At 41.5% G+C, this 66,752-nt stretch overlaps 2 protein-coding genes and 1 long non-coding RNA gene across 8 annotated transcripts; 2 read left to right on the forward strand and 1 right to left on the reverse strand.

The window, feature by feature from the left end:
* Nucleotides 1-1,656: 1,656 nt before the first annotated feature.
* Nucleotides 1,657-59,324, reverse strand: HOOK1 (hook microtubule tethering protein 1). Of its 5 annotated transcripts, none has more exons than XM_073357522.2 (22): nt 59,158-59,324; nt 41,904-41,989; nt 38,935-39,007; nt 38,494-38,544; nt 35,412-35,544; nt 33,844-33,911; nt 30,916-30,978; nt 29,799-29,882; nt 27,031-27,197; nt 26,222-26,362; nt 24,557-24,758; nt 23,724-23,834; nt 23,258-23,345; nt 23,119-23,179; nt 19,753-19,893; nt 17,220-17,307; nt 14,232-14,266; nt 9,510-9,592; nt 8,230-8,330; nt 7,779-7,880; nt 6,624-6,692; nt 1,657-3,735 (listed from the first exon to the last, which is right to left on the reverse strand). In XM_073357522.2, the coding sequence occupies exons 1-22, from the start codon at nt 59,206-59,208 to the stop codon at nt 3,568-3,570; spliced, it is 2,166 nt and encodes a 721-aa protein (XP_073213623.2). In that variant the 5' UTR covers nt 59,209-59,324; the 3' UTR covers nt 1,657-3,567. The 5 variants fall into 5 exon arrangements, with proteins under 5 accessions (XP_073213623.2, XP_073213625.1, XP_073213624.2 ...); XM_073357524.2 differs by lacking the exon at nt 59,158-59,324 and adding an exon at nt 43,243-43,316; XM_073357523.2 differs by lacking the exon at nt 38,494-38,544.
* LOC140916224 (uncharacterized) lies at nt 13,635-22,100 on the forward strand. 2 transcript variants are annotated; one of them, XM_073357529.2, is made up of 2 exons: nt 13,635-13,715; nt 19,391-21,978. In XM_073357529.2, the coding sequence occupies exon 2, from the start codon at nt 20,295-20,297 to the stop codon at nt 21,855-21,857; it is 1,563 nt and encodes a 520-aa protein (XP_073213630.2). In that variant the 5' UTR covers nt 13,635-13,715; nt 19,391-20,294; the 3' UTR covers nt 21,858-21,978. The 2 variants fall into 2 exon arrangements, with proteins under 2 accessions (XP_073213630.2, XP_073213629.2); XM_073357528.2 differs by lacking the exon at nt 13,635-13,715 and adding an exon at nt 13,927-14,069 and having other exon boundaries at nt 19,391-22,100.
* On the forward strand, nt 13,714-33,161 carry LOC140916225 (uncharacterized). The gene is made up of 4 exons (XR_012160468.1): nt 13,714-13,920; nt 24,662-24,833; nt 28,491-28,597; nt 30,133-33,161. It is a non-coding gene; the product is annotated as an uncharacterized LOC140916225 (long non-coding RNA).
* Nucleotides 59,325-66,752: the final 7,428 nt, after the last annotated feature.

Below are 66,752 nucleotides of genomic sequence, written 5' to 3' on the forward strand. Positions count from 1 at the left end.
GTTACTTGATCATTCACCATTAACTAAGTAGCATTTGGGCTTTTTTAAAAAAAATTCCTAATCTATGACTGCTTAAAATATTAGTATTGCTTTTACTAGTTGTCACAAAGTAAATGCTTATAAAACAGAATACTTTTGCATATTTCTTGTTAAGAAAAAATACTGGGTGAAATTTTCATTAATTTCACTGAATGTATCTTAATCTCTTAAAATACAGGTGTGTTAAAGCTGCCTGATACACCTAGGAATGACAGAAATATACTAATCCAAAATTAGGATTATTAATGGAAACCACCAGAAAAACCATATTTCAACCAAAGGGGCAGAGTTAATCCCACACAAATATCTTATTACAAATTAAATTAAATTAAATGGTCTCACACCAGGTAGACTCTCTATCCCCAAAATCATCCATGAAACAATGCTCTAGTAATTTACAATGTAGGGTGCAAAGGACATTTTTTCTTTCATCACTGGATCTATATTACCAGCTTTATTAGAAAGTTACTTCTTTCCAACTTTATTAGCTGTACTGGAGAAATACAACAGGAGTCAATTATCTCACTTAATAATCTGTGTGCATTTACAGCTGTGACATCTGGACACAACATAAATTAGATTTATCACAAGATGGCAAATAGCCCTAGTCTCTGGATCACCCCAATTGTCCACACTAAGTAAATCTGTGACACAATACCAATTGTACATAGCTCAGTAATTTGTAGCTAAATAATTCACCACTTTTCTAAAGAGTGTGCCATCAATAAAGATGCTCAAAACATGCTCAATATAAAGGTTAATCCTACTACATCTTTTATTATACCACCTTAAAACAAGAGGAAATGAATAGTACATTAATGGCTCGTGATCCAATACTGAGGTCTGTTGATCAATTCCTCACTTGCAGGTGGAGGTCCAAATTTAACCAGACCTGTGAAAATAGTTCTTCTATAACTTCTGACTAGCCCTGAATAGATGCTAAAGAAGTGACATACTGCTTTACCAGTTCCAATAATTGTAAGTAAAATTTCAGCTGACAGCTAAATACATAGTGATGGCCATCCCATAAATCCCTCATACAGATAATCCTTCCCTGAAAATCCAAGTTGTCCTTGAGTAACCACTAAAATGTTTACTGCTACTTAGCTGACATAGCCTCAGCGAAGTAAAAGGGATCATATTCCTTGTTCAGGTTCTTTGGAACTGGTGTCTGCAGTTTTGAGAAGGGTTGGCGAAAGGGCTCTATTCCTACTAGCACCTGATTTCTGATATTGACACTGCACCGCTAATGTGATGCACATGACGGAATCCATTAGGACTATATTCTAAATGAGTGCTTTCAAAAGGAAGCTCAAGACTTACCGTGTTTGTGAAATCGCACTGAGAGGGAAAAACACCTATTCAATGCTATTCGTGATTGTTCTGTTCCACATTTGGCAAAGAACAGACTGAAATACTAAACTTTTTAAACATAAGAGTCATGCTAAGACATCTGCAAAAGTTGCCTCCCCACCCACCCACCCACTTTTAATATTAGTAGGCAATCAAAGCTTAGAAACATACGAAAACACAATCCAGCAATATCAATGCATCAGTAAGAGACATCAACAGAAGCACAGAATTCTGCAAGACAGAACTTGAAAGACAAAATAATAATTCATTTAGAATATTTATTACAAATAAGTGTAGTATACGGTTAGATTTCAGCTCTCTCTATTGATAAACATTTTAGGAGGAAATCAAATTGAATGCCGATATTTATAATACTGTAAAGAGAGCAAAACACTTTTTAAAGAAACAAACTCAACAAGTGGACAGACTTTTCCTGTGGAATCATGCAGGAGGTCAAGTTCCAGAACTATCAGGACCTTCGGGCAGCAAGAGATCAAAAGATAAGCCTTTTTTAGAGGGCTTGTGAAGTATCTAATGAAATGCAAAGCTACTCAAAATTCATATTTCATTACAAACTCAAAAAGACCTATTTTTGAATTTTGCAAGCAAAACTGAGTCCAGCTTTCAAATAAATATGGCTTTAATATTGAAAAGATACACACATTCTTTTAATCCAAGCACGTGATTGTGTTTACTATACTGGGCTACAGATAGGTATGGTAGCCTCACATCTTTACCTTAGTTTGCTAGATTAGGTTTCTTTTAAATCTGTTGAGATTTTATTCACTGTGTTATTTTACTATTGATGTGACAAAACTGGTCTAGTCAGTTTATAAAGATCATGGAAAATTCAAGTCTTTTTTAAACGTGCTTTTTGATGTGAAAATAGCCATTTTTGTAAACAAATGTCAACTGAAGTGTTGTATAGATAGGTGTGAAACAAATTTTTATTAAAGCTACTGTTAAAATGATCTAATAAACGGGTTTAAGGAAAGAGCGTCTAGACATCTGGATAGAATACTTAAATTATCCAAAAGTACAAAGTTTTGTTTAGAAGTCATAAAATACATATAGTACATAATCTGCAACATCCCAAATTACGATTAATAAATTTCACACCAATCCATCTAGCTATGTTCATCTTCCGAGGTCTGGAATACCGGATGTCTTATACCTTTATCTTTTCCATGCCAAACAATCGTTACTAACCATGCACAATGATATCTCCACTAGCCTGTCTGCTTGATGTGATTAGTTCACAGTAATTAAAGAAAATATATAAAAACCTGAGGAATGAGAATGATTTCTATGCGCAAAGCTGTCTAAGTGAACTGAACAAATATTAGGGATTTCCCCTCTCCCAAAGACTGTAATAAAAATTATATAATACAACTACATTTTAAAAGGGTTTTTTTAAAAACATTATTGACTACTACATTAAATTCAAAGCAACAGACTTTTTGGCTTTAGTGAATTCAGCACCTTAAAGACAGGTTTTCCTTAAGAAGTATACACACAAATTTAAACAAACAAATTAAGTAGTTACCATTTTAAGTAGACTGAAACTTTCTGCCTCTTGATTGAGATAGTGATATATCTTCTGTCTTAAAAGTTAAGTCCTGAAGTCACTAAACAGTTTTGGAATGCCAAAATTCTCTTGATTCACAAATGCATCATTTTAAAACTATTGACTCTTCTAGCCAAAGGACTGATTTTTCTTTATGTTATAAAGAACCCAGTAAATATACCTAGTGTTATCAATTTTCTGATGTTTTCCATAAAATTGTTCTGTTAAAAAAAACAGTCAATTCCAGACTAAAAATATTAAATATAATATATATTGTCAATTTTTTGTATTTATGTACAATATATTACGAAAACAAATATAAATCTTTAAAGCTGTGCTTGTAAACACATACTTCAGTTATTCAAATCTACTTCCATCTAAGTGCTGCTTTTTAGAAAAGGTCGCTGGTGCAACAGTCTTTAGTAGACTACGTGTGCTGATGATTTTTAGAAACCATTCACCAAATTAATTTACCATTGTGTATTCAATCAGTGTTGATGTTAAAATAGCTGAAGCCTAGCATCACAACCTCTTCCTCGGCCAGGTAGTTACAATGGAAGCCACAAAATATTTTAAGGACACTTTAGTGTAAACATTTCCTTTGTGGTTTAATCCGATGTTGCATTAGGTACTTTAATAGAGAGATTCCGCCTGGCATTGGTGACATATCGTTGCTGTGCCAGGAAAGAGCGTCCAGGAGGGCACGACTCAGGGTCTTTGCAGGCACTGCTAGCCACCAGTCTGGATTCCATGCCGAGCTTCTGGAAAGCCAGGCTCTGGGAAGAAATAAAATAAGTGAATGAGATATTTTTTTCACATCATCAAAAGCAGCAGAAGTTTTGAATTGCATGTCCCAGTCCCTTTTCCCACTCCCTCCCCCATTCCCGGCTTTCAGTCAAATTTCTTTCCCCTCACCACTCCCAGTCTTCTTGTCCCAATCTACTCCTTTCCTTTCCCTAGCCACATGGAAGAACTGTGAGGGTCTTGAGCATGCTCAATGAGGACAGAATCTTTAGAGTTCAGAGATTTTAGCTGCTGAAGTCTTCTCTATGAGTACGTGGGAATTGAAACATTTCAAAGGCTTATAACTTAACCAAATTTGAGTGCATTTTCACGGAAACAGCAAAAGGCATATTCCCTAACGCAAAGGCCAGCCCTGTGCCAAAGTTCAAGATCCTACTCCAAAGTATGGGCGTACTAGAGCTTCTGAGAGGAAAAAGTCAGATTTTGGGGGGGGGGGGGGAAACATTGCAAAACAGAATAATAGAAATGTAGGGCTGGAAAGGACCTTGAGAAGTTAATTATCAAGTTGAGCCCCCTGCGCTGAGGCAGGACCGAGTATACCTAGACCATCCCTCACTGGTGTTTGTTCAACCTGTTCTTAAAAACCTCCAATGATGGGGATTCCACAACTTCCTTTTGAAGCCTACTCCAGTGTGTAACTACCCTTACAGTTAGATAGTTTTTTTCCTAATATCTAACCTAAATCTCCCTTGCTGCAGAGTAAGCCATTTAGGTTGGATATTAGGAAAAACTTTTTCACTAGGAGGGTGGTGAAACACTGGAATGCGTTACCTAGGGAGGTGGTAGAATCTCCTTCCTTAGAAGTTTTTAAGGTCAGGCTTGATTAATTGGGGACTGGTCCTGCTTTGAGCAGGGGGTTGGACTAGATGACCTCCTGAGGTCCCTTCCAACCCTGATATTCTATTCTACAAGCCCACTACTTCTTGTCCTGCCTTCAGTGGACATGGAAAACAATTGATCGCTATCCTCTTTACAACAGCCCTAAACATATCTGAAGACTTATCAGGTCCTCCTTCAGTCACCTTTTCTCAAGACTAACATGCCCAGCTTTTTTAACCTTTCTTCACAGATCAGGTTTTCTAAACTTTTTATCATCTTTTGTTGCTCTCCTGTGGACTCTCTCCAATTTGTCCACATCTTGCCTGAAGTGTGGTGCCCAGAACTGGACACAGTAGTACTGCTGTGGCCTTACCAGTGCCAAATAGAAAGGGACAATTATCTCCAATGTCTTACATATGACACTCTGGTTAATACACTTCAGAATGTTATTAGCACTTCAGATTGATATTTCGCAACTGCATTGCACTGTTGACTCCTATTCAATTTGCGATCCACTGTAACACTCATATTTTTCAGTAGTTCTACTGCCTAGCAAGTTATTCTGCATTTTGTAGTTGTGCACTTGATTTTTCCTCCTGAAGTGTAGTTCTTTGCACTTGTCTTTACTGAATTTAATCTTGTAAATTTCAGACCAATTCTTGAATTTGTCAAGGTGGTTTTGAATTCTAATCCTGTCCTCTTAAGTGCTTGCAATCCCTCACAGCTTGGTGTCATCTGCAGATTTTATAAGCATACTCTCCACTCAATTATCCAAGTCCTTAATGAAAATACTGACTAGTACCAGAGCCAGGACTGATCCCTATGGAACCCCACTAGATACACCCTCTCAGTTTGACAGCAAACCATTGATAACCACTTTGAGTACGGTCTCTCAACCAGTTGTGCAACCTTATAGTAATTCATCTACACCATATTCCCTAGTTTGCTTATGAAAACATCAAATGGGACTGTGACAAAAGCCTTGCTAAAAAATCAAAATATAGCACATCCTCTGCTTCTCCCCCCAACAACAAAGCCAGTAACCTTGCCAAAGAAGGAAATTCGGTAGGCGAGGCATGATTTGTTCTTGACAAAGTCATACTGGCTATTCCTTATAATCCTATTTTCCTTTAAGTGCTTACAAAATGATTGCATAATAATTTGTTCAAGATCTTTCCAGATATCAACTTACGGTGACTGGTCTATAATTTCCCGGGTCGCCTTTGTTCCCCTTTTTAAAAATAGCTACTATGTTTGCCCTTCTCCAGTCCACTCCAAATCTCACTTGTTCTACATGAATTTGCAAAGAGAATTGCTAACGCTTCAGAGATTGATTCAGCTAGTTCCTTAAGTACTCTAGGATTAATTTAATCAGGTCCAGCCAACTTGAATACTGATCTAAATATTCTTTAACCGGTTTCCCTATTTTGGCTTGCATTCCCTTTCCCCTTGTTAATATTGTTTGTGTTGAGTATTTGGATACCATTAACCCTTTTAGTGAAGACTGAAGCAAAATATTTTTCCCTAACTTTGTTCTTACAAATATCTGAATTGTTTTGGTTGAAAAAAAACTTTCCAAAAAAAATTCCGCGTGAGGCAGTCACTCAGCACACAGAATTTGAGTCCCAATGGATAAAGTTTGGCAGATAAAAAAAGCTCGTTAAGAAACTGAAAATACGAGTTTCTAATGGGAAGTGTCAGGCAACCTTAATACTAGGTGGTGCTAACAGCCCCGCCTATCATATAGGTTATTGTTTTAGGAAGAGGCTAAGCCTGTTTTAGCCTTCATCCTTGATGTCTGTACAAAGATAACTGTACAGAATTGGGTTTTTCCTCCCATAGGTAATCAAATTTGTAACACACCTAAAAAGGTAACCAGGTCTCAAAATCACCACAGTAGTAGTCAATGAAACAGGATGTAAGTATGGAACAGATCAAGACAGCAAGAAAATGATAGTTTCAAATTGTTTATAAGCTCATCCTGGGTACTTCTGACTTTTAAGTTACCATACTGACATACAAGTGGATTGTTTTGACCCACCTTGTTATACCATGCAGATACAATTAGCTTTTCTTCATAATCACGCAACTTGGCAATCTTACATTCACTCTAGAGAGAAAGATTAAACAGATTTAGAAATAGACAAGGGAATCTTAACTACCCAAAAGTTCTGAAAAGTGTAGCTAATTATATAAAACTTTATCACAGTCCACTCTCCTTAGAGGACTTGACTGAGATAAACACAAACAGTAGTGCAATATACAAATACCGCAACTAAAACAGCGTAAACAATTATATATATTTTCAAAAGTGACTATCAAAGTGATGAAATTGTTTATTATAATAGACTATTGCAAGAAAAGGAAACACCCTTACCAAGGCAGACCGATAAAATTTTTAAATGATGCATCACTGAAAACAGGAAACCTTTTTGTGGAAATATAATCAAGAGCATGTTCAGTGCAAATATTTCAGAAAGTCATAATTCCACTGCATTAGCAGCCATAAATGAGCAATTATCCCCACTGATTTAATAATCTAGGGTCCGAGTCTACTGTCAGTACACAGAAAAGTCAATGGGAATATTGAGTGCACAACAAATGCAGGATTAGAAACTTAAAGATTTAAAAACTGTGTTTAGAAATTTTATATTTACCCAGGTAGCTATCACTAGGAACAGCATTTTTAGTATTACCCATGTAATATTTTAGTGTCTCTAATATTATTTTAATAACTATAGCAAAATACATAACTGACATGTATAGCAAAATACATACATGACATGTAACAGACTAAATTATACTTAAGAAGTCATACGTTTTGTTCGACAGTGCATGGTATTATACAGATTACCATTTACCATAGTGCACTGGTAGCACTATGATTAAACTACAGTTTAGTTTAAATCCCTCTGAGACGTTTTAAATGCATACACATTACTTTTCATAAGGAATACAAACGTAACCTTAAAAATAAACACCTTTTATAATACGTATATACGTGAACAGTCTTGACAGATTCACCTCAGGATAGAATGTCAGCAAATCAAGGTCAAATCTCTGTGCTTGATAGGTTGAGCAGTTTGAGTAACAGAAAAGCAACTGAATCAAAGAGACTCTTTGCAGTGTCTCACACACAAGTGAGATCTCCACTTAGGACACACAAAGCATTTTAAAAAGAAAAAACAAGTTTTACCTCCAGTGCTTCAATTTTTTTGTCTCTCTCTATTAGCTGCTTTCTCAGCAACATAATTTCTGCTGATGCTGGATTTAGCTTGGGGTCTAAGGTTTTTATCACCTGTATGAAGAAAATGAATATATTATGCTTGATGTTTCATCTTCAGCAACCTCACATCTCAGCTGGAAATAAAACATGCAACAGTGAAATCCAAATGAAGGACACAAATATGACAGAAGATGCCAATTAGTATGGAAGTGTCAATAACAGCTCTTCATATTTGGAGTTATATTCTACACTATGCTGCATGCAAGTTACAGTAACCAAGGAATTTGGCCTAAAAATGTAAGATAAACCACTTTTAATACAGGATATTTGAGAAGCCTGTCAGCATCACTGATTCATAGATGTGGGGCGATGGGGAGGGGAGAGATGATAGACTTTATTTGTATTGAAATATACCACTCACATTTCTTGCTTTCTCCAGGTACATTTTATATCTTTCTTCCATTGCTTTCATGTCTTCATCCTTTTTACGCAAAGCTGCCTCCAGCTCATCAATCTTTTGAGCTATTTAGAAAAAAAAAATTTTAAAAAACACCAAAATGACAGAGACTAGGTATTTTTAAAGCTTCATCAATATTCTGCTTGTATGACTCCTGGGGGAATTCTGCACCACTGTGCAATGCAGAATTTTGCGGAAATTAATGTTTTTTGCGCAGAATTTTCTTTCTCCCACAGAAATCGGCTGCAGTGCTGCTGGTTGCCACTAGGGGCTGCTGGACCTGGCAGAGCCCAGCTCACACACTGAAGACACTGCTGGAGGGAGGGGGAGAGAGCTAGAGGGATCCCCCACAGCTGCAGTTCCCCACAGGAAGGAGAGGGTGGCGCGCAGGAAACTCTGTGCAAGCCTGGGAAAGAGCATCAGGCTCTTTCTCCCTCTGGATCCCGGGGCTCTAAGGGGTAGGGCGATGGGTGTCTGGGCTCTGGGGGGGAGGTGGTGCGGGTATCTGGGCCGGGTGGGGGCCTGCAACTGGGCTCTGAGAGGAGAAGAGAGAGTGTGGGTGTTTGGGCTGCGCTTTGGGAGTTAGGGGGTTTGGGTGTATTGACTTGGGGGGGTGCACAGCTTGGCTCTGGGGGAAAAGGGTGTGTGAGTGGTGGGCTCTGGAGGAGATGGGGACAGAGAAGCAAGAACTGTATTGTCACAGAGGTTTCTTTAACTCTTCACTCCTGGGGGAAATTTTGTGTGTGTCTGTATTGTTACAGACATATTTGCTGACAGGCACTTTGAAATAAATTACCAAAATAATTGAAACTGGCATGATTATGTAGTGTTATTTTACAAATAAAATCTGCAGAATTTTAAAATAGTCTGCAGAGAATTTTTATTTTTTTGGCGCAGAATTCCCCCAGGAGCATTGCGTTTAGGATGTAATGCATTAGGCCCCTGAAGAGTTCGAGGCCAAATTAAATTTCAGTATAATTTAGAGAGAGAGAGACAAATGATAGAGCAGGTGAGAAGTTATTTACAAGAAATTATTTATATTTCATTAGTACTAAAGGTCCCAACCAAGACTGAAGTCCCATTGTAATGGACAAATACACACACACACTTCTTTTTCTGTTTCAAGTTTACCTTAATTTTCCAAGTTAAACTGGTATAAAAATGGTACTTCGTGCATGGAGGCACTTATGACTACAGAGATACTTTCAGGAGCAAATATTATGTAACCTCATGAAGATACTTACAGTTCTGATTTGCATCTGGCTGGAGCTCTGCAAAAAGTGCCTCTTTTTTCTGTAACTCATCATGGACTTCATTCAGTTTTTCCCTATGGATTCAGAGATTTGATCCAGAGGTTAGGCTAATGCTAGCATTTCACACTCTAGTAACTGAAAACTTGTGTGAACATTCTTCAGTGTGATGATAAATATATTGAAAAATGATACGGGTAAAAGATTTGTTGTTGTTGTTGAAACACCAACCTATTCTCTCAACTGAAATTTTTTTAAAAAAAGTATTAAAAAAAGTGAAAAAAAGCACCACCTCTAAGCTGAGAGACTTGGAAAAAGGCATATTTAACTCCAAACTTAAACAAGAGCACACTATCCTCCCCTGGACAGGGACTACATAGGCTGAAAGGAATTCTTTCAGGAAGCTGAGGGGGCTGTGGCAGTGACCCAAAAAAAAAAAAAAAAAAAAAAGTAATGGTTATAAACGAAAAACTGCCCTAGAAAAGTTTCAGAGTAACAGCCGTGTTAGTCTGTATTCGCAAAAAGAAAAGGAGTACTTGTGGCACCTTAGAGACTAACAAAAACAAAGACTAACTAAAAAAGACTCATGAAAGCTTATGCTCAAATAAACGTGTTAGTCTCTAAGGAGCCACAAGTCCTCCTTTTCTTTTTGTCCTAGAAAAACGGAGACTACACTGTACAGCACCTGTTGTACTTTGAAACGCATTGTGCACATATACATTCCACTGTAGGCGCTTGGCCCAATGCACTCAAGTTAGAGACTTTTTGCTAGCAGTAACAGCAGGCAGCGCATGCAACCCTGTCATCCTCATGCCCGAAGCAGAGGATATAAAAGGGGCGTACGGCCCTGGTGTGATGGGGTGTGCTCCCCACACCAGCGCAGCACGAGCTGAATTAGGCTAGGTGGGCCCAATCAGGTAATTGGACTGTAAGCAGGGGAGCTTTAGGCTGGAGGCAGCTATTAAGGATAGGCTCACCTGTGCAGGAATGGGGGAAGAGGCTATATAAAGCCAGGTAGCTGCCCGCAAACGGGGGCAGCTGCTGCTGGGAAAGGCAGCAGGGAAGTAATCTGCAGTTGCTCACTGGAATGGAGGAAATTGGTGACTGGCAAACCCAGAGACGGAGGAAGCTAGATATGTAGGAGGAAGCCCAGGGACAGGGACCAAGGCTGCCTGTTATAGAGTCCCTGGGCTGGAACCCAGTATAGAGGGCAGGCCTGGGTTCCCCTACCAGCCACCACTGGGAAGTGGCAAGGGCCTTGGAGATGCTAGCCAGACAGTAGGTCTGGAAAGACTGAGTTCACCAGAAGGGGAGGACCTTAGTGGTCTGGCTGGAGGGCCAACCCACAAAGAGGAGGCTGCAGATCTCCTTCATTCACAGTGCTGAGCTCTCACTTGTCTTATGTGATCTCAGACCATGCCTTGCAAAAGAGAGATGGAGGCACTTTCCAAAAGGAGGTTTTGGCTCTAGGAGTGGAGATGTGGTTGGTGTGCTGTCCTTGATCAAAATATCAAAATGACTGTTTCAATGTGGAAGTCTGGTAAGAAGAGCCTGCTGGTGACGAAGCTGACGTCCAACATCTAGGTGGTTTAGATCTCCTCTCTGAAGGATCCTGAAGTCTGAGCAGGTAGAATGAAGATCGATAGTGTGTCGGAGGTTTGATCTGTTTTCTTTTTGTTGCTGGAATATAAACTCCTAGAGAAGAGAGAGTCGCTTGGGAGTCTGTAAGGTGTACATGGCATTACCAGTCATTCGAGAAAACAATTTCAAATAATCAAATGGAAGGTCTTTGATTGTGTTATACAGCTCTCCAGGGCCTGTAACCAAGACTGCCTCATTGAACTGGCTGCAGCCATTGAGTACAAAGTGGTGTCTGATGCATCAATGGTCGCTTGGAGATAGGCGCTTCTGAGATTACTGCCAGAAACTGGACCTCGTATTCTTCAGGCAATTTGCAAATTTTGCAAATACTAACCAAATAACACATATATATGAACAACAATGTTTGAGAATTTGGCACACTTATTTGAAGGTTTGTGGTGGTATAAGTCGCTTACATTCTTTGTCCTTTGGGGTAGGTCTTCTTTGATTACTGCCGTGAGTCTGGCACAGAATGGGTGGTGGTGGGGGGAATCAAATTCCTGCTGGGGAACTTGACAACCCCTGTCCATGTGTTTGGCAGTGGGTGGAACAGTAGCTGGGGTTTGCCAAAGGGTTTCAGCAGGATTGAATAGAGCTTCATTAATGGGAAGGACAACCCTTCCCAGGGCTGGAGCTTGTAAAATACCTAAAAACTTGTACAGATTCTCATGCACAACTTTGACTACTCCTAACAACTGAACACCTTGTGAGGTCTTGAAAGACTCGGAAGTGTCCAGACAATGGTGAAGATGACTCAAGAGTTATGCACTCATCAGGGAAAGAAGAATGCGAAAAGAAAGATGTGTGGGTTCATCCCTAGATTTCTCTTCCTCTGCCAATTCCAAAATTGGATATGGCTGACAAACTGGAAGATGTTCCCTGATAGACAAGGCACTGGAAAAGGTCACTTGCTCCTAGACTGCATAGCAGATGGTGATCTGGAAGCTCTGGGAGCAGTTCAAGGGAGTCACTAGGGCCAGGACAGGTGGCCATGGAATGCAGAATGATGTACAGTGAAAATAAATTGTGCTGTTCATGCCAATGTAGTTAAAGCTACTGTAATCAGTACCAGATGGTGAGGAAAAGGAGAGTCAAGAACAGGGAGGCACATGAGGTCTTTTGCTGCAGGGACACAGACAGTACACATATTGGAGATAAGTACTCCTCAGATAACACAAGTGGCACTGAAACCAATAGTACCAGTGCTGTAGATATCGCTGACAGAGAAGGTGAAACCACCAGTCTCGATGGCCCCGCTGGAGCCGGACTTGATGGTGCTGCCTCAGACAGTACTGGTGAATGTTGGTGTTTACGGCCAGACCTTGACTCCCATACTGGAGGAATTTTTAGCAGATCTGTCCCACTTTTGGGATGAAGAATGCAACCTGGACTGTGTCCACCTCAGAAAATGAAGACTGTTTTGAAGGCTTTGAGAAGGCCCCAGGAGCAGAACATCATTTTTCTCCTGATTTTGGCTTTGAGACTGAAGCAGCCAGAAAGGCACTAAAGAACTCTCCGTCTTCTCATGGCTGCGGTCAGGCGCTGAAGGAGGACACTTTTCAAATAAATGTCCCTTAAGACAGAAGTCCCTTTGCTTCTTTGTCCCCACAGGAAAGGAGGTATAAACGGAACATCTGTCCTTAACATGTCCCTGGCCTAAACGAATTAGGCAACTTGTGCGGCTATCATTTACAGGGATCATGGCCCTGCAAGTAACACAGTTTAAACCCTAGGGATCTCTGCATGATGAAAGACACCCAGCACCAATGAATAAGTTACTAAACTACTCTCATAACTAATACTATGCTCTAATAGTAACTAATGCTAAAATCTCTAAAAACTATGTACACAAAGGTTTTTTTTAGTAAAGTTAGTTGAACAAACTGAAGCTTAAGAGCAATGGGAAGCTCCAACTCTTGCCGTGAGTGGTAAGAAAGAACTGAGGCAGAGGTAGTGGTCATGCCCCTTTTGCCCTCAGCTCTGTGTGCAAGGAGGTGTGCATACACTACCTAGCACTGCCAGCAAGAGTCTCAGACTCAAATGCATTGGGCACAAATGGACCTACAATGGACTGTATACATGCACAATCACTCAAAGGACAACAATCACAATCGTTAAAGAGCCTGTGGTGCTGGGAAGGCAGGGAAGTTCGGTGTAAGCTTAAACAAAGGGGTAGAGCACTAAGCATTCAGATCTGTTAGTGAGGATATGTCCAGCCCCAGATGCTGCTTTTCGGAAAGTTGAAAAAAAACTTACATATGCGCGTTGCAAAAGTGGGGGATCAATATGGACAACACTTGGAGGAGGAGAATATGTATATTCACCCTGTTTGTCTAATACACTGTTTTCAAGGGATCTCAGAAGAGTGACTTGCAAAAACAAGGCTCATATCACTGTGAAGCACAGCTGCCAAGTTTTGTGCAGATACTGTTTGCAAAGTTAGTGAGCTAATTTGCATATAATCATAAACTTGAGCTTGTGGTCAACACACGCTGCCCCAAGCAATGGTAGAGGTAGGACATTGAGCTACGCAAAACCTGGCAGCTTTGGCTGGCATAGGTGAGTGCTGGGGTTTCTAAGAAGTAGGGGGCTGCAGGGTATTGGGGCACAGAAGGCTGCTGTTCAGGAAGTGGGGCAAACTCGGTGCAGTTGGCTGCAGGAACACAGGAGGGAGAAGGAAGTTAGAGGGAGCCTTGTGGCCTCTCTGCGGGGATGAGAACCACCACCCATCCTGGGAACTCCTTCCTGACTGAAATCCAGCAAGGTGAGGAAGGAGAGAAAAGATGCCTGCCTGGCTGACTACTCAACATTGCAGCAATGGCCCTGGGGACCAAAAGGCAGAGTTTCTGCCGCTCAACCAGACTGAGCTGTGACTATCACGCGATGTGTGTGACACCTGGGAGCCCTGATGAGGTGACTGAAGGATAGAGCGGCAGTTTTAACTGAATTTCCCATGTTTGGAAATAAGGTTGACCTTTAATAGTGCTTATATGTATTTGCTGCTTATATGAAAAACTTAAATTAGAGGTCTGTTTCTTTTTTGGCTGTATATAAATATCAGTTAGCTTTACTTACATATGTGCTTCTAACTTCTGCTTCAGCTTGCTGGACTATAAAGGTAAGAGAATTAAAAACGAATTTAGACATTGTCCAGAAAATTAAAAATATAACTCTCTGTGCATAAACAAATGGGAGCTCCAACTTTTACAAACAGGTTTTTTAAAAAGTTTCACTTTTCAGATACACTTCTGAATTGTTCAGTAAAATACACATGGTAAAAGTAATAGTCTCTGCGCATTTAGATAATTTTATTCATATTCTTTGTATCACTCTGACATTCTGGATTTTATAGTATACTTCTTGCTATAGAATCATTTGGCAGCAAAAGTGGAAAGGCTGAGACAATTCAAAGAAGGAAGCAGAAAGAAGGAAACAAGAAAACATGATTACAAAAGCAGACTCCAAATATTTTTCATTCGTTAACTTTACGTCTCAATTTAGACCATTAGAACATTTAGAAATTTAAAATAGGTTTATTTTAAAATACACAGTACGTACTGTAATATTTTCCTACATTTGAAATAATTCCCTCTGAAATTGTTAGAACAAAAATAAAAAAAATTGAAAAAAACTAACCTGCTCCCCCTACCAAAAAAACAGTGCAAATGAAGCCAATTCATAAGATTTCCATCTAAATTTTGAGTGCCTCTCTTTTTATGAGAACATTAATAACTTTGGCCTTCACTGTTTACTAGGAAGAATTGTAGCCTCAACTGCCATGACTTTCAGCTTCAAAATAGCAAGGCTAATGTGATTAACTTAAGAAAAAAAAAACAGTAGTCAATTATATAATTTGCCAGGGTGATTTATAGGCAGTATCAGTCTTCCCAGATTCTGCAACTAATAGGATCTGGGGACAGAACTACTTGCCACTTCCACAGAAAGAAAATCTTCCCAATCCCAAAGGGAATTAAAATCCGGAGGTAATTCCGTGAGTACAAATTCAGAATCTGAAATCACATTATGAGGTTTATTCTGGTATAGGGAATTCCTTAGAATGATTAAAGCCTGTCACTCAAACACAAAATAAAAAATGTAAAAACTACACACCCCACAATTGCTGTGCTTTTTGTCATAATTTTCACTAGTTTTTCAAGACTTATTGATCCTAACCTGAATTTACCACTCCTGAAAACAAGGATTCAAGTAAATAAAACATAAACGTTTAAAAAATTGTAATCTTAAATAATTACAATTATATCACACAAACACGTTGTTGAAGGGGATTGGCAGACAGAAGACATTATAAAACACGTCTTACAGTGAAAAACTCTAAGGAGGTCAATCTGTTTTGTGATCAAATCTTCCTGCAACCTTCTCTTTGTTCAGACAGTCTACCAAAACCAACATAGCAAACATAAGTTTTATAATAAAAAGATCTTCAGCCTAGCAGACAAAAGGTATAACAAGATCCAATGGCTTGAAGCTGATGCTAGACAAACTCAGACTAGAAATAAGGCACAATTTTTAACTGTGTGAGGGTAATTAACCATTGGAACAACTTACCAAGGGTCATGGTAGGCTGAGAGTCTGTCATGGATTCCGGCTCGGGCAGCCCTTGGGCCAGCAGCAGCAGTTTGGGTGTGTGAGAGGGGGTTCAAGCTAGGGGCAGTGGGGCGCTTACCTTGGGGTGGGGGGCTTCCACTGGCATGGCACTGCAGCTCCCAAGCGGTGGAGGGGCTGTGGAGGGCTCCGCGCAGCATGCTGCCTGCAGGCCCCACCCCTGCAGTGCCCATTGGCTGCGGTTCCTGGCCAATGGGAGCTGCGGCAGCTGATGCTTGTCCCCCTCCCCTGCCTAGAAGCTGCAGGGACACTGATCCAGTTAGGGAGCCCCTGTCAGTTCCTCCCCCACAGCACCATCTCCCCGCACCAGTGGGGGTCCTGGGTCACCTGCCCCAGCACCCGGGGTGCCCCTGGACCACTTCCGCCCCCAGACTGCTCACAGTCCCCGCCCAAGTTTAAGTCACAGGTATTTTTAGTAAAAGTCATGGACCCCAGGTCACGGGCCGTGAATTTTTGTTGACTGCCCGTGACCTGTCCATGACTTTTACTACAAATATCCGTAACTAAAACATAGCCTTAGTCACGGTGGATTCTCCATCACCGGAAATTTTTAAATCGAGATTGGATTTTTTTCTAAAAGACACGCTCTATTTCAAGCGGGAATTAATTCATATAAAGTTCTATGGCCTGTGTTAAACAGGAAGTCAGACTACAATGGTCCTTTCTTTCCTTATGAATTAGCCCTCAGGGCACATCCCTCTCATAAGAGGGAGACCCCTAAGGATGCATCATGGCAGGAGCAGAATGGCAGGCAGTACAGCTACTATCCCTGTGGTCACATTGTGAGAGTTAACTTGCAACACTTTGCTATCTGAGCGAGAAAAAGTTACTCAGAAGAGTAAGACTGGCTCCCACAGCTCTTCTGCTTTTCAACCTATGGAGCAAGAATTCCAAAGGGTCTTCAGCAGAGTTGGGGAAATGTAGGGAGCACACTACAGACAACGCTTCCTTCTTCTGCATTCTGATACTTGGATTCTGGCTCTATTCTCTTCTCACAGAGTGGAGGGAAGCATTTAAGTGTTAGGGTTAGAGAAGTTGCATTTCATTTTTAAGTTGCTTAAAAGTTTTTGAGCTGGGACTCTGCTGCTCTGAGGGGACTCATGACTCCCCAGTTTGGAGAGATTGAGAATTTCCCTGTGTCTGGATGCTGCTGAACTATTCCTGTCAAGTTTGGCTTGCTCTAGACCTTCGACAGACTGATCAGACAGGAGAGTTTTATTCTCCCTGCTGCAAATTACTATCTCTTAGGCTAATAACCCCACCAAGCCACATTCTTGTTGTTGTTATAATAATTATCAGCACCAGCAAGACTGAAAAGGGGACGGGGCACCATTTTTATTACGTTTAAAGAAAGTCTGACACTATCTCACAAGAATTTTGAGACAATTGGTGAGAGGTCTCCACCTTCAAGAAGTTTGAGAACCTCTAGCTTTTACTTACTCCTTCTGTCTTGGATCCTTGCTCCTGCAAAGTCTTCTGTAGATCCTCAATCTGTTGCTGCAGCTCTCCAATACGCTCATTGCTTAGCCTGTTACAAGGTAAAAGAACTCAGTCACTCATCTGTCTTCTAGTAATCAGGATATGTAGAGTGAAGTTATTCCCCTACACATTTGGGTTATAATTCTTCCGTAGGGTTACACAAAATGCAAGTGTCTGAAGTCAATATATATTTTGTTTGTGTATAAGACCTAATTATAGTTGCTGCAGGCAGGTGCTTGGAACATTTACTGGACACTTAGTAGCCCATAGGCTACAACTTACTTTTTTGGGGGGTGGGGGTAGGGGGGGAAAGGCTGTGTAGGTGGTGGAGGAGAGTGCCTACCTGGAGAGAAGGGAAGTGTCTGCGGTACCTGAGAAAGTGCTGGGATTCCTGCCAGAGTGCTGCCCTTAGACTCTATTTCAGGGCTTCATCTTCAGTATCTGCTTTTGGTTAAAGGAGTCTGACAAATCTGAAGTCCCTCCTCCCAACCCTAACCCCTTCTGGCTGTAGGACAAGGGAAGTTACTTGCTCTTTTGCTACTACCTTGAGCACCCTGTCCCATACCACAAAGCCTCCTGGCTTCAAACAATGGAGAGGGTCTCTACTACTTTCTCTCTCCCATCTCATTCTGGCTGTTACATAGGGTGTCTACTAATCTAGCCCCTCACAGCCGCTACTGCCTCCAATGCTGGTCTGTATTTGGAGCTTAATCAAAGCAGCAGCAGTGAACTGGACATGCTTCTTGTCCAGGTAACTGGTGCCCTCCGCGTTCTGAACAACAAGAATGAAAACTAATGAGATTGATGATCTTTAAAAACATAAGGGCTAGTATTTTTTTTTTTATGAAGACTTAGGGCAAGGCTACACTTGCAGATGTAGAGCGCTGTGAGTTAAACCCGCCTTCGTAGAGTGCAGTAGGGAAAGCACTGCAGTCTGTCCACACTGACAGCTGACAGCGCACTGGCGTAGCCACATTTGTGGCACTTGCAGCGGCATTGGGAGTGGTGCATTATGGGCAGCTATCCCAGCATGCAAGTGACTGCAACGTGCTTTTCAAATGGGGGTGGGGTGGAGTGTGACAGGGAGTGTGTTGTGTGTATGGGGGGGGAAGGGAGTGGGTTTTTGGGATGCTGACAGTGTGGCAGCATGCTGTCTTGTAAGGTCAGACACCCCCCCAACTCACTCAAAGCAAACAGTAAAAACTTTTGCTTTTTCTTGGCGCTGATAAGCAGTTGGCTTCTCTGAAATGGAGCTTTCAACAGGCATTTCCGCATTTCTGCAGCCCATTTCACAATGACAAGAGTGGTCACTTGACTTAAGGGGATTACGGGACGTTTCCGGAGGTCAATCAGAGCGCAGTAATGCAACACCTCGTCCACACTGGCGCCGCGGCGCTCCAGTGGGGCGCAGCAAATGTTATTCCACTCGCCGAGGTGGAGTACCAGCAGCACTGTAGCCGTGGAGTCAGATCGCTCTACGTGCCTTGGCAGTGTGGACGGGGAGTGAGCTAGGGTGCTCGGGGCTGCATTATTGCGCTGTAACTCGCAAGTGTAGCCAAGCCCTTAGACTTCAGATGTTGATGGCACTGGTCTCCCAGCTGAGCACGGAAAGCTTCCTACTTGGAAGTGGTGGGTAGAAGATTGCATTTTTTCCTTCCTGCTGCAGATGATTTATCTGATACTAAAATATTAAGTATTTGGATACTTTATTGGGGAATCTGGTAAGATTGTATGAGCTGATGTATTTTGTTTTGAAGAAACCTTAGCTTTTGGGCTGAGATAATGCAAATAAAAAGTTTTAATCCTATTTAAAAAAAAAACACCTTTGCACATGTACTGGAATGAAGAAAGGGGATAAGACTGGAACATTTTTAAGTGGCCTATATGTAGTCTCCTGTTTGGAGATATCACAAGCATATTCTTAGGTTTTCCGCAAAAGTCTTTGCAGTACACTTAAAATTTTTAGCAATTTAAACTATTCCTAAATTGTTATAGCCTAAGATGAACTGCATTCAGCATTCCTTAACCAGTGGAGAAATTCACCCAGTGTCACAACTCTGGCTCCCCAGCCCAAAGGTCTACATTTTGAGCAATGTAAAACTATAGTGACCGACTTTCTTCACCCACTCTAGGACTATCAAGAATCACCCAGAGATGAGTCCTAAAGAATATCCTCATCAAAGCATGGAGCAGCCACATCTGGCCTGCTGATGTCTTTTCTGCAGGTTTACACTTCCTATGTTCTTTGCAGCTTCCTTTCCCCTTCCTCTTTGTCATGACTGCATCAATGCTTCCATTAGCCAAAGGACAAAACAAGTGGTTACCTTCAACTAGTGTTGGATCAGCAAGGCAAGTCACACTGCCTCCCTTCTAAGGTTGCAGCCCTGAGATTATTCTCTGCAGTGCGATTAGCTGCTGTTTTCTCTGACTGGTGCCTACTCCAAACTGTTCTCAGATTTTTAAAAGAAGATTAAAAAAAAAGAAAGCAAATCACCTTTTTTCTGTTTCCAGTTCATTCATCATCCGATGCTTTTGCTCTAGTTGTTCCTGGAGTTCTACAATACGTTCATTTTCTGAACCCTCTTGTTGCAAGAGAAGCATCTTGTTTTCATGCTGCAGTCGAATAAACATTTCTCTATGGGTCAAAAACAAGAAGTCTCCATTCTGTGAAGAGTTTATATAAATAATTCTTGACTATCTAAAAAGAAAGTAATTTTGCAGAAGAGGTGGCATTCCAGTTCACTAAAATGCCAGTGTACTGAATGTTCTTCAGTAAAAACAAGTGGCATAGTTTTCTGTTAGTTTCAGTAGAATACAGAAAGCAGTAGATTTCCTCACAAAGAGAATACACACCAAACCAAATATGCTTATTTTAATTGGAGATAATTGACATAAAACTAACAAAAATCAATTTATTTGGATGTGATTAATATACTTTTGTTAAAAGAACATTATTAATATTGCAAAATCAAGCATTCAAAAGTTAGGAAAATGTCAGAATTAAGATTGCCTGTGAAACCTTAACTTAGCCCCCTAATGTATATCCATTATAATGCAGTCTACTTAGACGATCACATACTATTTATTGGCACCCTGACAGCAGGATTGTCTGGCTATGTAGACTCCCTCCTCAGGCCCTACGCTACCAGCACTCCCAGCTACCTTCGAGACACCACTGACTTCCTGAGGAAACTTCAATCCATCGGTGATCTTCCTGATAACACCATCCTGGCCACTATGGATGTAGAAGCCCTCTACACCAACATTCCACACAAAGATGGACTACAAGCCATCAAGAACACTATCCCCGATAATGTCACGGCTAACCTGGTAGCTGAACTTTGTGACTTTGTCCTTACCCATAACTACTTCACATTTGGGGACAATGTATACCTTCAGATCAGCGGCACTGCTATGGGTACCCGCATGGCCCCACAGTATGCCAACATTTTTATGGCCGATTTAGAACAACGCTTCCTCAGCTCTCGTCCCCTAAAGCCCCTACTCTACTTGCGCTATATTGATGACATCTTCATCATCTGGACCCATGGAAAAGAAGCCCTTGAGGAATTCCACCATGATTTCAACAATTTCCATCCCACCACCAACCTCAGCCTGGTCCAGTCCACACAAGAGATCCACTTCCTGGACACTACAGTGCTAATAAACAATGGTCACATAAACACCACCCTATACCGGAAACCTACTGACCGCTATTCTTACCTGCATGCCTCCAGCTTTCACCCTGACCACACCACACGATCCATCGTCTACAGCCAAGCTCTGCGATACAACCGCATTTGCTCCAACCCCTCAGACAGAGACAAACACCTACAAGATCTCTGTCAAGCTTTCTTACAACTACAATACCCACATGCAGAAGTAAAGAAACAGATTGATAGAGCCAGAAGAGTTCCCAGAAGTTACCTACTACAGGACAGGCCTAACAAAGAAAATAACAGAACGCCACTAGCCGTCACCTTCAGCCCCCAACTAAAACCCCTCCAACGCATTATTAAGGATCTACAACCTATCCTAAAGGATGACCCAACACTCTCACAAATCTTGGGAGACAGGACAGTCCTTGCCTACAGACAGCCCCGCAACCTGAAGCAAATACTCACCAACAACCACATACCACACAACAGAACCACTAACCCAGGAACTTATCCTTGCAACAAAGCCCGTTGCCAATTGTGCCCACATATCTATTCAGGGGACACCATCACAGGGCCTAATAACATCAGCCACACTATCAGAGGCTCGTTCACCTGCACATCCACCAATGTGATATATGCCATCATGTGCCAGCAATGCCCCTCTGCCATATACATTGGTCAAACTGGACAGTCTCTACGTAAAAGAATAAATGGACACAAATCAGATGTCAAGAATTATAACATTCATAAACCAGTCGGAGAACACTTCAATCTCTCTGGTCACGCAATCACAGACATGAAGGTCGCTATCTTAAAACAAAAAACCTTCAAATCCAGACTCCAGCGAGAAACTGCTGAATTGGAATTCATTTGCAAATTGGATACTATTAATTTAGGCTTAAATAGAGACTGGGAGTGGCTAAGTCATTATGCAAGGTAGCCTGTTTCCTCTTGTTTTTTCCTACCCCCTCCCCCAGATGTTCTGGTTTAACTTGGATTTAAACTTGAAGAGTGGTCAGTTTGGATGAGCTATTACCAGCAGGAGAGTGAGTTTGTGTGTGTATGGGGGTGGGGGGGATGTGAGAAAACCTGGATTTGTGCAGGAAATAGCCCAACTTGATTGTCATGCACATTGTGTAAAGAGTTGTCACTTTGGATGGGCTATCACCAGCAGGAGAGTGAATTTGTGGGGGGGGGTGGAGGGTGGATTTGTGCTGGAAATGGCCCACCTGATGATCACTTTAGATAAGCTATTACCAGCAGGACAGTGGGGTGGGAGGAGGTATTGTTTCATATTCTCTGTGTATATATAAAGCCTGCTGCAGTTTCCACGATATGCATCTGAGGAAGTGAGCTGTAGCTCACGAAAGCTTATGCTCTAATAAATTGGTTAGTCTCTAAGGTGCCACAAGTACTCCTTTTCTATTTATACCCTGTATCATTCTGTTTGTAAAAACAACAGCAGAAATTTCATCAGGTGGTGTCATACTGACACCTTCATAGATCATCAGCAAAGTTGGAACTTCTGCAACACTCACACCTCTTCCACTTGAGCTAACAGAGTAACTGATAGGAATACTCATCCCTTACGTGGGCTGGAGGGGGATGAGACATTCTTTGTCAGAGAGTTTCTCAGCTATTTGCTGATAGCAAAGGTATGATAATTCTCAGGAATCTTGAGTTTCATTCCAGGCTTGGAAGGGAGTGTTCTCTAGTGGGAAGACTTCTGCCAGTTTCCCCAAAACTTGACCCCTTCTGCTACACCCCTTCTAAACTGTCCCAGTCCTGTCTCTTCCCCACCCTTGCCTTCTTATCCCAGTCTTATCCCAGAAGAAAACACATTTACTGTAGATTTAGTAAGACATATAACACCACATTATTCAGGGCTGAACCTGCATTTTGCAAGTCTTCTGTGATTGCCTATCCTCGATTCTGCCAGACTTTCCATATAACCATAGCAAGTTCTCAACCACTCCGCTTCAGTTTCCTCATCTACAAAATGAGGATACCTTCCTACCTTATACAGCGTGTTGCAAGGTTTAATTTAATGTCTATAAAGCATTTTACTAGTGGCTTCCCTATAAGAACATCAAACTTCTAGGTTTTTTTTAATTGAAAAGTAGTAAATTGCCCAACAAGCTGTTTGAGACACTGAACTTTAGCAAGGGAAGGGTATTGCTCAAGGTGAGCTCTTTCCTTACCTGTATTCCACTGGTAGAATTTCAGCAGCAAGATTCTCATGACTTTTTACAGCAGATGCATCTGAAAAGGCACGAAAATTTGACAAATTCACTTCCAGATAACATACCAATCTATTTTAAAAAAACATCAAGAAAGTACCTGCTTGATTCAGGTGATCCTGTTGCATCTGAGAACACCGGAGCTCTTCATTAGTTTCTTTCAGAGCATCCCGCTGCACTATAAGTCTCTAAGAAAAGGTCAAAGCATATTTAAGGTAGAAATAAGACGAAATTGTTTCATGTTGGCACATTCCATCAGGAATGAAAGATCCATCATTTATAACACTATTTTCAGGACATGAGTTAAATGCTGAAGGCTTTTGATAATGTTTATACCAAATGCTGACCTATCAATTTCCAAGTTACAAAGACCAGTATACTAAAGTGACTATATACATAATTTCTAAGGCTAAATCTCATCCCTATGGCAGCACTACTGATGCCTAAGAGCACCTGAGAAATTATTCTCAAGATGACCACAGTGAAAAATTCTGGCCAGGCCAGCACACAAAAAGTCTGAGAGACTTTCTAGTGAATTTGAGTAAATACTCATGCATAAGACTTACCTCTTTTTCTTTGAATAAAGATTCATGCTTTTCTTCAAGTCGCTTCAATTCAAATGCTAACGTATCAGCTCTTTTGGACTCCTCAGAAAGTCTGTTATGAAGCTCTTGGACCTTGAATGATAATGACATAGGTGTTATATTTAGTGTATGTTCTAAGATGTTATTAATATAATTTTTTTAAACTCTGGCACTTATGGGTGGGGAAAAAGAGCTGGATTAAGAAGAGGAAGATCATGTTCAAGCAGTTCATTAGTCACAGGGTCTCAGAAACCTAATAAAGTAGGTTTCTATGGTTGTTGTAATCTAATCAGAACTAAAATGTCTATGTCTCTGCTGAATACAACCAACACACATGGTTCATCTTGGCCAGCAGCCTTTTTCCCCCTAAATAAAAGGCATATAGGAATTCTGATGACTAGCTTGGAACTTTCAGAAGCAAATTGTTGTGCACTTCCGAAAATGAAAACAAGATATTTTAAAAAAGGATTTTTAAAATCAGTAAGACAGTATGTCATACCTAGAAGATGTCAGCTACACATTAAACAAAACAGGACACCTGATCACCACTGCACTCATTGAACTGATGAGTTGCACACTGTGCCGTGAACTGCAGGTCAAGAAATGACCTCAGGTAAGCCAGCTGGTGAGAGTTTGGAAGGGAAAAGGGGAGACAGAGTATATTGCAGAGCTGAAAGTTTCCTTATGAACAGTCTTGACACCAGCCCCAACAATCGTTAGATCAAGCAGCTCAATTTTTTTCAGTCAACTGTAATTATTTTTAATAAAAATACACCTGAGAATAGTTAAGATGTTGAATACAGTTGTTGCCTTACCTGTCTTTTGTATGTTTCCAGCTGAGCACGTGCTGCATTTGCCTTCTTTAGCTCTTCCTCTAGGCTGACTGTATTATGCATATACATCATGTTGGTGTCTTGCAGAGACTTTACCTGTCGGCGGAAGTCATTCAAGTCCTCCAGTTTTTTACGATACACTTCAACTGTTGACTCCAGTTTACTTGCCTTATCTGCAAAAGTTCTACAAGAATAAATATGAATTATGGAAACAGTAAGATGTATTTTTCACACAAACAAACTGCAACCAAGCAAATCAGTAAGTTCTGCTCTCATCTGCAAGCATGGCTCCAATTAGCTTAGACAGGGAGATGCATGCATATATCCAAGGTTAGAGTTACGTCCTCTGTGTAAAACTAATGCATTATTTTAATTCTTTTAAGCTGTAGGGTTCATATAGACTCAAACACAAAGTTTAGTTTTAAAAGTAGTCATTGTGGAGATGCAGGCCCACAAAACCATGTGTTGACATATGCCTTGTAGACGGAGACAGTATATTAAATGGCCCCACAGATTCATGATGGTGTTGGAGTTAATACAAGTGAACTATGCTCTAGGCTACAGATTGATCTTGCAGCTGAATAAGCCTGCAAAATACTGGTGCCTCTATCTAGCAGAAATAGGTACAAAGCTACAGTACATTACTACTACAGATATGTTTTGGAGATCATTATCCTATGGGTATCTTTGCCAGGAGGCATGAACAAGGAAGACAAATTGATCAGTTCCTTTTAAAAAGGTATATAAGACAGAAAGTGTTCTGTCCAAATAATATCAAGGTATTTTAATACAGAAATGGATCTTCGTTTTACTGGCACAAAAGAATTAACAAACCTTTAAACTAAATATTGAGTCACTTTACTGTCTGGCATCTTACAAAATTAAAAATTAGCATAGGAGTAATTCCAAAATCCAATCTCTTATACTTAACCTGATGCTCTTCTATGAACCTTGATATAGTGTAAAATTGGAATATATTTTATTCTATATTAAATTATCTGCTATAACAATAAAAGAGTGACTTTACATGGTTATATTTCTAGAAATATGATAGCACCATATTTACTTTCTGTACTTTTTAGTAACCAGTTTAGTTTACATATGTGGAACTCAACGCAACACGATGAGTTCTCATCATGCTTGTTGTGTTTTGTCCCTACTGAGTCTTGTAATCCTGAAAATACAATCTAACTAAAATACAGGTGCAGATAGTTAAGTTTCATTTTCACTTGGTTTGAGACTTATATTTGGGCAATTAATTTTTTTCTGTATCAGAAAAGGCGGGCCTTTGCCAATAAAAATATCCTGTTGGTAATAAAATCCATTATGATTAGAACATTCTCATTTCCTAGGGTATTTTGTTTTCTACATCAGGAGGAGAAAGGCTGTATCTTTTAGTCCTGCTTCATGTGGGAGTCTTTTGCAAAATAATGTCGATATGCAGAGTACTTATTGTGCTCATAAACTTACATTTCACCTTCCAATTTTATTTTTCACTCTGGTCCTTTTTTCCATTTAGTTTTAAGTTTGCCTGTGGTAAGACATAAGCTGTGTAATTTTATACAGAAATGTCTATCTTTAAATATGGAGCCTTGGCATTCTCTTTCGGAACCTTCAGTCTGAATGGTAGCTATGTCCACTACATACCTAAGAACGTCAATTTCATCTTTTAGGGCCCTGGATTCTTCTGCCAAACAGGTCAACTCATCATTTCTATGTTGCAGCTCAATCAGTTGTTTCTCCAGATCTTCACAGTGAACACGATAATCATCCTTTGCAGCTTCAAGCCTTTTGTAAACAAGAAGCTGTTAAGAAAATATATTTTCCTATCTTTTGTTCATGTAACTAATATGATCCACTTTCTATTGAAACAGTAAAAAATATTCAAAATACATAAGCTTAGCAGACACAGAATAAAAAAAAGGTAGTTAAAGCCTGGAAAAAACAACTAACGAAAGTATTGTCACTAGGGCTATTTACTACAAACACACCATATCATCTGAACAGATCTGTTAGTTTACTGTGTTAATATTTTACTCAAAGGAGTTTCTGGTTCATTTATAACTGCCGTAAAAGAAAGTGTGAATCACTTAGACCCAGACAATGTTGGGGTTTTATTAGTACAAATCACCACATGAAACATTTGGTTTCATGTTCTTATCCTTGGTCCTGCCTTTCTCCCTCCCATTAGAGCCCACAATATTTTAGAAAATCGTGGAAGGAAAAGCATTAATGGTCTCAATGATCATCCAAAATGGAAGTAGTTTAGGGGAAACACTAAACTGTACCTTTAAAAATATAGTTTATATTAATTCAATGAAAGAGAGAAGCTTTTAGAATAATGAATAGAAAAGTGAACTGAGAAGGAAAATCCTGCGTATTTAGAAGAAACTCCCGTCACATACGACAACAACATTTTGAGAGAGGATTAAATAAAGCTGCAAGTTATTTCGTACCTGAAGTTTTCTTCCTGCAGTTGTTCTAGCTGCAGCTGTGCATGGAAATACTTTTTTGCAACAACAGTATTTGGATCATCAAGAGAGCCATCTAACTGGTCTAATCGATCATTCATGACCTCGTTTTCAGACATCAAACTGTTTTTTTCATCTTGAAGGGCAGCCACCTAGTGCACATAACACAACATCAAGTTTATAGGTCCCATCCAATTGCCAAGAAGAACCCAAAATAATAGATTATAAGATGCCACCAAATAATTTGTTACATAGAAGTTAAACATTTGAAAAATTTAGAAAGTGATTTATAAATACCCTTAAGCACCTAGCTGCTTTAGCGTAAGAAAGTTGTCAAGCAAGGAAGTGTGTCTTTTTTGTTTTGTTTTATAAATGAAAACTATAAATACGGGGGGCTACGGATATGTTCAGATTTTATGAAAACAAAAGGAAACAAATATGATTAATTCAAAAAAACAATGCCTATAGAAACTGAACAGAAACAATAATAGTAGGATGAAGAGTATTTCCAATTTGGCTTGTGTACTAACAATAAAAAGCAGAATGGGACTGGCTAGCACACTAACACTGCACTGCTGTGCATTCAGTCATGGATGGTTGTGCAAAAAGCAGGTCCAAGAGCCATAAGCTAATAAGCAGACACACAAAAAATCCTAGACAGCATCATAGAGGGCATGCATTTTTGCAGTGACGGAACTGGTTTGATTTTGAAAGTGTTCACAGCTAAGCAAACGGGAACACAACATTACACTAAGTTTGTAAGTATATTAAAACAGCCATAAAATGGGCAAGGATTAAATGACGGAACCCTTAAGCTCTTTCTAGTGAAAGATGGTGTGTTAATTTTAATACTTCATCAAACATCAGAGCATATAGCATGGGTTAGTTAACTGGCACTTAAACAGTAGAATGTGCTCTTTGGGTTATGTTTTCCTGAATCATAAAGGAAACCTACCTTTCTTATATTCTTGGAAAATATCAAGGAAGACTGAGACCTTACAAGTGAATTTATTAAGAATTAGTTTAAATGAGAAAGGTCAGCCATTATCATGACTTTCAATACATATGCAGCATACCATGGTGGCAATATTTAATAAGATATAAAGTTAGCATAATAATCTGATGCAATATTAAAATATTTTTTATTTATCCATGATTATATCACAATTTAAGTGTTTATAATTAAATAGATGTAAAAGAAACCAAAAGCACTCTCCCACCTCTTCACTGAGTACTTACTGGCTTTAAGGTCCTATTCTCTGAATATCTGGTAAGCCAATTTACTGTATATTTGCAGACCTAGAGCAAATCTGTGCCTTAAGAGTCTTTTATTATTCCCTGTACAAGACCTAATCAGTCTTCAGTCATGGAGACAGTACACACTTTTAGAAAGCAGGATGTTTATTAACTGAATGTCTCACTCATTTCCTTCACTCTCATTTCAGGTCCCTCAGAGTCACATTGGCTGTCTCCTACTTCATTTCAACACCATATACATTATGCTGAAACCATGGCGCACCACTGGATGATGAAATGAACAAATACGTATTGTGTAATTTCAAAAATATGGACGCCTATTTTACAAAATATACTTTCCATTAGTACATACTAATATACTTTAGTTACCATATGTACATTCATGCTCAACTATACATACTTTTAACAACTACTCCCGGTCATGACATTCAAAGAGGATAGACCAACCAGATTTGTGTGAACTACCATCAAGTTAACTACTCCAAACAGAAGTCTATAACAGCTGTGTGGTAGTTCTGACTTCTCAAAATGATGCATCATAGGTATCACAGCACAACCAGAAATGGCAATTTGGGACTGAAGCAGAAATGGCTGGCATAAAGTTACAGGCTAAAAATCTTTCCTTAGCTTTGCTATTTGGTAAATTCAGCACAATCATACATTTACAGTGGGTGCAATTACCAGAAATCATTTACCATACCACCTCTGCAAAAGCAAGTTGATCAAGTTTTGACCACTGAGCAAAACACATTTTCAGGGTGAGGCCTCTTATATCAAGTTTCAGAATTACAGACCCCTGAAAGTTTGGTTTTAGAAAGAAAGCTGCAGGTGGAACCTTAAATAACAGAAAGAGAATGGGAACACTATCATGCAGGGGAGAAGGATTACCTCACCTCAGCTCGACTTTACTGATTTGTGAGTTGAAGTTAATACCACCATATAGAAAACTGTTAAAATATGCCCCATATTGAAACTCTACAAACAAGTGAGATAAAAAGTTACTTGATTACAGACTTTCTTCATCTGCTTCCTACTGAAAATGGCTTTATTTCACCTTCAGTGAATGCAATCAGTCCATTATAATGAATTGGTTCTTAATATATTTTTAAAAGGGCTAAAGCTATTGTTAGCTGAAAATAAACTATGGAACATTTTTATAATAATTTTTACTATTCATAGTTACATGATTGCAACGACTGCTTACTAACTGCAAGATATCAAGTTATTATGCCAAGAAATCTTTCCTACTATGGGTTAGCAATATATTTTCCAATAGTCACAGGGGAGTTGAGCATGGATTTACATTAAAGGATAATATTTCCAACAATAGCATATATGAAGCATTTCAGAGTGTGGAAGTTTTGTTTCAGTACAAACTGAAAGAACAAAAAATTTATAGGTGAAATTTAACCTCTAAAGACATTGCATTTTGCAACTGTTTAACAGAGCTTCTATTTCTTGATGTCACATATTTGAAAAAGTGTGTGTCTCCTCACCTGCAGGTCTAGTTCTTGACATCTTTGCTTCAGTTCTTCTTTTTCTGCTAGTGCTTCTTGAAGGTGTTCCAGGGCTCTTTTCATCTTAAAAAAAAAAAGAAAAAAAAGAAAAAAAAAAGATTTAATGCAAGTTAGATGTATTGAAATTAAGATTATTTTATATGCTCCCTGTCTGTACAAGGAGTGACATGTAAGATAGATATGACAGAGAGAGAGAGAGTAAGGCACATCTATACTGCAAAAACAGACAGAAAAAACTGTAGAACCAGGTTCTGAGATTTGCTGCCACAGAAGTGTTTGTTTTCATTTGCTTGCTTTTTTTTTTTTCTTCCAGTGTAGACGTACTCGAAGTGACTTGCTTGCCTAAGGTCAGAGAGAATCTGCAGCAGGGCAGAGAACTGAACCCGAGACTCCAGCATACAAGACAAGCAACCAGGCTACTGACCATCCTTCCTCGGACAGCAACTGGAAGGTCAATGTCATCATAGGGGAAACATCTGAGCTCTTTCTTGGGGAGTGCTTTTAAATTAATGATAATTATAACTTCAAGAACAGAACTCTGGGTTTGGGATCACATACAACTCAAATATTTTCCAGGATCTCTCTGCAGTATCTGTACTCATCTGCACTTTCTAACCTAAATGGAGGTTGATAGCAGCCTTACTCCTTGCTCTTCCTGTCATATCCTCCCGCAGTCTCTACTCAGGCAACAGAGATGATAAGATCAGCCATTTCACGTCTTTTAAAAAAAAGCTAAGTTTATGTGCACTGCTTTACTCAGCCATTCACCTACTTCTTGCACTATGGGAGACAATGAAAGATAAGAGTTAAATTTACTCTAACTTCCTAGGGTAGCAACAGCATGTTGCTCTGCCTTTTGTGAAATACAAGTCTGGGCATTGATTTTGGTAAGCTGGTCTGAAGGAAAAAACCACTGGCTGTATAAAGCAAGAAGCAAGTTAATTTGTATAGATGAAGGACTGAAACGTCTTTCTTTGAAGATGATGGGAGAGGCACCTTTGTGTCTACTCTCTGAATTTTCAAGCATGATGTGAATAAATTATTTTTGAAACTCTTAACATTGCTTTGACTATTATAACGAACATAAAGCAATTACCTGTTGCTCCATTTCACCAGATGTATCATTTGTGACAGAACTCAGTATTTCCTTGCTCATGAGCTAAAAAAAACAAAACAAAAATGCCACATACATTATATCTGTTTGCACTATTTTACTATAGAGCTAGTGGCTTCTGTTATTGAATAAAAACTTGGATTTACCACCTCTCCCCCATTTAACTTCAGTAGTTGTTAGTGGACAGATACAGAAGTTTCCTGCATATCCTTGGGAAACCTTATTGAATTAAGGTTAAGTATCTTTGGGGGTGTCAAAATATAAAGGGAAGGGTAAACACCTTTAAAAGCCCTCCTGGCCAGAGGAAAAACCCTTTCACCTGTAAAGGGTTAAGAAGCTAGGATAACCTCTCTGGCACCTGACCAAAATGACCAATGAGGAGACAAGATACTTTCAAAGCTGGAGTGGGGGAGAAACAAAGGTTTGCTCTGTCTGTGTGTTGTTTTTGCCAGGAACAGAAAAGGAATGGGGTCTTAGAACTTAGTAAGTAATCTAGCTAGATATGCATTAGATTCTGGTTTCTTTGAATGGCTGATAAATTAAGCAGTGCTGAATGGAATGGATATTCCTGTTTTTGTGTCTTTTTGTAACTTAAGGTTTTGCCTAGAGGGACTCTCTATGTTTTGAATCTGATTACCCTGTAAGGTATTTACCATCCTGATTTTACAGAGGTGATTTTTTTACTTTTTCTTCAATTAAAATTCTTCTTTTAAGAACCTGATTGCTTTTTCATTGTTCTTAAGATCCGAGGGTTTGGGTCTGTGTTCACCAATGCAAATTGGTGAGGATTTTTATCAAACCTTCCCCAGGAAAGGGGTGTAGGGTTTGGGGACGATTTGGGGCGGAAAGATGTTTCCAAGTGGGCTCTTTCCTGGTTATATATTTGTTAGATGCTTGGTGGTGGCAGCAATAAAGTCCAAGGGCAAAAGGTAAAATAGTTTGTACCTTGGGGAAGTTTTAACCTAAGCTGATAAAAATAAGCTTAGGGGGCTTTTCATGCAGGTCCCCACATCTGTACCCTAGAGTTCAGAGTGGGGAAGGAACCTTGACAGGGGTCCATTGTATTAAATGAATGGTTTATGTATTATTGTGAGCCAGGACTGCACATAACTTTTCTAAGGGGGAGATGTGATGTGAGGCCTGGGAGTACAAAGGATTATATTGAAAATGTATGGACAAGACAAGAATGGACTTTTAGGACACCAAGTTTGAAGTGGATTTCCGGAGGAATACCTAGGAAGAGGTTAATGAAAATTCCCACCTCCACTTATGCAAAAACTCAGCCTTCTGAAACTATGCCCTAAGAAGTGTGCCACGTCTGCTGATTATCTGTTACCAGAGATAGGAGATGAAAGGCCCGAAGTATACTAAGAAATGGTGAACTTCCCAACCAGGGTTCTGAATCTGAGAAAGCTATGAACTCTTAACCACAGAGAAAACCCAGTTGTGAGTTTTGAAGGACTGAAACCTATCAGAGCTTGAGTCTGGAGTTGGGGGTAACCACTGGTAAACTTTTTCATGCATGAAGGTTCTTTTATTGTTTAATATGTTTTCCCTGTAATGCTTTCACATTAAGACTAAAGAAAGAGCTGTGTGGTAACTTATGATTACAAGCCATGCACTAGTCATAACTTCTGGGAAAAAACACGAAGTGCAGACCCTGTCTTTCTGGGGATAACAGTATAGGTAGGGAACCATGAAGCCTGAAAGAACGGCCAGTCAGGAGAGAGAGAGAGATGCAGGTCTTCATGCAAGAGAGGTGATAGTTGGGAGCCTGGAATGGATGCCCTTGGTGGACCACGGAGGAGGAATACAGATGCAGATGCCCTGAAACTGTGACAATTAGTATTTGAGTATTACACTGTTACACTTAACTGTTAATTCAAGATCTACAGTAGCCAGAGAAAGTACTCTGTTCTTTTAACAAAACAGATGTAGTAACTTTATGGGTTAAATTTTGGCTCCACTGAAATCAATGGCAAAACTCTCATCAATTTCAGTGTGGACAGATGTCCACCCAATGAGTTTAATCAGCATTAGCAGCTGTCACACTCCAATATTTCTTCGATAAATTGTCATACAGGGAACAACTGGAAGACTAGTATGGAGTACTGGATACTGTGTTTGCCAACTACCACAGCTAATAAGCTTTGCCTCTTACTCAGAAAAAAAAAAAAAAAAGTCATAGCACTAGACCCAGACTTTAGCCAGAAGTTCAATAGGTCAAAATATGTAGCAAACAAAATTCTGATTAGCAGAATTATTACCTACACACAAAACCTTAGTACCCTTAAACACAACTGGTTTCTTAACTATCGAAACTAAAGTTGTATTAGGTTTTATTACTGGATATATTTTCAGTGCAGGATAGGTGTTAGTAGAATCATAGAAGATTAGGGTTGGAAGAGACCTCAGGAGGTCATCTCGTCCAACCCCCTGCTCAAAGCAGGACCAACCCCAACTAAATCAGGACCAACCCCAATTAAATCAAAGAGCTCCAAGTAAAACAGACTTCAAAGAAGCAGACTTTACCAAACTTAGAGAACTGCTAGGTAAGGTCCCATGGGAAAAAGAAGTTCAGGAGAGCTGGTCCCGTGCAGAAGTCAGAGCAGTTTAAGGGCTGCCCTAACTTCCATCTGCTTTTAACAGCCCTCTAAGGACCAACACTCAAGTAAGGATCCCCAGAACACAAAGTGTGCTCTGGCACAAGAGCTGAATTGAGAACAGATAGCATAGAGCTGTTTACAAGACACACGGGGAATGCCCAACTGCCTTTAAGGAAGCTTTCTGGTTCCTTTTTCCTGGTGATCAATGCAAAACAGCTGGAAAGGGAAGAGGGGCAGGGTGTAAAGATCTGGCTCTATATATTTATATTCAAGATTTCCTGTTTATACATGAATTATTACTTACCTCTTGAATAGCAGCCATAACAACATGTTGAACAGACTCTTCTAGGGTCATTATATTTTGTATATGTTCTGTAATGGCGAAAAAGTATTTGCAATAATTTACTTATGACAACATTTACCATAAAATGGCTTGAAGTGGCATATGTTCTGCCCTTTCCACAAAGCAGACATCAATGTAACAAAGAACATGATAATTCTATGACAAATCATTTCCAAAAAAGTTATTGCTCTTATTAAGAATAGTTTCAGTGATGCTGACATATTAGTAAATATGGAGTGAGGCCCTATATACATAGGCCCAATTCTCCCATACGTTTACTCACATAATTTCAATGGGTTGTATCATACGGAAGTTTGCAAGATTAGATTAAGGACAAAGTTTTCCTTCCGAGGTAGACACATAGCCAAGAGAAAATTTGGCCCTTTGAACATACTAGGACTAGAATATTACTGCAAAATGTTTTTGACTGCTAACTAAGAAAAAAGAAGACTGACCGACCAGATCTAAAGCTTTACAATACAACTTTTTCCACAAAGGCACCTGTTGTTTTATAGCACAGATAGCTTATGTTATGCATTGCAAAAGCTGTAGTTTCTATTTACACCATTTCACAACACAAAATTAAACTACTATTTAAGACAGAAGGGCTTCATTTAAACTCACAGGAGACCAAAATTCAAACTAAGGCTTTTCATTCCAGCATGAAAGTTGTAAATTTTACAACACATGACATATTAGAACAATTTAACACCTTATTTACTATGAGTACTTCTAAAATTTACAGTATGTACAGAGGAGTGAAAAGCCTTTAAATATCTACATTTCCAAAGTTTTGCCAGTTTACATTTGACCCTACTGTGTCAGCTTTATTTGGTTTGTTTGAGTTTTCAAATTTTTTGGTGGAGAAACACTTGTCACTGAGATAGCACACGAACCGTGGTAGATGAAATGTCATCACTAAATGTTTTAATTCTCAATGCAAGATGATACCACTTTGCTAAATAATCACTGATGCAAAAGAGACTTTCAATAAAAAAAAGTCATTTAATTAATGATCAAAGCGTTTTCCTGCACTGTAATGGGTGCTTATGTGGGCATTAACAACCAAAAAGCAATCATCTTAGACCTTTACAGATAAATAAGAGATACATTTTAAAACCAATAGTTTAAGTTATTCATTTGTAAATTTTATGCTTGGGCACATATTTTGTTATCAATCCAGGATTTTATAAAGTATAAGTAATAAATGTAAAAGTCACTTTCCAGTTCACTTTTAACAAAAAATATTTGACGCCAAGCTAAGAACCTGAATGCAGACACTTTCTAAAGTTATTATTAGTTTTCACAAACTCCAATTTCAAAGAGTTTATGATAATAATATTGTATAACACATTAGCAGAAAGAGGCTAAAACCTACTGTTTGATTCAGGAACAGAAAGTATTTTTTAAATGTGACATCAATTCCATCTTATTCTGTATGTGTGCTACTATTTGCTATTTCCTACAGTAAGGGTTGCCTCAGGAGGTTGTTCCTAGGTATAGTTTCAACAGGTGAAAACAGCATGTACCTTGTTTCTTTTCACAGTTGACTGCACAACCTAAAATAAGCTGCAGTAACCTGCCCAGCTCTGTAGGATCTGAATGTTCAGATATCTGATTTAAGTCAGGAACAAGTTCTTCTGAAATCTGCTGGCCTAAAAACTGCAAAATATAAAAGATAAGTTTGGCATTTCAATTATATGCATGATGAAGATTTAGCATCCATATACATATTAATCTATCATGCAAAAAAAGATCTGGCCTGGGAAACACAGTCTGGACAAAAAAACTGGAAATATTACTGGAGGTAAATATGATCTTTGGAGACAGAGGAGGAAAGACCCTAGACACCACTTTGAGTTACTATACACAGAAGAACTACTTAGTCTGTCACCCAGCCTTTTGCTAATGGTAACATACTCAGATAGCAATACTGAATTAAGGAAATAAGACTATGAAGAAAAATAGTAAGAAATTTGATAAGGCCTAGAAAAACAAAACAGCTGGAGGGATGTATAGCTTTAAAGCAGTATCTCCAGGAAAACCCCCTAAAAAAAAAAAAAACCACGCACCCAAAACACATATACACCACCCATGAAAATGTGCCATACTATATGTTAATACAAAAAGGCCTACATTACACCTAGATTCTACGGTGATGAGTTCCTTAAAATGGATATGCAATAGCAATGCACTAACTGCACAAAATTCAGGGGTTTTATACCTGCTCAGCCCCCTGCACATAAGTATTATATGATCACTAGTTACATGTTCCTGGAACAGGTGAGCAGTAATACAAAATACTGTTTCTACATTTTACATCAATGGTCTCCAACCTTTTTACACCCAAGATCACTTTTTGAATTTAAGGTCAACCCACGATCTACCCTGCCCGCTCCCTGAGGCCCCGTCCCTTCCCCAAAGTCCCATCCCACTCACTCCATTCCACCCCGCCCTCCCCCTCATTCGCTCTCCCACAGCTTCACTCGCTTTCACCAGGCTGGGGCAGGGGGTTGGGGTTCGGAAAGGGATGAGGGCTCTGGGCTGGGGCCGAGAGTTTCACAATGTGGGAGGGGGCTCTAGGCTGAGCCTGGGGCAGAGGGTTGGGATGCAGGAGGGGGTGAGGAGTGCAAGCTCTGGGAGGGAGTTTGGGTGCAGGAGGGGGCTCCAGACTGGGGCAGAGTGTTGGGGTGTAGGAGGGGATTCGGGGTGCTGGCTCTGGGAGGTGGGTCAGGGCTGGGATGCAGGAAGGGGTGGAGGTGCTCATCCTGGGAGGAGGGTCAGGGCTGGGGCTTAGGGTGCAGGAGGGGGTTCAGGGTGCAAGAAGGGACTCGGGGTGCTGGCTCCAGGAGGGGGCTCAGGGCTGGGGTGCAACCTCCCGTGGGGCAGCACTTATCTCCAATGGCTCCCGGTCAGTGGCGCAGCATGGCTGCCACTAAGGCAGGCTCTCTGCCTACCTTGGCCCCATGCCACTCCTGGAAAGGGCCAATGCAGCCCCTGGGGGCAGGGAGCATGTGGCTGTGTGTGATGCCCCCTCTGCAGGCACCGCCCCCACAGCTCCCCATTCCCAGCCAAAGGGAGCTGTGGGGACAGTGCTTACAGGCAGGAGCAGCGTGTGGCGGGAGACCCCTGACCCCCCACCCCCAGGCTGCGCTGGCCGCTTCCAGGAGCGGCGTGGGGCCGGGGCAGCAGGGAGCCTATCTTGGCAGCAGCCCAGCTGCACACTGGAGATTGTGATCGACTGGGAGATCCTCCAGGATAGACCAGTCGATCACGATCGACTGGTTGGTGATAGCTGTATTAGATAAACACAATTGACAATCTTAGTGGGAGAGAAGGACATAAAAAAGTTGTTTGTTTTCATTATTATATTGTGTTTGTCAAATGGAAGCTGGTTATCTTGCACATAATCACAGAATGAAATATCTTTTTGTTTAAAAAAAAAGCGTTCAAGCAGGCAGAATTAGGGTTATTGTGGGAATCTTAACTTTAAACTGCCTCACTTTATAGCAATTCAAGGCTCAAGGTTGGGTGGTGTATTAACAGTTGTCATTTAGTATCCTTTTCTTAACAATCTAACAGAAAAAGTACTGTGATCAAATTATTATTTTGTCAAAACCTGAATGTGCATTTATTTAAGTGTCTGATCAATTTATTCAAGTTTTTTTTTCGCCCCCTCCCTGCAAGTTTTCCAGAACAATTTGCGTTGAGTCTTAGAACAGAGATTTGAAATTTTAGCCCAAGAGATTGCTTTGGAAAGTGACAATAAGGAGCTTTGAATAGAAGTGACTATCTCTCAGTCACGAGTAAAGCAAAATTATCCAATGAGTAAGTGGATTCTGGCAAAAATAAATACTGATTTTGAAAGCGTACTGTGGAGAAAAGTAACTAAGTGAATAAATATCAAATAAGATTATCCTTGCTTCTTTCAAAAAAAAAAAACCACGCAAAATATTAAAAGCTTTCAGGCTACCCATGAAGCTAAGAGAATCAGTTTTTTCTATTTGCAGAACCTAAGAGCAGCAGCACAAATTGTTTCACAGGATGTTCTCTCCCCTCCTGGGATTTCTCATCCAAATAGTTATAAGGCCTAGCTCTAGTTAGCTTTTAAAGCCAAATAAGGTCGCATACTTTTCCACAAAAGGATGCTTTTATAAATATGCAATATCAAAAGCCTCACTTTCTTCTTATATGGCAGCAAGCATGTTTCTGCAGGATGTGCAATCATTAATGTCGTAGTAAAGAGGCAGAACCAGGTTGTAGAGAATTTCATTTGCAGCTGGCTGAACATGTCTGCTGCTAAAAACATAATGGACTAGACAGTGTAAATTCACAGTGTTGAGTTCTACAGAGTTTCTATTACTTGGTCAAGTCATAGCATGCTTGAGAAATACCCATCACTCCACCCAAACAAGTTTTACACGCGGCCTCAGTATTTCTATATTGAGAGAATTTTCATTTATACCACGCGATAAACATACATTTCACAAAAAGAGTATCATTATAGGAACAGGTAAGTATTATTCTAGAGTCAGGATTAACTTTAGCAAAAAAGACCAATCCTTATGTGTTATATGAACAAAAACAACAAAACTGCTGCTTTTTCCATACCTCATGATAGTAGTCCATAATTCCTTGCAGAACCTTTTTCAGATTACTGGCCTAACAGTGTATAAAAGATAACATTGGTTATATGCTACTATTAAGAATAGATACTTTTCTCTGATAAAAAACAAAAGTATAATCTGACTGCATTTTATTTTTCATTTAAAAAAAATGTACACTGTAGTTTTATGACAAAAATATTTAATGAGGCTGGGACAAAATTAAGATGAGAAAGGAACTGCATGTGAAGCATAGATCATAGTAAAATATGTTCAAGTCGGTTACATATAATTTGAATATATGTGTTAATTATTGCTCTTTTTGACACACACACACACACACACACACACACGCACCCAACACTACAACATAGTAATATTAGATAAACTCAGGAAAAATCATCCTAAGCAACTGCAAATAGCTTTTGCCAACTTTCATTTTTGGTACCTTTATTCTCCAATTGTCACCAACATCTTCTTTAATACGGCTTAGCCATGATTCATCAAACCAGGCAACATCTCTAGAATAAAAATAAAATGTATTTACTAAACATTAAAATGGCATAATTCAAATAAGACATCAGACCTCCAGCATTAGTTTTATATTAGAAAATTCACTACAGTATCTGAAGAGGTACATTCTTGGAAATTTTCTGTCCTGGAGAGTGAATTCTACTGAACAAGACATGGAAGCTAGGTATCAGAGAATCACAGAATATCAGGGTTGGAAGGGACCTCAGGAGGTCATCTAGTCCAACCCTCTGCTCAAAGCAGGACCAATCCCCAACTAAATCATCCCAGCCAGGGCTTTGTCAAGCCTGACCTTAAAAATTTCGAAGGAAGGAGATTCCTTAGAAGACACTCCACTCTGCAGGGCAGAAGAAATTTTGAGGCTTCAAGAATATAGTGAATTAAAACACAAATATCTAAAATATTTCTTTACTGTGCCTAGTTTTTGTGCTTTGTAACATCAGACAAAAAAAATCATGTTTCTGTTTAGAATAAACAATTTAAAAAAAATCTGAACTGACAAAAGCCAGCTAGAGCAATTACAGTTAGAGTAAACATATTTAAACACTTATCCTATAGCAGTTTAATTAGTCAATGGAATTAGGAAAGAAAAAGTTATTTGTTCTAGATTGTCATTTTACATAACTTTTTCTATTTCTTTTCAGAGCCACTAATATAAAGTTGTCCCACTGAATGGATCTTGCTCTCATTAAGAGACTTTGAGAGACTTTAAAGGCCAGTCCATATGCATGCTATTACTTTACCAATGGAACCATTTAACAATATTGGAATAAGTTATTAAACAATCAATTTGTAAGCACTTGGAGAATAACAGTGTTATAAGGAAAGGAGTACTTGTGGCACCTTAGAGACTAACCAATTTATTTGAGCATGAGCTAATTGGTTAGTCTCTAAGGTGCCACAAGTACTCCTTTTCTTTTTGCGAATACAGACTAACACGGCTGTTCCTCTGAAAAGTGTTATAAGGAATAGCCAGCATGGGTTTGTCAAAAACAAATCATGCCAAACCAACTGAATTTCTTTCTTTGACAGGGTCACTGGCCTACCATGCTGGGGGAAACAGTATACATGACGCATCTTGATTTTAGTAAGGCTCTTGTCACAGTCCCACAAGATGTTCTCATAAGCAAACTAGGGAAATGTGGTTGAGAAGAAACTACTATAAAGTGGGTGAAGAACTGGCTGAGACACCGTACTCAAAGAGCAGTTATCAATGGTTCGTTGTCAAACTGTGAGGATGTAGTTACAGCAGGAAGACGCTAACTAATCTCTGCTGATTGTGGTAGGTGCAGTTTGTTAACCCAGCCAAGATACAGAAGTGGGTGCTGTCCCTTTGGTCAGAGGATCCAGGCTAACCAGTCCTCGGGGAGCAACCCTAAGAGCAGTCAAACCGAAGGAGTAATTTTGGGCTTAAAGTTGTGTAACTTCACTTTGAATCATTTTGTTAAAGCCAAACCCTAAGCAGGTGGTTATCTTTGCCCTTATATAACATGTGTGTAGTGTGTTTTGGAGCAAGTTGGGAAAGACACCTGCTTACACTTATCAACTTGCTAATCACCAAAACTGTGTTTTTAAACAGTATATGGCTCCGCATTAAACCGTTCTTTTCGTATCTGAGCCAGCAGTAAAGTCACAATGCTGAGTTGAGGCATAACATTATTTCAGGGACAGTATGATATTATGATCTTGTGTCTGAGCTGACTGCAGTTTCAAACAGTGTGCATGCCACCAAAGTGACATGTCCACTAGTGTTTGACTCCACTCCGCCATTCTAATCCCAATTCACTGTTGTAATCTTAGCAGAAGGACAGAAAAATATTTTCAATATCCCTCCCATTTTTAAATAGGGGTTTTCCCATGACCGCTTCAGTACTTGAACTATAAAAGCTCCCAATTACCCATAAAACATAAGGGTCAAGGAGTTAGGCAAACCCAATAGCAGTACTACACAAAGACATGTAGGCTGAATTTCCAGTTCCTCTCTCTAAAAAGAAAGTAGAGCAAGGACTCAAGCACTGATATCCATGAAAATGGTGTCAAGAGAAATTAATTATGATCTTGTACTCCTTGCACATTCTGACCTGCATCTAGTTCCATGAGTACTGCTATTGGGAATTTAGGGATAGTTTGTCCCAATTAATTAACTGAGAAAACAAAAACAATTCATGAAGACACAAACAGAAAAGAGAACAGAGATGATCCTAATGTTTGTATTCCATATCATTTTTTCCACCATGAACAAGACACAAAGATTCAATGTATGCTCCCAAAACCTTTTCCCATTAGACTATTCTGTAATAAGAGAGACAAGGTGGGTGAGTTAATATCTTTTATTGGACCAACTTCTGTTGGTGAAAGAGACAAGCTTTCAAACTCCTGAAGAAGAGCTCTTTGGAGCTCAAAAGCTTCTCTATTTCACCAACAGAAATTGGGCCAATAAAAGATATTAACTCACCCATCTTGTCTCTCTCATATCCTGAGACCAACACAACTACAACAATACTGCAAACATATTCTGTAACAAATCAATTTTCCATCGCAAACTAGTTCTGAACAATCTATGGGACAGAAGGGAAAATCTGTGCTTCAGCTATGCTTATACTAAAAAAACCAAACTAAAAGCTCAGAGGAGAAGAGGGTGGAGAAATTACTCCAAACCATCCACTCTATCATGTTGTTGATATTCAGTCAGTATCAACCCCACTGTGACACCATAAAGGCATCTTTTTCGCTCAGTTACAACACCCATATCATACAAGTTGAGATATGTAACATTTTCTAGGAAGATATACTTTGTTATTCTGAATATCTCGTACTATGGTAAAAGAGTAAATAAGATCATAGAGTAATTTGATATATACTTTTTGAACTTAACTGTCAACTTACATTTGATGAAGTACCTGTGCCATTGCAACACCATTTGTCAAGTCTTGAACATCTTTGCAGGGTCCAGAGGCATTAAACGTCTGCAACTAAAGAAAGGCAAATAATATGTTTCCAGTTCAACATAGAAAGAGACAGGAAATTAGATACACTTCTCTATTTTTCCCTAGTATGAACCTTTAGTAAGATGCCTCTTTATTTTAAGTTGTCTGGAACATGAAAATCCCTTCCACAAACTAAATGTGTAAACTAAGCCAATAAACTATTTCTGCTCAATACTTTGACAGAAAAGCAATTACCAATATTGGTTTAAAATATTCAAATATGCTGACCTAGTGTTTTTTCATAGTAGTGGTATTCCTATCTGTCATTGTAAACTAAGCTTGGCTGTAGACGATGGATCGTGTGGTGTGGTCAGGGTGAAAGCTGGAGGCATGTAGGTAGGAATAGCGGTCAGTAGGTTTCCGGTATAGGGTGGTGTTTATGTGACCATTGTTTATTAGCACTGTAGTGTCCAGGAAGTGGATCTCTTGTGTGGACTGGACCAGGCTGAGGTTGATGGTGGGATGGAAGTTGTTGAAATCATGGTGGAATTCCTCAAGGGAATCATGGTGGAATTCCATCTTTTCCATGGGTCCAGATGATGAAGATGTCATCAATATAGCGCAAGTAGAGTAGGGGCTTTAGGGGACGAGAGCTGAGGAAGCGTTGTTCTAAATCAGCCATAAAAATGTTGGCATACTGTGGGGCCATGCGGGTACCCATAGCAGTGCCGCTGATCTGAAGGTATACATTGTCCCCAAATGTAAAATAGTTATGACCACACCACACGATCCATCGTCTACAGCCAAGCTCTGTGATACAACCGCATTTGCTCCAACCCCTCAGACAGAGACAAACACCTACAAGATCTCTGTCAAGCTTTCTTACAACTACAATACCCACATGCGGAAGTGAAGAAACAGATTGATAGAGCCAGAAGAGTTCCCAGAAGTTACCTACTACAGGACAGGCCTAACAAAGAAAATAACAGAACGCCACTAGCCGTCACCTTCAGCCCCCAACTAAAACCCCTCCAACGCATTATTAAGGATCTACAACCTATCCTAAAGGATGACCCAACACTCTCACAAATCTTGGGAGACAGGACAGTCCTTGCCTACAGACAGCCCCGCAACCTGAAGCAAATACTCACCAACAACCACATACCACACAACAGAACCTCTAACCCAGGAACTTATCCTTGCAACAAAGCCCGTTGCCAACTGTGCCCACATATCTATTCAGGGGACACCATCACAGGGCCTAATAACATCAGCCACACTATCAGAGGCTTGTTCACCTGCACATCCACCAATGTGATCTATGCCATCATGTGCCAGCAATGCCCCTCTGCCATTTACACTGGTCAAACTGGACAGTCTCTACGTAAAAGAATAAATGGACACAAATCAGATGTCAAGAATTATAACATTCATAAACCAGTCGGAGAACACTTCAATCTCTCTGGTCACGCAATCACAGAAATGAAGGTCGCTATCTTAAAACAAAAACCTTCAAATCCAGACTCCAGCGAGAAACTGCTGAATTGGAATTCATTTGCAAATTGGATACTATTAATTTAGGCTTAAACAGAGACTGGAAGTGGCTAAGTCATTATGCAAGGTAGCCTATTTCCCCTTGTTTTTTCCTACCCCCCCCCCCAGACGTTCTGGTTAAACTTGGATTTAAATTTGGAGAGTGGTCAGTTTGGATGAGCTATTGCCGGCAGAGGGGGGTGGGTGGGTGGGTGTGTGTGTGTGTGTGTGTGTCAGAAAAAAAAAGGGGGGGGGGGTGAGAAAGCCTGGATTTGTGCTGGACATGGCCCACCTTGATTACCATGCACATTGTAGGGAGAGTGGTCACTTTGGATGAGCTATTACCAGCAGGAGAGTGAGTTTGTGTGTGTGTTTTTTGGAGGGGGGTGAGAGAACCTGGATTTGTGCAGGAAATGGCCCAACTTGATTATCATGCACATTGTGTAGAGAGTTGTCACTTTGGATGGGCTATTACCAGCAGGAGAGTGAGTTTGTGTGTGGGGGGGTGGAGGGTGAGAAAACCTGGATTTGTGCTGGAAATGGCCCAACTTGATGATCACTTTAGATAAGCTATTACCAGCAGGACAGTGGGGTGGGAGGAGGTATTGTTTCATGTTCTCTATGTGTATATGAAGTTTGCTGCAGTTTCCACGGTATGCATCCGATGAAGTGAGTTGTAGCTCACGAATAAATTGGTTAGTCTCTAAGGTGCCACAAGTACTCCTTTTCTCTTTACAGGTGAGAAGTTTTTTTTTTCCTGGCCAGGAGGGATTTTAAAGGGGTTTACCCTTCCCTTTATATTTATGACACACACACACAGTGACAATCCCTGCCCCTAAGAGTTTATATCTAAGGGTTCAATAGTTGCTAAATCATGAGCCCAGTGCAAGGGACAGTGTTCTGTTATGCTCCACCAGGAGTAGCACAAAACATAAGAACATAAAAACGGCCGTACTGGGTCAGACCAAAAGTCCATCTAGCCCCATATCCTGTCTTCTGACAGTGGCCAATGCCAGGGGCTTTCAGAGGGAATGAACAGAACAGGTAATCACCAAGTGATCCATCCCGTTGCCCATTCCTAGCTTCTGGCAAGCAGAGGCTAGGGACACCATCCCTGCCCAGTCTGGCTAATAGCCACTGATGGACCTACCCTCCAAGAACTTATCTAGTTCTTTTTTGAACCTTGTTATAGTCTTCGCCTTCACAACATCCTCTGGCAAAGAATTCCACAAGTTAACTGTACTGTGTGAAGAAAAACTTCCTTTTGTTTGTTTGAAACCTGCTGCCTATTAATTTCATTTGGTGACCTCTAGTTCTTATTCCTGATCTACTTTCTCCACACCAGTCATGATTTTATAGACCTCTATCATTTCCCCCCTTACTCATCGTTTTTCCAAGCTGAAAAGTCCCAGTTTTATTAATCTCTTCTCATATGGAAGCTGCTCCATGCCCCTAATAATTTGTTGCCCTTTTCTGTAACTTTTCTAATTCCAATATATGTTTTTTTGGGACAGGGCAACCAGATCTGTACACAGTATTCAAGATGCGCGCATACCACGGATTTATATGGAGGCAATATGATATTTTCTATCTATCCCTTTCTTCATGATTCCCAACATTCTGTTCACTTTTTTAACTGCCACTGCATATTGAGTGGATGTTTTCAGAGAACTATCCACAATGACTCCAAGATCTCTTTCTTGAGTGGTAATAGCTAATTTAGATCCCATCATTTTATACGTATAGTTGGGATTATGTTTTCCAATATAATATGTTTTGCCTATATTAACACTGAATTTCATCTGCCATTTTGTTGCCCAGTCATCCAGTTTTGTGAGGTCCCTTTGTAACTCTTGGTAGTCTGCTTCGGAATTAACTGTCTTGAGCAATTTTGTATCATCTGCAAATTTTGCCACCTCACTGTTTACCCCTTTTTCCAGATAATTTATGAATATGTTGAATAGGACTGGTCTCCGTACAAATCCCTGGGGGACACCACTATTTACCCCTCTCAAATCTGAAAACTGTCCATTTATTCCTACCCTTTGTTTCCTATATTTTAACCAGTTGCTGATCCATGAAACTACCTTCCCTCTTATCCCATGACAACTTACTTTGCTTAAGAGCCTTTAGTGAGGGACCTTGTCAAAGGCTTTCTGAAAATCTATGTACACTTTATACACTGCATTACCGTTGTCCACATGCTTGTTGGCCCTTTCAAAGAATTCTAGTCAATTAATGGGGCATGATTTCCCTTTACAAAAACCATGTTGACTCTTTCCCAACAAATCGTGTTCATCTATGTGTCTGATAATTCTGTTCTTTACTACAGTTTCAACCAATTTGCCTGGTACTGAAGTTAGGCTTACTGGCCTGTAATTGCCGGGATCGCCTCTGGGGCCTTTTAAAAAAAAATCCTAGAAGTCACATGCATACCTCCAACACTGACAGTGCTTCAATAGACATTTTTACATGCACAGTCTGGGATACACTGTGTCAAGTGTCTGATCATCTGCTTTGTGGATTCCTGTTATTGCTACAGATTCGCAGACAACACTTCTGCTCCATGCTCTGACTGGCCTCTAGTTAATTTCTGAGTACAGTTTTAACGTGTTGACTTCAATTTATAAAGCCGTGAAATATGTAGAGTCCTGGTTACCTTGGAGACCTCTCTACAAACGATAAAGCTGTTTCAGGAAAGGATTATCAATGGTGGAATTTTGCTTCTCCCATCCATTCGCCAAAGCTTGGATTTGCCGGCCTTTGGATAATATTGATTCATTCATCTATTCTCCCATAATTTGGGTATGATTATTTAGGCAGGGGTGGTGGGAGACCCTGTTTCAAGCTGTGGAAGCTTGAGATGACTGTTATGCATTATGTTTTATAAAGATTGTCCATGGGCCCAGAACATAAGATGTTGCGTTTAAGTTGAAATAAGCAGGCAGAAAATGGCTCAAGCAAAAAGAGAACATAATTGGAGTGTTTTATATTAAGATGTGGTTCTTACCCTACATTACAATAGGTAGGTAAAGACACAGTCAGTAGTCCCTGGTAGCATAAAAAGTAAGTTAGAGAAAACAGCCCTAGAACAGCTGTGGACTAGTCTCAACTTGTAACAGAGCAGCCCTCAACACACAGCAGCCCCATGTAAGGATGGGCTTAGAAGCCTAAGAGTCACGCTCGAGCAAATCTGAATTCAAACTTCCAGTGACATTATACTGGGAGAACATAATTTTCAGTTTATGGGCATTCATACCTAAAGATTGCTATGCACATCAATGTGCCATACCACTTTACTTCTATAAACATTTTCAACCCTTGTTTAAGTAAGTAAACAAGGTCTTAATGAACCTTCTGACATGTAGTGCTACTTTATAAATGCTGGTATCTCCTGGAATAGAAGCTGCTAATTAGGATTAAAAGGAAAGAAGCACTTGCTAAAAAGAACTTGCTCTCTGTTCTCCTTTGTTGTACAGGGTCACTTTTTGATAGCTGTGAGCAACATAGGCAACCAAGATAATCGGTTTATGTTCTTATGAGGCTATGCTCACTTTTGCCTGAGAGTTTTTTTTGTGTGCTTGCTAAGTATATCTTTGCCATTTAATTTGCTTCTAGGTATGCTAATATACATTTAGTTTGGTTTAAGAGCAGCCTAGTGAGGAGCCTACTTCTGTTAGTCTTTAAGGTGCCACCAGACTCCTCCTCATTTTTGTGGATACAGACTAAGCCCTGGTCTACACTAGGACTTTAGGTCGAATTTAGCAGCGTTAAATCGATGTAAACCTGCACCCGTCCACATGATGAAGCCCTTTATTTCGACTTAAAGGGCTCTTAAAATCGATTTCCTTACTCCACCCCTGACAAGTGGATTAGCGCTTAAATCGGCCTTGCCGGCTCGAATTTGGGGTACTGTGGACACAATTCGACAGTATTGGCCTCCGGGAGCTATCCCAGAGTGCTCCATTGTGACCGCTCTGGACAGCGGTCTCAACTCAGATACACTGGCCAGGTAGACAGGAAAAGAACTGCGAACTTTTGAATCTCATTTCCTGTTTGGCCAGCGTGGCAAGCTGCAGGTGACCATGCAGAGCTCATCAGCAGAGGTGACCATGATGGAGTCCCAGAATCGCAAAAGAGCTCCAGCATGGACTGAATGGGAGGTACGGGATCTGATCGCTGTATGGGGAGAGGAATCCGTGCTATCAGAACTCTGTTCCAGTTTTCGAAATGCCAAAACCTTTGTCAAAATCTCCCAGGGCATGAAGGACAGAGGCCATAACAGGGATCCGAAGCAGTGCCGCGTGAAACTTAAGGAGCTGAGGCAAGCCTACCAGAAAACCAGAGGGGTGAATGGCCGCTCCGGGTCAGAGCCCCAAACATGCCACTTCTATGATGAGCTGCATGCCATTTTAGGGGGTTCAGCCACCACTACCCCAGCCGTGTTGTTTGACTCCTTCAATGGAGATGGAGGCGACACGGAAGCAGGTTTTGGGGACGAAGAAGATGATGATGAGGAGGAGGTTGTAGATAGCTCACAGCAAGCAAGCGGAGAAACCGGTTTTCCCGACAGCTAGGAACTGTTTCTCACCCTGGACCTGGAGCTAGTATCCCCCGAACCCACCCAAGGCTGCCTCCTGGACCCAGCAGGCGGAGAAGGGACCTCCGGTGAGTGTACCTTTTAAAATACTATACATGGTTTAAAAACAAGCATGTGAAAGGATTAATTTGCCCTGGCATTCGCAGCTCTCCTGGATGTACTCCCAAAGCCTTTGCAAAAGGTTTCTGGGGAGGGCAGCCTTATTGCGTCCTTCATGGTAGGACACTTTACCACTCCAGGCCAGTAACACGTACTTGGGAATCATTGTACAACAAAGCATTGCAGTGTATGTTTGCTGGTGCTCAAACAACATCCGTTCTTTATCTCTCTGTGTTATCCTCAGGAGAGTGAGATATCATTCATGGTCTCCTGGTTGAAATAGGGTGCTTTTCTTCAGGGGACATTCAGAGGAGCCCGTTCCTGCTGAGCTGTTTGCCTGTGACTGAACAGAAATGTTCCCCGCTGTTAGCCACGGGGAGGGGGAAGGGTTGAGGGGGTAGCCACGCGGTGGGGGGAGGCAAAATGTGACCTTGTAATGAAAGCACATGTGCTATGTATGTAATGTTAACAGCAAGGTTTACCCTGAAAGACTGTAGCCACTGTTTTATAAAATGTGTCTTTTTAAATACCGCTGTCCCTTTTTTTTTCCTCCACCAGCTGCATGTGTTTCAATGATCACAGGATCTTCTCCTGCCCAGAGGCTAGTGAAGATTAGAAAGAAAAAAAACGCACTCGTGATGAAATGTTCTCTGAGCTCATGCTGTCCTCCCACACTGACAGAGCACAGACAAATGCGTGGAGGCAAATAATGTCAGAGTGCAGGAAAGCACAAAATGACCGGGAGGAGAGGTGGCGGGCTGAAGACAGGGCTGAAGCTCAAATGTGGCGGCAGCGTGATGAGAGGAGGCAGGATTCAATGCTGAGGCTGCTGGAGGACCAAACCAGTATGCTCCAGTGTATGGTTGAGCTGCAGCAAAGGCAGCTGGAGCACAGACTGCCACTACAGCCCCTGTGTAACCAACCGCCCTCCTCTCCAAGTTCCATAGCCTCCACACCCAGATGCCCAAGAACCGGCCAACCAGCCACTCCGCCACAGAGAATTGCCCCCCCCCAAAAAAAGAAGGCTGGCATTCAATAAATTTTAAAGTTGTAAACTTTTAAAGTGCTGTGTGGCATTTTCCTTCCCTCCTCCACCACCCCTCCTGGGCTACCTTGGTAGTCGTCCCCCTATTTGTGTGATGAATGAATAAAGAATGCATGAATGTGAAGCAACAATGACTTTATTGCCTCTGCAAGCAATGATTAAAGGGAGGAGGGGAGGGTGGTTAGCTTGCAGGGAAGTAGAGTGAACCAAGGGGCGGGGGGTTTCATCAAGGAGAAACAAACAGAACTTTCACACCGTAGCCTGGCCCATCATGAAACTGGTTTTCAAAGCTTCTCTGATACGTACCGCGCCCTCCTGTGCTCTTCTAACCGCCCTGGTGTCTGGCTGCTCATAACCAACAGCCAGGCGATTTGCCTCAACCTCCCACCCTGCCATAAACGTCTCCCCCTTACTCTCACAGATATTGTGGAGCACACAGCAAGCAGTAATAACAGTGGGAATATTGGTTTCGCTGAGGTCTAAGCGAGTCAGTAAACTGCGCCAGCGCGCCTTTAAACGTCCAAATGCACATTCTACCACCATTCTGCACTTGCTCAGCCTGTAGTTGAACAGCTCCTGACTACTGTCCAGGCTGCCTGTGTACGGCTTCATGAGCCATGGCATTAAGGGGTAGGCTGGGTCCCCAAGGATACATATAGGCATTTCAACATCCCCAACAGTTATTTTCTGGTCTGGGAATAAAGTCCCTTCCTGCAGCTTTTGAAACAGACCAGAGTTCCTGAAGATGCGAGAGTCATGTACCTTTCCCGGCCATCCCACGTTGATGTTGGTGAAACGTCCCTTGTGATCCACCAGAGCTTGCAGCACTACTGAAAAGTACCTCTTGCGGTTTATGCCAGCTTGGTGCTCCGGTGCCAAGATAGGGATATGGGTTCCATCTATGGCCCCACCACAGTTAGGGAATCCCATTGCAGCAAAGCCATCCACTATGACCTGCACATTTCCCAGGGTCACTACCCTTGATATCAGCAGATCTTTGATTGCATGGGCTACTTGCATCACAGCAGCCCCAACAGTAGATTTGCCCACTCCAAATTGATTCCCAACTGACCGGTAGCTGTCTGGCGTTGCAAGCTTCCACAGGGCTATCGCCACTCACTTCTCAACTGTGTGGGCTGCTCTCATCTTGGTATTCATGCGCCTCAGGGCAGGGGAAAGCAAGTCACAAAGTTCCATGAAAGTGCCCTTACGCATGTGAAAGTTTCGCAGCCACTGGGAATTGTCCCAGACCTGCAACACTATGCGGTCCCACCAGTCTGTGCTTGTTTCCCAAGCCGAGAATCGGCATTCCACAGCATGAACCTGCCCCATTAGCACCATGATGCATGCATTGGCAGGGCCCATGCTTTCAGAGAAATCTGTGTCCATGTCCTGATCACTCACATGACCGCGCTGACGTCACCTCCTCGCCCGGTATCGCTCTGCCAGGTTCTGGTGCTGCATATACTGCTGGATAATGCGTGTGGTGTTTAATGTGCTCCTAATTGCCAAAGTGAGCTGAGCGGCCTCCATGCTTGCCTTGGTATGGCGTCCGCACAGAAAAAAGGCGCGGAATGATTGTCTGCCGTTGCTCTGACGGAGGGAGGGGCGACTGACGACATGGCTTACAGGGTTGGCTTCAGGGAGCTAAAATCAACAAACAGGGTGGCTTTACATCAAAGAGTATTTCAGGCAGGACTTCACGGAGGGTTCCAATAAGAAATGGTGCACCTAAGTTATTGTTCTTATTGGAACAAGGAGGTTAGCCTGGCCTCTGATTGATACATGGCTAGATTTACCTCGCTGCACCTTCTCTGTGAGTGACTGCAGTGTGACCTAGAGGAATGAGTCCCCTAGACAGGGGAGGGGGGGAAGCAAATGAATACAAAACAAATCTGGTCTATTTCTTGTTTTGATCCACTCCATCTATCTTTTACATCTTTGGCTGGCAGCAGACGGTGCAGAAGGACTGCATGCCATCCACATCTCATGGCTGCCCGGCAGAAGATGATGCAGTAGGACTGCTAGCAATCCGTATTGCCTGCCTGCTCACCATAAGATGGTTCAATAGGACTGACTGCAGGACTAAAGAGAATGACCTGGTCAAGTCACTCCAAATTTAGTCCCTGCGCCCATGTCTGCCCAGGCGCTCCTGGCCGACGTGGCCAGGAGCACCTCGGACATGACTATGACGGCTACCAGTCTTATTGTACCGTCTGCTGCCACAAGGCAAGGGGTTGATGCTGCTGTGTAGCAATGCAGTACCACGTCTGTCAGCACCCAGGAGACATAGGGTGACGGTTACCTGAGCAGGCTCCATGCTTGCCGTGCTATGGCGTCTGCACAGGTAACTCAGGAAAAAAGACACAAAACGATTGTCTGCCCTTGCTTTCACCGAGGGAGGGAGGGAAGGGGGGCCTAACGATATGTACCCAGAACCACCCGCGACAATGTTTTAGCCCCATCAGGCATTGGGATCTCAACCCAGAATTCCAATGGGCAGCGGAAACTGCGGGAACTGTGGGATAGCTACCCACAGTGCAACACTCCGGAAGTCTATGCTTGCCTCGGTACTGTGGAAGCACTCCGCCGAGTTAATGCACTTAGAGCATTTTCTGTGGGGACACACACACTCGGATATATAAAACCGATTTCTAAAAAACCGACTTCTATAAATTCGACCTAATTCCGTAGTATTTAGGGTACCCTAAGACGGCTACCCCTCTGATACTTGGTACTCCCGCAGTGTGTTTTTAAACTCATCATTGCTGGTAATGGCAATATGAAAGTAAATAGCAAGGTTTTGTTTTTTTAATATTATACAGGTCTGAGTAATTTTCCAAGATTTACAGGCTGATTTTGGACCTCTGAAGACAATGGAGGTTTGCAACTGACTTCAGTGGAAGCAGGATCCATTACTTGCAGTAGAATCATTTATAGAAAAATGACAGGAACTTTGCTAAACTGACACTGAAGAGAAATATATCCTGGGAAAATTCTATCCCCCACCCCATAGCCTACAGAAGTCAAAGGCACTGCAAAGGACCAGGGGGATGATTCTCCTAGTGCAGTGTAGGGCTGCCACAAGCACTGCAGTCCATAGGCAATCTCTGATAGGCTCCTGCAAGTTAGAGCATGCAGGAACAGCTCTCACTTGTGCTGGGGCCCATTTTAGCACCCAGTACAGCCCAGAATCCAACTTAAATCACCTTTGCTCCCTGCTCCATTGGGTGGGGCAAAAACTTTCTGACGTAGAAGCACAACTATTAGGCTGATGCATTGCCTATGCTTTGAAGGATGTATTACACATCTTACGACATAATTCTTAATGTGATTTCTCCTAAGAAGTTGCATGTTCCATCATCAAATAGCTATACATTTTTAAGTAGGACCATACTTATATCTAGTTATCAGATAGGTTTCTAGTTTTCTGTGCTTGGATGAAGGGGGGAAAAAAACGAATTTCCACCTAAGGATCCAATCTGGAGGCTCTCCAGCTGCTACCACAGCTAAATTAGTTATGAGGACAGGTTCTACAGGTTTAGCCTCCAAAGAGATTTTGAATAGAAATGTTTACAGATTTTTTTTACAAGTGGGAGGAAAGAAAAGATTAGGACTAAGAAAATGCCCCAAACTAACATTATGCAGCCACTCACAGAGAGGAAGTCAACACTAAGAATGTTTACCAGTGCCAAATGGCTGAAACTATAAGTACAGAATATCTTAAATAAGGATTTCTTCCCCAGAGGCAGCGATTCAACATTCTATAATGCAGAATCTCTCTGCATCTTCCCCTGGGTTTGTGGGTGATCAAATAAGATTTTAAGACTGCAACTTCCATATATTCTAAATAAATCTCGACAATAACTTAAAAACCGCCCAGGTAGATGGCTTGAATATGGTGATCAATCTCATCTGCCGGAGTTATTCCTGACCTGCAATACCATCTGCTAGAACTTGAGAGGATGAAATAGCTCCTCTAGATATCCAAGACTTTTCTCCTCCTTTGCTTATAAAAAGGTAGTAGAAGCACTCAAAGGCTTGGCTAAGAGCTATTTCCTTAGGTACTTACTGTCTCAAGCACATAAACTTTGGAATCACAGGAGTTAAGTTTTATATGTTTTGCGTGAAAACGCAGTCTAAAAGACATAAGAAGTGTACATACTGAACAGAGGGAGAAAAAAAAGTTTCCTGTCAACATAACTAAGAAAGTAGGTTACTGGCATGATCCTGAGCACTTGACTTCAGTGTGAGGTAAACCACACTCATGCTTAACTTTAGGCACATGAGCAGACTCACTGAGACAATGGAACTACACGTGTGCCTGAAGTTAAGTATGTGTCTTTGCAGGACTGAGGCATAAGTAATGCTTGGACATCATAAAGGCAAGTCAGTGCACTGCATGTATGTATTTGTCATGTTACTAAAAAAAAAAAGAAATTCTGTTCTGTTATTCTGGTGTAAATCTAAAGTAACTATGTAAAAGCATAATTTGGCCACATGCCTCCTCTGATATAAAGCACAATGCTAAAGGAAATTCAAGAGAAGCAATTACTTTAGCATGTTAAGAAACTATCTAGATACTATTGTTCCAGGCACTTAAATATCTAAGACACTGTGACACAGGTGTCTATGACACAAGTCTTCTCTAAAGATAGCTTCCCCCTGACTGTTGCTGCAGGTATTATTTCCATTCTTAACTCAGTGGAAAGCATTGTGGTTTCCCTAATATGAAGGGAATAAAGGCTCTCTTTCTGGGGACACAATTCAGAAAATCTAAGTTTGAGGACTAGTGTGGAAGTAATAATGTTAGATCAACAGAAGTTCAGTTTCTCCTGGGCACTTATAAAAATATGTTTCTTAATCTGACTAAGCTAACTTTTTTATATTTGAAAATACAGTATTCCATGAGACAGCAGACTGAAGAACATACTAATTCTGTGATGACTTTGAAATATTAAACAGGTATCCAATATGTACAAATATTAGTTAACACTTGTAATTCACATTTTCCCCTCCCCCAATGGAGGATATGTATTTATGCTACAGTGATTGCATCAGTAAAAATGCATAACCAAAAGGAAGATGATGAATAAGGTGAACATCCCTCTGCAATACTAATGATAATACAAACCACTTGAGCTTCTCTTTCATGATTACCTAGAATAATTGAAACCACTTAATATTATAGATAATTATAGCTCACAGTCTCTATTAACTATTCTTTCAAATACAAAGCATCTTCCCCCCACCCCACTGTTATTTTGGAAGTGAATTCTATATTAGATATAGTTATAGAAAATTAAAGTTGCATAGACTGTAGCAGCATATGGTTATTAATACCGTTAAGCATTCACTAACTTACGTGTTACATCAGTGAAAGACCAGAAAACCAGAACACACACCACCACACATATGGCAATACGTACACCCTGTAATAGCAACACACAAACAATCTGAATGTACAGGGCCTGATTCTCATTTTCACTACGGCCCCTTTACATTGCTCTAACAGTTTAAAGGGAACTTTATGTGGAAATAAATTATAATTACACTCACTTTATGGTCCCTTTCCATGATTAGAGCTGTATAAACAGCTGAGGTATAAATGAGAGTTAGGCCCATAATGTCTAAAGCTGTCCTAATAAAAATAAGTTAGACACACCCATTTCAGCACTAAGAAAAAATTCTGGATTCTTATCTATGCTACAGCGAGCCTTCGGATTGGCTATTTTTATTTGTATATTAATGGAAAAAACTAAAAAAAACCCTGAAACAATGCTAAGATGAAGGAAAGGCAGACTGAAAAGAGATACAGAATTTAATTTTTGTACATGTTGAACATGTAACACTATGCATGTGCTAGCAGAAAAAAATGAAGTTATTTTTAAACTATTATTGAGAATCTGAATTCCATGACCCTGTAATCAAAACATACCCATATATTTACAAATACTTTACTCCATATATGCATGCACATGGTTTGAATTTGTTGGAAGAGTAAGAAATGGAGTTCCACTTCCTATAAGTCCTGCTAAACCATCTCTATCTTGGTTATTTTTTTATCCCTGCATTTCTAAATTACTTCTAAAGAGTGATTAATTCCCCTCCCCCATTCCCATGTGGCACCCACCAACTGGCTAGTATTTCCAAAGAAACATTCTGGACCAGATAGCCCTGGTATAACTAACACTGGCTTTACATAATTCCTACTGCAAGTCTCTCAATATTTGGTACAATACAGTTCCACCAAAATCTTTTGACAAAGCCACTTTGAACCTGCAAGTCCTCAACTAGGGAGACAAGAAATCAGCCAAAATATGAGCAGAACTGAAGGAGAATGTTCAATTTTGATTAATCAAATTATTTGTTGCACATGAAGCCCTGCAAATTTTGAAGAGCTTGAGAACCACTGTACTAAATGTTTTAAGATCTTACATTTTTGCTTTTGTCAATTTAAGTCTGCACTTTAAGTGTTAACTGGGTGTAAGTTTCCTTTCATTGTTTTTGTTAATAATCTAACAGGCTTCCAAACCGAAGCTAATGCTGAAAAGATAATGATCAGATGCAAAGGATATTGGTATCTGAGAATGGTCAAACCTGCCCACTGCTCCAAAACCATTGTTATTGCAACAATAACTTGTTCGTTACAAGAAACGTCACTTGATTCTTATGCAAATTATAACATAATAGCAATTTTTCTACTTATAAAAAATTTCACTTCCAGTTAATTTGCTTCCTGATCCAGGAACAAGCGGAAGAAGCCATGGGGTGGGGGGAGAGTGGTAGATGTAGTATATCTTGATTTTTGTAAGGCTCCTTATACCGTCTCCTGTGACTTTCTCATAAACAAATTAAGGAAATACAACCCAGATGGAGCAACTATAAGGTGAGCACATAACAGGTTGGAAAACTGGTAGTTCTCAGTCAAGCTGGAAGGGCATATCGCATGGGGTTCTGCAGGGATCTGTTCTGGGTCTGGTTCTGTTCAATAACTTCATCAAAGATTTAGATAATGGTATAGAGAGTACACATATAAAGTTTGCAGATGATACCAAGGTGGGAGGGGTTGCAAGTACTTTAGAGGGTAGGATTAAAATTCAAAATAACCTGGACAAACTGGAGAAGTGGTATGAAGTAAACAGGATGATATTCAACAAAGACAAATGCAAAGTACTACACCTAGGAAGGAACAGTCAGTTGCACACATACAAAATGGGAAAAGACTGCCTAGGAAGGAGTACTGCAGAAAGTGATCTTGGGGCCACAGTGGATCACAAGCTAAAATATGAGTCAACAGTGTAACACTGTTGCAAAAAAAGCAAACATAATTTCGGGATGTATTAGCAGGAGTGTTGTAAGCAAGACACGAGATGTAATTTTTCCGCTCTACTCCATGGTGATTAGGCCTCAACTGCAGTATTCTGTCCAATTCTGGGTGCCACATTTCAGGAAAGATGTGGACAAATCGGAGAAAGTCCAGAGAAGAGCAACAAAAATGATTAAAGGTCTAGAAAACATAACCTATGAGGGAAGACTGAAAAAACTGGGTTTGTTTAGTCTGGAGAAGAGAAGACTGAGAGGGGACATGATAACAGTTTTCAAGTACATAAAAGGTTGTTACAAGGAGAGGGAGGAAAAAAATGTTCTCCTTAACCTCTGAGGATAGGACAAGAAGCAATGGCTTAAATTGCAGCAAGGGCAGTTTAGACTGGACATGAGGAAAAACTTCCTGTCATGGTAGTTAAGCACTGGAATAAATTGCCTTGGGAGGTTGTGGAATCTCCATCATTGAAGATTTTTAAGAGCAGGTTAGACGAACACCTGTCAGGGATGGTCTAGATAATACTTAGTTCTTCCATGAGTGCACAGGATTGGAGTAGATGACCTCTCAAGGTCCCTACCAGTCCTACAAGTTTATGATTCTAAGATTTCCCTTCCCAATCTCTTACAGCCTTGGTTATTAGGTCAGAGATGTAAGCATAAGCAGTATTTTCCCTTTGCATATTAAAAGGGCACAAAAGCACTCCTGTTAACTATGACAGGTTTTAGAGTAGCAGCCGTGTTAGTCTGTATTCACAAAAAGAAAAGGAGTAGAGTACTTGTGGCACCTTAGAGACTAACCAATTTATTTGAGCATAAGCTTTCGTAAGCTGATGCATAATTCAGTGGTCTGCAGCCTTCTACCATAATCGAGAAGCTGGTAAAAGAACATATCAAGTCCGATTCCTATTTCTTTCCACTTAATAGTTAGAAAAAATTAAAATTCTCTCTCTCTCACACACACACATTATAAAATATAAATTACTATTTTTTAAAAATTAACATTACTCTGCACAAGTATTATTTCAAGACAGTAGCCAAAGAGGTTTTTTGTGTTGTTTGTTTTTTAATGTCACACACAAAACCACTAGCATTTTAGACAAGATTGTTGCAGATCTCTGGTAACTTAAATGATGGGGCAGATTTGACAGTCACATTCAGCTGTGGAGAGAAACTTTAAAAGAGAGGATTCAGAGTAGCAGCCGTGATAGTCTGTAGTCGCAAAAAAAAAAAAAAAAAAAAAGAGTACTTGTGGCACCTTAGAGACTAACCAATTTATTTGAAGTGAGCTGTAGCTCACGAAAGCTTATGCTCAAATAAATTGGTTAGTCTCTAAGGTGCCACAAGTACTCTTTTTTTTTTTTTTTATAAAGACAGCAGTAGACTAAAAGGAGAGAAGGATAATTAATTTTAAACAGTCTCTCTCCTCCTCTGGGGTGTAAATTGTTTGTAAATGTCTCTTAAACATATAATCTCCATTTTTTAAACATAAAACTTCCTCCTGTGGGACTTTATTTTAGAAGCAGCGATAGCTATAAATGTTTAATCAAAGCACAGAACTGCACAGCCTATCATCAGAGGGCGAGGGATTGCATTAAAGGGAACCTGAGAATGAAGGTGTCATTCTTGTGACAGAGACACACGGAGCAGGTCAGCCTCTTCAATCACACTCTCATAAGCCGGACTGTGATCTGCTGTTGTAAGAGGTGGAAAGGAAACCGCAAAAGAAAAAGCAACAAGATTCTGGATACCACAGATCAAGAGAGTCTGGAGTTAAAACCAAACCTCAAAACAGGTTAAAGCATGAGAGAAGAGTTTAATGCTTCCAGAATGCTGGTAAAGGACAATCCTACTCTTTGTGGATTTAAAATTGCAGTGTGAAACTAACCCAATATTGAGTGATGATGGCAACACTAAGCAGGTAGGGGAGTTTTGCTTCAGATCTAAAGACTGGCCACTTAGTCAAAGCACCTAAACCTCTTTGGTCTACAAGAGAGCCTGGAAACTGCCTAAGAACTAGCTCTGTCCTGGTATTCCCAGCTTCTGTCACATTACAAAACGCACACCATCATAAGCAAGAACTCAACCAGTTGTTTATGTGGGCGGCCTGGATGCACTATACAGGGTGTGTAAGCTATGTAAGCTGAGAGGATATTACACAGGGCGTGAGGGGAAGGGGGCACTGCATAGAAGGGAGAGATCTAATAAAAGGAGCATTTTAAAAGGACACCCTCCTGCAAACCCCCTGAGGAGAGGAAAGGGGACAAGACCCACCCGTGACAGATACAAGCCACGCTGCTAAGGTAGCGAACGCCACAGCGACGGGCAGGGAATTCTAGCGGGCGGGGGGCGTTATACAAGATATGAGCCCACGGGCGAGGGGCAATGATACAGCGCGGGGATCGCGGCCCAGGGCCACTAAATGGGAGGCGGTGTTAACCGGGCGTGGGGATGAATACCCGGGGCAGGTGCACAGGCTGGTGACGGTACCAAGGGGCAGGTTATGCGGGGCGGAGGATACGGGCATCGCTTATGCAGGGCAGCTTGCTGACAGGCCAGAGCCCCCCGCCCGCCCCAAGAGGGGTCAGGCCGCCCGGCCCCATGCTTACTCACCCACAGCATGAGGCTGTCGCAGAGCAGCTGCTCGCTGGGCTTCGCCTCCATGGCGGCGGCGGCGGCAGCCTCCTCCTCTCAGCGCTGGCTGGCTAGCTCCTCTCTCAGGAGCGCTGCGTAACCAACTCAATGCACTAACCTCACTTACGCCTAACACAATGCGCAGCTTACGTGACAACCCCTCCTCCCCCCGCGCTACAGCGCCACGGTCACCCAGCCACACCCGCCCACTGCCCCGGCCTTGACTGACATGGGAGCCCTCCAATCACTAGAAGGGAAGGCGGGGCTAGTGCCAAGAGCCTCGCCCACCACGCGTTTGCACCAATCAGGGAACCCAGAGGCGGGGAGGGTTCGGCCGGGGAGCGAGCGCCGATCGGGGCCGCGCAAGGGAAGCCGGGAGCGGTGCGGGTTGGGGCTCTCAGAGCTGGCCAGCGGCCAGTCCAAGCGGGAGGTTCTGCTTCACCTGGAACAACCACCGCGTCGGACAGCCCCAGCGCGCGCACCACCCCGCCCCCCTCCTGCGGCTCAGCCCTCCTCAGTCGCTGCCGCCACCACCAGAGCCCCGCAGCCCATTCCCCTGCCTCTCCGTCTCCGTCTCCCCAGCCGCCGTCCAGCCCCTCGGCCACTGTCACAGCCACCAGCCACCCACCACCATCAGCCCCTCCTACTGGCCGCCATCACCACCACAGCCCCACCGTCCTGGCCCCCAACCCACCAGACGCCACTGCACCTCCAGCTAGGGTGACCCGCTGTCCCGATTTTTGCCTCTTTTTCTTATATAGGCTCCTATTACTTCCCACCACCACCACCACCCTGTCCTGATTTTTCACACTTGCTGTCTGGTCACCCTGCCTCCAACCAGTCGCCGCCACCACCCTGTGCACACAGGCCCCTCCACCTCGTCACCCACACCACGCCCACTGCCGCCTCATCCACATGCCCTCAGCCGACGCGACTTCGCCCTCCCGTCTCCACCCACGCGGCCGCTGCCCCCGCACAACCTCCCAGCGCCTCAGACACCGCTTTACGCTGAAAACTGGTTCCCAGCATTAACGATAGTAATAATTGTGACAGCCTGGCCCAGTACCACTCTGTATGGTCTGTTGCGGGTGGAACCAGGTGTTTGGTCCCCCATGCTGCCAAGTCAACTTGATCTGTATATAGGCCCGTCACTATTTCTAGTTCTAGACTTCAGACATCTTCTTTGATGCTCTTTTGCTGAGATGTGTGGTGCTGCCACCCAGCCACTCTAGATCCCACAATCGGGGTCTGTAAGATCTGCGCAGGCCCTCTTCCCCTCCAGTTTCTTCTACGTGCTTCCCCAGAGCTCCATCTAGGCTGTGGGCACTCTGGGATTCTAGTTGAACCCCTCTGATGGCAATGTGGTAGGAAAGAAAGGAGCACAAGCTTAGCAAAGAAATATCTTAACCAGCAAAACTTTATTCTGAAAGCACTTAAAAGATCCAGGTCTTTGAAAACAAAAGTCCTAACGTGCACTGTTCCTAAGTCCCCAGTGTAGAAAAACCACTGTTTCTTGGGGGCCAGAAGTTAAGAAACATAATTGATGGCCCCAGATCACAGTCTTGGTGGCTTCTCAGTGATAGTCTTTCAATAAGGTGTCAAGCACCTTTCCTGGGCAGGGCAGCTGTCTGGAATACATAATAGGCTGCTGTCTGGCAAGTTTGGATATGTGGTTAGCCCAAAATACAAAGTGGAGTTCATAATTTGATACAGAGATATCTCACTTTGTCTCAACCATAAATAATAATAATTAGCATTTATCTGGAGCTTTTCCTCTGTAGATCTTCATGAACTTTACAAAGACACTAAAAATAATTGTCTTAATAAAGATAGTGGATTTATGACTTATTACAACAATTTGTATCCACTAACCCCCTTTTTGTCCTGTGACTACCGGGGTGTTAACAGGCTACTTTGTCTTGAATGATCCCATAGAATACGTGGAAACTAGTTATGATAATTTATTTTTTGACCTTAGCTGTGACACTCTGAATACTTTTTCCAGACCTAAGGAAGAGCTCTGTGTAGCTCAAAAGCTTGTCTCTCTCACCAACACAAGTTGTTCCAATAAAAGATATTACTTTACCCATCTCATCTCTCTAAAGGTTCATCAAACATTATTCCCAATTTACAGGTTGGGATAGGGAGTCACAGAGAAGCCAAGGCCCACATTCTCTAAAAGTAGCCACTGATTTTGGGTGCCAAATTGGAGACTGTTGGACATGATTTTCAGAAGCGCTAAGGTTCCTACAATTCCAGTTGATGTCAGTGGGAGCTGTGTATAGTTAGCATCTCTGAAAATGAGGTCGTAAGTGTCTCAAGTCGGGCAAGCAAAAATCAGAGGCCAAACTTTATAACTGTCCAAAATGACTTGTCTAAGGTCATGCAGCAAGTGGCAGAACAGGGAAATAGAAACCACTTCTGTATCTTATCCACTGGACGACACTGCCTTCCACTATACTGTGAACAGAAAAGTGGGATATACTTAATTAAAAGCAGAGTCAGGCTGAGATGGTTGGAATTTTTAAGAATGAGTGGTGTTACTGTCAGGACACATTTCAGAATAGCGGCCGTGTTAGTCTGTATTCGCAAAAGAAAAGGAGTACTTGTGGCACCTTAGAGATAAACTAATTTATTTGAGCCTAAGCTTTCATGAGCTACAGCTCACTTCATCGGATGCATTCGATGAAGTGAGCCGTAGCTCATGAAAGATTATGTTCAAATAAATTTGTTCATCTCTAAGGTGCCACAAGTCCTCCTTTTCTTCTGTCAGGACACAGCACTTTTAGGGTGTGGTACAGTAATTTTTTATGTTGCTGTTTCTTGTTCTAATGAAAGTATTTTTAGTTAATTGAAGTCATGATTGGCTTCTTTGGATCTGGACATAATAGACTAAAGACTGGATGTTATGTCTTAGTGGTACAATAGTTAAGGTTTTGTTCTGTTGGTATAATTGTTTTAGCAGCAAATAAAATGTTTGCTCAAAATGTAATACAAAATTTGCTTGTTAAGTATTGTTGGAAAAATTCCATACTTGAAGGAGTAAAATATAGATGAATTACTCTAGTTAAGTCTAATATTGCTTCTTATTTCCCCGACAACAGTGCAGGGAGGTCTGAGGATAGTTACAGAGCTCTCATCTCTTTTTCATTCTGGATTGTCATTTTTTCCTCTTACTTTTAAAACCTCTCCAAATGCATCATCAAGGATCTACAACCTATCCTGAAGGACGACCCATCTCTCTCACAGATCTTGGGAGACAGGCCAGTCCTTGCTTACAGACAGCCCTCCAACCTGAAGCAAATACTCACCAGCAACCACACACCACACAACAGAACCACTAACCCAGGAACCTACCCTTGCAACAAAGCCAGTTGCCAACTGTGTCCACATATCTATTCAGGGGACACCATCATAGGGCCTAATCACATCAGCCACACTATCAGAGGCTCGTTCACCTGCACATCCACCAATGTGATATATGCCATCATGTGCCAGCAATGCCCCTCTGCCATGTACATTGGTCAAATTGGACAGTCTCTACGTAAAAGAATAAATGGTCACAAATCAGATGTCAAGAATTATAACATTCAAATACCAGTCGGAGAACACTTCAATATCTCTGGTCACTCGATTACAGACCTAAAAGTTGCAATTCTTCAACAAAAAAACTTCAAAACCAGACTCCAACAAGAGACTGCTGAATTCCAATTAATTTGCAAACTGGATACAATTAACTTAGGCTTAAATAGAGACTGGGAGTGGATGGGTCATTACAAAAAGTAAAACCCCCGCCCCCCACTGTTCCTCAGACGTTCTTGTCAACTGCTGGAAATGCCCCTCCCCAACCCCCCCCGCCCCCCCTCTCCTGCTGGTAATAGCTCATCTTAAGTGATCACTGTCATTACAGTGTGTATGGTAACATCCATTGTTTCATGTTCTCTATGTATATAAATCTCCCCGCTGTATTTTCCACTGAATGCATCCGATGAAGTGAGCTGTAGCTCACGAAAGTTTATGCTCAAATAAATTTGTTCGTCTCTAAGGTGCACAAGTACTCCTTTTCTTTTTATAATCAAGTACTCAGCATCACTGTATAGCCCAGAGGACAGATACAGTATCGTCTTCAGCGGCTGCTGTTAATGCTACTCCAAAGACTGTCAGTTTGTAAGGTCTCAAGGGTGACACAATCTGTTCACTCTCTCTTTGCCCACAGCAAGTGAGAATGTTCTCTGACAGAGTTTGGAGAGGAGAAGAATTGAATTTCTAGTCTTGAACTCAATTCTCCTCTCCACATGGTAATAGCTGGTGCAACCAGCTATGTCATCACAGGTAGCTGTATAATAACTGCCCAAACAGATTTCAAAACAACCTGGGATAGATAGACAACACACTTTTTGTGCACACTTAGATATATAAAATTTAGGAGCTATTGATTTTTTGTTTCAATGAACAGGTATAAGGAGGATGTATTCACTCCCCATGACCTTAGCTACGATTTTTTTTCCATAGGAATATAGGCATTGCCATCTCTAACAGTCTCTTATACTGTTTGATTTTTACTATTTAATTATGTCAGTTGGTTCTAGTGTATTACACATAGGTTCTTATAGTGCCCTCGTCATCATAGTATCTGAGTGCCTTCCAATAGCGCATTAAGGGTAAAGCTACACTCCAACCTCCCACCCCATGGTAGCAAGTCTCAGAGCCCGGGTTAACTGACTGAGGCTCATGCTATGGGTTAGCAGCGTAGCCATTCCCGCGCAGGCTGGAGCCCGGGTTCTAAAACCCGGCAAGGGAGGAGAATCTCAGAGTCTGGGCTTCAACCCGAGTGGGAATGTCCACACCGTTATTTTTAGCCCAGTAGGGCAGCCCTGTGAGCCTGAGGCAATTGGCCTAGGCTCTGAGTCTCACTTTTTTTTATGCAGTTTAGACATACCCTAAGTCAGGGGTCTCAAACGCGTGGCCTACGGGTCACATGCGGCCCGCGGGGTTATTTCCTGCAGCCCGCCAAGCTCCCCTCCCCCCTGCTCTCCGTCCCCCCAGCGCGCCGCGTCCCCGCTCCTCTGCCTAACTCCAGGTGCTTAGCGCTTTCCAGGAGGGAGAGGGGAGGAGCGGGGAGCCACGTGTTCAGGGGAGGAGGTGGAGAAGAAAGGGATGGGGATTTGGGGAAGAGGTTGGAATAGGGGCAGGGAGGGGGCGGAGTTGGGGTGGGGACTTTGGGGAAGGGGTTGGAATGGGGGCGGGGAAGGAGTGGGAATAGGTGGGCAGGGGTGGGGCCTCATGGAAGGGGTAGAGTGGGGCAGAGCCGGGGGCAGAGAGGGTGGAGGGTGTCGGTGATGTGGCCCTCAGGCCAATGTACTAGTCCTCATGTGGCCCTCCTGGTGATTCAGGTTTGAGATCCCTGCCCTAAATGATGTGACTAAGAGCTGTCACATGTGGTTTGTTCTTTCTTTCATCTGCAGTCAGGGGAGAATTGTGTGTAGTGCAGTGTTTTGGTTTTGTAATTTTTTAAGATGTATAAGCGTCTATGTGTTTATATTAGAGAAGGCAAAGTTGAAGAAGAGTGCCTTGCACTTGTCGGTGATGTTTGTGATGGAAGTTCGTTGGGCAGTCTCTGCATGATCCCTGAGGTAGCTTTATCTCCTGCCCAGACAAGCTTTACACTTACGATAGAACGTTCCATTGTACCTATAGAGCAGAGGTGTCAACCACAGTCCTAATCTTAGAGCTTTAAGCTATCAATTAGATATGCTAGACCTGGTCCATTGAGCACCTGGAAGATAAGGACTGAGACCTTAAACTTTACTCAGTATTCTGTAGGAAGCCAATCTAAGGAGGGGAGGACAGATCTGTTGTGCTCACTGTAGCGTGTGTTGCTGAGGAGATGTGCCGCAGCATTCTGTACTCGTTGAAGTTTCCTAAGGGTTGATGGCTTCATGCCCAGCTATGTTGCATTGCTGTAGTCCAGATGGGAGGGTGATGAAAGCGTCTATAATCAAGGACAGGTCATTGTCTGCCAGGCTAAAACAGAGGGTATGCCTGTACTAGAACTGAAGGTGTAATTTCTAGTTCAGATAGACAAATCCACAGTAGGGCGGATCAAGCTAGTGTGCTAAAAATAGACATGTAGTAGAAGCATTAGGACAGGCTAGCTGCCCCAAGTATGAGTCTTCATGAAACATTAAATATGTACATGGGAGGCTAGCCTGTCCCACTGCTCGCACCACCATGGTGACATGTCTATTTTTGGCATGCTAACTTTAGCGGAGCTAGTGCAGGTATGTCTACCTGAGGTGGAAATTATTAGAGCCCTGCACGGCTACACTATTTATATCTGTGGATGTGGATATCCAGAGATATAAAGCGGATATCTGCGGATTTTCAGGGCTCTCGCAACAATGAGCAAGACCAGCTGGGCCATGGTCAGCGACCAGCACAGGAACCGCAGTGGCAAAAGCAGCAGCTTGTCAGGCTGCTTGCTCGCAGGAGCCAGCGTCCAAACTGAGCAGCTCCTCCAGCGTGGCTGTACTGCCCCAGCCCTGCACACTGGGGCAGACACCAGGCTCACCAGCAGCTATCCCTAGGGGGTCATCTGTATATTGCTCATTCTGTCTAGTTCACCTATTGGTTGCATGTGAATATTGAATAGGACTGGACAGAGAATAGATTCTTGTGGGACTCCCCACATAAGAGGTTTTGTGGTGGAGGTGCAGTTTCCCATCACTACTCTTTTGGCATTTCCCTCCAGGAAGGACTCAAACACTTCAGCGCATTCCCTGGGATCCCTGTCATCTCTCACTGCCAGGACAGCAGTAGCTCATGGTCAACAGTGGTGACTGCTGCAGAGAGGTCCAGGAGGATGAGCATGGATGTCTGCCTTCCTTGCACTGACAGCAGGAAATCACCCATCAGAACCACTAAAACTGTTTCTGTCCAATGTCTTGGCCTGACTCCAGATTGTGTTGGGTTTAGGATATTAATTTTTAATTAGATGACATGGTTCATAGTTGTGGAGTTCCCAGTAGTGTTTGGTACCTGGTAATTTCCCTTCTTGGGGCAAAAGAGGGGCATCAATGGTTGCTATTATTAATTATTACTTTATAGAACACAAAGGAATGTCAGGCACTTTATAAAAGAAGACATAGTCCTTGCCCCAAATAACTTACATTTTAAACTATCCTTGATGCAATAACTGAGGAGGCCAGACTGTAGGCAGAGAATGGGATAGGGAAGGAAGAGGGTTACCGCAATATAATTACAAGATTACTCAGTTTAAGGCACTTTGATAATTTAAAAAAGTATACAAATAAAAGTTAAAATAATTAACTCACTTAAGGGAAGCATTGCAAAAGAAGGGAGTTTTCAAGAGCTACTTTTCAATGAAGAAAAGGCAGTAGCTTGTCATATCAGAATAGGGAGAGCTTTCCATGCACAGTAAAGCAGCATGAAGAAAGGCACAGAAGGGCTTGCGGTAGAAGGAGAGGAATGGGGCCTTGCTGGTGGAACAGAGGAGAAGGGGGAATAATGTGATGAGACAAGATCAGTTATGTAGAAAGGAACCTAGTTATGTA

This window comes from Lepidochelys kempii, chromosome 8 (assembly GCF_965140285.1).
Source record: "Lepidochelys kempii isolate rLepKem1 chromosome 8, rLepKem1.hap1, whole genome shotgun sequence".
NCBI classification, from domain to species: domain Eukaryota; kingdom Metazoa; phylum Chordata; order Testudines; family Cheloniidae; genus Lepidochelys; species Lepidochelys kempii.

Excerpts from the sequence above, each read along its gene's own strand:
- HOOK1 (XM_073357522.2), bottom strand. The coding sequence starts at position 59,208 with ATGGAGGCGAAGCCCAGCGAGCAGCTGCTCTGCGACAGCCTCATGCTG. Across the intron at positions 33,912-35,411 it reads CAACTGTGAAAAGAAACAAG|AACATATACAAAATATAATG; the intron begins GTACATGCTGTT and ends TCGCCATTACAG. Across the intron at positions 7,881-8,229 it reads ACCTGGAGAAAGCAAGAAAT|GTGATAAAAACCTTAGACCC; the intron begins GTGAGTGGTATA and ends TTCTTCATACAG.
- LOC140916224 (XM_073357529.2), top strand. The coding sequence starts at position 20,295 with ATGTATATCCATTATAATGCAGTCTACTTAGACGATCACATACTATTT.